At 33.3% G+C, this 72,089-nt stretch overlaps 2 protein-coding genes and 5 long non-coding RNA genes across 9 annotated transcripts; 3 read left to right on the forward strand and 4 right to left on the reverse strand.

Moving 5' to 3' along the window:
- The first annotated feature begins 7,550 nt into the window (after positions 1–7,550).
- Positions 7,551–9,880, forward strand: LOC142223496 (uncharacterized). 2 transcript variants are annotated; one of them, XM_075293394.1, is made up of 3 exons: positions 7,551–7,707; positions 8,875–9,088; positions 9,158–9,880. In XM_075293394.1, the coding sequence occupies exons 1-3, from the start codon at positions 7,612–7,614 to the stop codon at positions 9,751–9,753; spliced, it is 906 nt and encodes a 301-aa protein (XP_075149509.1). In that variant the 5' UTR covers positions 7,551–7,611; the 3' UTR covers positions 9,754–9,880. The 2 variants fall into 2 exon arrangements, with proteins under 2 accessions (XP_075149509.1, XP_075149502.1); XM_075293387.1 differs by having other exon boundaries at positions 8,875–9,880.
- A 5,826-nt stretch (positions 9,881–15,706) lies between these two features.
- Positions 15,707–16,947, forward strand: LOC142223512 (uncharacterized). 2 transcript variants are annotated; one of them, XM_075293404.1, is made up of 2 exons: positions 15,707–15,851; positions 16,066–16,947. In XM_075293404.1, exons 1-2 carry the CDS (start codon positions 15,759–15,761, stop codon positions 16,843–16,845), a joined length of 873 nt encoding a protein of 290 aa, XP_075149519.1. In that variant the 5' UTR covers positions 15,707–15,758; the 3' UTR covers positions 16,846–16,947. The 2 variants fall into 2 exon arrangements, with proteins under 2 accessions (XP_075149519.1, XP_075149524.1); XM_075293409.1 differs by lacking the exon at positions 15,707–15,851 and adding an exon at positions 15,858–16,008.
- A 2,991-nt stretch (positions 16,948–19,938) lies between these two features.
- Positions 19,939–20,522, reverse strand: LOC142219738 (uncharacterized). The gene is made up of 2 exons (XR_012717731.1): positions 20,442–20,522; positions 19,939–20,378 (listed from the first exon to the last, which is right to left on the reverse strand). It is a non-coding gene; the product is annotated as an uncharacterized LOC142219738 (long non-coding RNA).
- A 4,034-nt stretch (positions 20,523–24,556) lies between these two features.
- LOC142219739 (uncharacterized) lies at positions 24,557–25,274 on the reverse strand. The gene is made up of 2 exons (XR_012717732.1): positions 24,818–25,274; positions 24,557–24,737 (listed from the first exon to the last, which is right to left on the reverse strand). It is a non-coding gene; the product is annotated as an uncharacterized LOC142219739 (long non-coding RNA).
- A 3,479-nt stretch (positions 25,275–28,753) lies between these two features.
- Positions 28,754–29,282, reverse strand: LOC142219740 (uncharacterized). Its single transcript, XR_012717733.1, has 2 exons — positions 29,136–29,282; positions 28,754–29,050 (listed from the first exon to the last, which is right to left on the reverse strand). It is a non-coding gene; the product is annotated as an uncharacterized LOC142219740 (long non-coding RNA).
- A 13,702-nt stretch (positions 29,283–42,984) lies between these two features.
- Positions 42,985–43,359, forward strand: LOC142223545 (uncharacterized). The gene is made up of 2 exons (XR_012718784.1): positions 42,985–43,053; positions 43,156–43,359. It is a non-coding gene; the product is annotated as an uncharacterized LOC142223545 (long non-coding RNA).
- Positions 43,360–43,867: 508 nt separating this feature from the next.
- On the reverse strand, positions 43,868–44,540 carry LOC142223540 (uncharacterized). The gene is made up of 2 exons (XR_012718778.1): positions 44,338–44,540; positions 43,868–44,266 (listed from the first exon to the last, which is right to left on the reverse strand). It is a non-coding gene; the product is annotated as an uncharacterized LOC142223540 (long non-coding RNA).
- Positions 44,541–72,089: the final 27,549 nt, after the last annotated feature.

Genomic DNA, 72,089 nt, shown 5'->3' on the forward strand with positions numbered 1-72,089 from the left:
TCTAGATTTCCAATTTCAGGAAAATGGTTTCTATCAGTCTAAGGAGTAAAATTCGGAGATCGGTCTATATGGGGGCTATACCAAAACACGGATTTTAGAAGCCCAAAACATGGACCGATACTCATCATTTTTGGCACATCTCCTTATGGTCCTAAAATACCTCTAGATTTCCAATTTCAGGAAAATGGTTTCTATTAGTCTAAGAAGTAAAATTCGGAGATCGGTCTAGATGGAGGCTATACCAAAACATGGACCGATACTCACCATTTTTTGGTACACCTCTTTATGGTACTACAATAACATACTTCTAAATTTCCAATGTCAGGCAAATTGGATAAAACCAACTATTTCTATAAGGGGACTATATCAAAACCTGGACCGATATAGTCCATTTCGAACTTGACCTGCCTGCAGACAAAAGACGATTACTTCATTATTGAAGACTGTAGCGTGATTACAACAGACAGACAGATAGACAGACAGACGATGCTTATATCGTCTTAGAATTTTCGATGTGTTACAAGTGGAATGACAAACTTCCCAGCAAAAAAAAGCGTCGCCAAAAAAGTAATGAAAATTGTCTTTTTGGAACAGGAAGTGGTGCAAAATTGACGCGATGAATTTAACATGGGCTTGTCACAGGACGGAAGTCCTCCATTTCAACAGCCGCTCGGACGAAAAAGACTGCTTTTCATATGTTTGGGTGTAAAAATTATATGTTTGGAACTCAAAATTTTTAACACAATATTTTCAACTGCAAGCATATAATGTTCATAAACTAGCATAACATATTTGGGACATATATGTTAATATGTTAGAACATATTATGTTTGGGACATAAAATGTTTGTAAATATAATATGCTTAGATGCAAACATATATTAATTTAGAACTAGCCTATAAACATATATGTGTTTAGAAAGCGAGACCTATAGAGTAAGCTGCAAGTAAAATAATGGAAGTAACCAATTGGCGCCTTAAAAATATATCCACACAAAAAATGTTCATTAAATTTTTTTTCTACCAGTGTATGCCCTAAGCTGAAACATAATATGTTTGAACAATGCAAACAATATTTTGTTCGGACCAATCCTGAAAATATTTATGCTTGAAGCAAAATGTGTTTGGGGTATATGTTACAGAAGCGATTTTTTTGAGGGTGCTGTGCACTGAATTTGCATCACTTCTTTAGGTATGATCCGAATTCAATGTTTTGGATGTAAATTAAAAAATTCTGTGATATTTTATCAAATAAATATATTTTTTTTATTTTTTTATAAATATTAATTGAAAATTATAATTTTTTTTTTTAATTAATTTTTAATGGAATCTAACGTTTGTCTGAAACGTTTGACCTCAAATATTTTCACAAATTCACAATTTTTATACCCACCACCATAGGATGGGGGGTATATTAACTTTGTCATTCCGTTTGTTACGCATCGAAATATTGCCCTAAGTCCCCATAACGTATATATATTCTGGGTCATGGTGAAATTCTGAGTCGATCTGAGCATGTCGGTCCGTCCGTCCGTCTGTCGAAATCACGCTAACTTCCGAACGAAACAAGCTATCGACTTGAAACTTGGCACAAGTAGTTGTTATTGATGTAGGTCAGATGGTATTGCAAATGGTCCACTTTTACGTATAGCCCCCATATAAACGGACCCTCAGATTTGGTTTGAGGAGCCTTTAAGAGAAGAATATTTCATCCGATCCGGGTGAAATTTGGGACATAGTGTTGGTATATGGCCTCTAACAACCATGCACAAATTGGTCCACATCGGTCCATAGTTATATATAGCCCCATATAAACCATATAAACCGATCCCCAGATTTGGCTTGCGGAGCCTCAAAGAGAAGCAAATTTAATACGTTTCGGCTGAAATATGGTACATGGTTTTGGTCTCTAACAACCATGCTAAAATTGGTTCACATCGCTCCATAATTATATATAGCCCCCAAATAAACCGATCCCAAGATTTGGCTTGCGGAGGCTCAAAGAGAAGCAAATTTCATCCGATCCGGCTCAAATTTGGTACATGATGTTAGTATGTGGTCTTTAACAGCCGTGTCAGGATTGGTCCATATCGGTCCATAATTATATATAGCCCCCATATAAACCGTTCTCCAGATTTGATCTCCGGAGCCTCTTGGAGGAGCAAAATTCATCCGATCCTGTTCAAATGTGGAACGTGGTGTTAGTATATGGCCGCTAACAACCATATCAAAATTGGCCCATATCGGTATATAGTTATATATAGCCGATCCCCAATCACACAAACATTGGTACATAACGGTTCATAATCATGGTTGCCACTCGAGCCAAAAATAATCTACCAAAATTTTATTTCTATAGAAAATTTTGTCAAAGTTGTATTTCTATAGAACATTTTGTTAAAATTCTATTTTTATAGAAAATTTTGTTAAAATTTAATTTCTATAGAAAATTTTGTCAAAGCTTTATTTCTATAAAAAACTTTGTCAAAATTTTATTTCTATAGAAAATTTTGTCAAAATTTTATTTCTATGGAAAATTTTGTTAAAATTTTATTTCTATAGAAAATTTTGTTAATTTGATATATACCACGTATGGACTTATTTACAATTCAGAAGACGGTGTTAGGAGGTTTTAAGATACCTTGCCATCGGCAAGCGTTACCGCAACCCAAGTAATTCGGTTGAGGATGGCAGTGTTTAGAAGAAGTTTCTACGCAATCCATGGTGGAGGGAAACAGGTTGGCTGATAAGTCCCCGGTCTAACAAAGAAAAACATTTTTTTGTCAAAATTCGTTTATATTATACAACATAGTTCCCTTCAAGAGCGACACAACGATTATAACGACCTTCCAATTTTTTGGTACCATTTTTGTAGTATTCCTTCGGTTTTGCCTCAAAATAGGCCTCAGTTTCGGCGATTACCTCTTCATTGCAGCCAATTTTTTCCCCTGCGAGCATCCTATTGAGGTCTGAGAACAAGAAAAAGTCGCTGGGGGCCAGATCTGGAAAATACGGGGGGTGGGGAAGCAATTCGAAGCCCAATTCATGAATTTTTGCCATCGTTTTCAATGACTTGTGGTCCGGTGCGTTGTCTTGGTGGAACAACACTTTTTTCTTCTTCATATGGGGCAGTTTTGCCGCGATTTCGACCATCAAACGCTCCAATAACGCCATATAATAGTCACCGTTGATAGTTTTTCCCTTCTCAAGATAATCGATAAAAATTATTCCATGCGCATCCCAAAAAACAGAGGCCATTACTTTGCCAGCGGACTTTTGAGTCTTTCCACGCTTCGGAGACGGTTCACCGGTCGCTGTCCACTTAGTCGACTGTCGATTTGGCTCAGGAGTGTAGTGATCGAACCATGTTTCATCTATTGTCACATATCGACGGAAAAACTCGGGTGTATTACGAGTTAACAGCTACAAACACCGCTCAGAATCATCAACACGTTGTTGTTTTTGGTCAAATGTGAGCTCACGCGGCACTAATTTTGCACAGAGCTTCCGCATATCCAAATATTGATGAATGATGTGACCAACACGTTCCTTTGATATCTTTAAGGCCTATGCTATCTCGATCAACATCATTTTACGGTCATTCAAAATCATTTTGTGGATTTTTTTTGATATTTTCGTCGGTAACCACCTCTTTCGGGCGTTCACTGCGTTCACCGTCCCCCGTGCTCATTTCACCACGCTTGAATTTTGCATACCAATCAATTATTGTTGGGGCAGAGTCCGGAAACTCATTATCAAGCCAAGTTTTTGCTTCCACCGTATTTTTTCCCTTCAGAAAACAGTATTTTATCAAAACACGAAATTCCTTTTTTCCATTTTTTTCACAATAACAAAAATTGCTTCACAAAAGGCGCTCTATCTCACAAACTAATTGACTTACAGACGTCAAATTTTGACACGAATCATTTGAAGGTTGATACTGTATAATGCATTTAATACTAGCGACGACATCTATGTGTCAGACCGGGGACTTATCAGCCAACCGTTACATAAGCTCCGGCTTGGCCGAACTTACGGCCGTATATACTTGTTTTCAAATTGGATTTAGCATTTTTTCGACAAAATTTATTACACCCACGTCACCGTTCTATGGTGGTGGGTATAAAAACTGCGGATTATAGAAGCCCAATTGGGAGATCGGTCTATATAGGGGCTATATCAAAACAAGGAACCATACTCCAAAAACGTAGTGAAAATTTTGTTATTTTTGATCCGAAAATTGTGCAAAATTAGCGCAGATGCGATGAATTTAACATGGGATTGTCATAGGACGGATGTTCACCATTTCAACAGCCGTTGCACTGAATTTGCATCACTTCTTAAGATGTGATCCGAATTCAGTGTTTTGGATGTGAATTAAATAATTGTGCAATATTTTGCCAAATAAATAATTTTAATGACGTTTATTGTATATTAACGCTAGTCAGAAGAAACATTTGGTGTCTAATATTAAAAAAAAAATATAAAATTTTTTCTAGAATGGCTTTGACATTTTAAGAATTAATAAAATGGTACAATTATTAATTCTCACTCTGTTTTTAAACTAGTTTAAGCAAAAAAGGTTAAAAGTATCCATTAACAAGTATATACAGCAGTAAGTTCGGCCGGGCCGAATCTTAAATACCCACCACCATGAACCAAATATTAGGGTTTCCTTTGAAATTTCAGGAGGGCTTGAGGACACTTCCCGAAGATAAATTTAAAGATTTCACCTATGAAGGCTATATCAGATTCTGGATTTATAAGAACCATTTTTGTTTGAGTTTTAGAGGAATCATTAACATCTCTTGTAAGTGTTTAAGAAAATTATAAAATAACGTCTTGATTTGAAATCTTAAATCTGTAGAAGTAAAATCTGGAAATTTTACATTGAGTTTCAAGCAATTTTCATGATCAGTGCGCCTTCTACACCCTCAAGAAGTGAAGTCGGTCTATATGGAGGCATTACCAAATGGACCGATAAAAACTTAATCCGATACACGTTTTTGTGAGCCTAAAATACCAGAATATTTACAATTTCAGGCATATCAGATAAAAACTACGGTTTCTAGAAACCCAAGGAGTTAAATCGGGAGATCGTTCTTATGGGGGCTATACTAACATATGGACCGATACTCACCATTTTCGGCACACCTCTTTGTGACCTGAAAATACCTCTAGATTTCCAATTTCAGGCAAATAGGATAAAAACTTCGGATTCTAGAAGCCCAAGACCCCAAATCGGGAGATCGGTCTATATGGGGGCTATACCAAAATATGGACCGATACTCACAATTTTTGGCACACGTATTTGTGATCCTACAATACCTCTATATTTCCAACTTCAGGTAAATTTAATAAAAACTGCGATTTCTATAAGCCCAAGAAGTAAAATCGGGAGATCGGTCTATATGGGGGCTATACCAAAATATGGACCGATACTCACAATTTTTGGCACACATATTTGTGGTCCTACAATACCTCTAGATTTCCAATTTCAGATAAATTGAATAAAAACTGCGGTTTCTATAAGCCCAAGAAGTAAAATCGGGAGATCGGTCTATATGGGGGCTATACCAAAATATGGACCGATACTCACAATTTTTGGCACACGTATTTGTGGTCCTACAATACCTCTAGATTTCCAATTTCAGATAAATTGAATAAAAACTGCGTTTTCTATAAGCCCAAGAAGTAAAATCGGGAGATCGGTCTATATGGGGGCTATACCAAAATATGGACCGATACTCACAATTTCTGGCACACGTATTTGTGGTCCTACAATACCTCTAGATTTCCAATTTCAGGTAAATTGAATAAAAACTGCGGTTTCTATAAGCCCAAGAAGTAAAATCGGGAGATCGGTCTATATGGGGGCTATACCAAAACGTGGACCGATACTCACCATTTTTGGCACACCTCTTTATGGTCATAATATACCTCCAGATTTCAAATTTCAGGCAAATTGGATAAAAACTACGATTTCTATAAGCCCAAGACCCCAAATCGGGAGGTCGGTTTATATGGGGACTATATCAAAACCTGGACCGATATAGCCCATCTTCGAACTTGACCTGCCTGCAGACAAAAGACGAGCTTGTGCAAAATTTCAGCACGATTGCTCCATTATTGAAGACTGTAGCGTGATTACAACAGACAGACAGACAGGCAGACAGACAGACAAACAGACGGACAGACGGACATCGTTATATCGTCTTAGAATTTCTCCCTGATCAAGAATATATATACTTTATATAGTCGGAAATCGATATTTCGATGTGTTACAAACGGAATGACAAACTTATTATACCCCCGTCACCATTCTATGGTGGTGGGTATAAAAATATGAAAATATTGAGTTACAAAAAATTGAGTGAAAAGGACTTCCTGTGTAGTTACAATAAAGAATATCTTTGGGAGAACATTTTTTGAAGTGCTTTTAAAGTTGTGTCATTAGAACAACTTCGAAATTTTTTTGGTGCGTAATGCTTCAGAAACAAGGTACTCATATGTAGTATGTTTTCTATCATTTGGTGTGGTATACGATCAATCTGACACGACAAAAAAAAACTTAAATTTTATGATTGAGGGTTTAATCGTAAAATTTAAAAAGTTGCCCATGCTTTGGTAAGAAACTATTTTAATGTATCTCATCCCACTGCACTGCAAAAATATTGTCGTGAGGTCAAAGATTTCATGTCTTTAAAATACGAATGCAAATTTTGCTTAGCATAGAAGACGCATTTCTCTAGTATAAAGTTTTTTTCCTTGACCAAAGGTCGATAAACTTTTCAATGAAGTCGTATTGTCCTTATAATTAAGTGATTTGATTTAAAAATGGATATCATAACATGAAATAAAAAATGTTTGGGCTAAGGTCAACTTGACTTTAATAATTTAGAAAAAATCTTTAAATTTAATGAAATTGTCTTTAAATTTGTTGTCTTTTTGCATCTTGACTACAAAGCAAAAAATCGTTCAAATATAGGACATGTTTTTCAACACTTTATTTTAAAGACGTTTTGTACTTGAAACACAGCATAATTTCTACTAGAAGTCGAGTCTTAATTTGGAAAATAAAGTCGTCGTTAACTTGTTTTTAAAGGACTTTGATAGCATATGAAGAAAAAAAGCTGAAAAAGCGAAAAATTTAAATTTGCTTCCTAGAAGCAAGTACACAAAACCCAAATTTAAAAGAGAATTGTGTCTTAAAAGTATCCTTACTTGTATTCTCCGCTTCTTTGGCTCGGAATCAATACCAAAGTTTTTAAAGTGAAGACAAAATCTTTGGAACGGGGTATGCTTTTTTTCAGTGTGTATAACATTTTGCCTATGTTACCATTGTATCCATTCTTCTACTAAGGTGAGAAAAAAAAAACTGTTTATTGGAAAATTCAAAAGTAAAAGTGATAGAACTCATTTTATATCGACTTAATTGTTTAAATTTATTTTCGTAGATATATTATTCTGAGTACATGTATTTAAGACATTACATGTCTTGAATTAATGCGTTCAACTGACATCTCGAAAAAGTCACGTTTATACCAATTTCAAGAATTAAGACAATCAACCGAATTTCTAGTTTATCTCTATCCCGGCCACGCCAAGAGCCATGACGGTAATTTTTAAAATTTTTATAGCAGTATTCCTAACGCCGGGTACTCTAAGCCACAGAGCTCCTCATTTGCCGACGAGATTTGTTAATGAGGTGAGGTGAAGGAAATACATAAAGCGAATATTTCGGAAAGAAAATTTTAGTTTTCCTTTGTTAAAAAAACAACAAAATTAAAAATACAAAGATATTCCAATTAAATATTGCCAATATTTGCACTGAAAAAAAATTGTCCGGCTCCAAATATCGAATATTTTAATATTGATTCCGAGCCAAAGAAAAAGACGATAGATGTAAGGGTACACACAAAAAAAAATTTTTTCTGATTCAATCACGAAATTCACTGATCCAATTAATTTTTAATTGAAATGTCTTCAATCACAGAAATGATAGTATCAATTAAAAAATTAATTGAAGGTCAATTAAAAAGTTAATTGATCCAATTAAAAAATTAATTGATACTATTATTTTTGTGATTGATTTTTGTTTCAATTAAAATATTTGTTGAATCAATTAAATTTTTAATTGAATATTTTTTAAAACTCAATTAAAATTTTAATTGGAAAATTTTTCGTGAAATTTTTTTGTGTGTACCTTTAAGTTACAATTCCCTTTTATATTAAAGTTTTGTATAATTGATTGATTTTTATTTATTAGTTTTTAAGTTGTACTCTTCATGAAATTACAAATTACATAAATGCAGAATCGACTTTAAGTAGAAATTATGCTGTGTTTCAAGTAAAAATCTTTAAAATAAAATTTTGCAAAATATTTCATTAATTGTAAAGAATGTTTACAATTATTAAAGCCTTCAAAATAAATTGACAGAATTATCTTACATGCTAAGATATCCATTTTTAAGTCGTATCACCTATTTATAAGAACACCACGACTTCATTGAAAAGTTTATAGGCTTTTGCAAATGCGTTTTCTGTGATAAGCAAAAATTTGTATTTTAAGGACATAAAATCTTGGACTCAAGACAATATTTTTTTCAGTGTAGATGAAAAGGAAAGTACGTTTTAATTGAATAAATATAATTAAAAGCCTTAAATAGAACCGAACAACTTTGTTAGTTACCAATCATCTCCTGTAGATTTGTTTATTCTTCGAGATAACCAAACTCTAAGTGTAATTTTTACACCTGGAATAAATTCCAGGCGTTAATTCATATCACCTACGTGTATATGAATTAAGACTTTGAATCTCATTATTTTATTTTGGTTTGCTTAATAATTTCCCAAATATCCTTCTTTTTTATAGTATATGGATTTTTGGAGTGGGCTTATGACAGAAAGTGTGAAACCAACGATTGATGAAAATGATACCGCCTTTAGCGAAGAGACTTATACTCATCCAATTAGTTCAGTAATTTCTGAAGAAGATCTAGATGAACCGGAAGTAGTAGAATGGAATTCTGAAGAAGATTCCAATAGACCGGACCATCTGGACAATGATGAAGAGGACGAAGAGACAAGTACTGTGCAATCGATACCTAAAAAAGGTTTTCCATTTTCGCTACCTGACATTGTTGTCATTCCTCTAGGTACTACTACAACTCCATCACCTAAGAAACCACATGTACCTAATATTGATCCAAACAAATCTACAACAATAAAACCAACACACCCCAAAAGTACTATAGCAACTCCTAATCCAAATAAAGCGGGTAAAAAATCCATCAAATCGGGAGGTACTATCGAAACTCCAAGTAAACCAACGATCATACCAAAGCGAAATGTAACTAATACAATACGTCCAATGTCAAACAATGGAAATCCATATGGCACACCAATCACATTGAGAACTAACACAACTTTGAAGACATGGCCAGCACGCAATTCCAGTATGCCCAGTATACCTGGTAAACCGTTAGGATCGACTACTTTTAAACCAACCGGAACTAACAAAACGGCGACAAGAACTCTGAAGCCAAGTTCTCCGACACCTAGACCACCAGCAAATACAAAACCAATAACACCATCTAGACCAACAGTTAGGCAAAGACCTGTCGTTGGGCAAAACTCTAAGTTAATTGGTGTTCCCAAAAAAATAGATTATGGCAAGAAAATGTTGTCATTTGATCCCGAATTATTGGAAAATTACATCGAAAATAGTGATTTGAATATGAACTTGGAATAAGATGAATGCTTAGGATTTAAGCATCTATTGTAAAGTTTTCACATTAGTTTTTTGGAAGTGATCCCTTATAAGTGGTTATAGTTTAAGGGCCCATGTTGATTTTTAATAAAAGACAAATTATTTAGGAGGTTTTTGTCATTTGTTTTTACAAGTAGAAGAAATATGCATAATATTCGGACAACAGAATATTATGATTGAAGCTTTTTCGGTGGCTACCATGAACCAGGCCGCAACCTCCACTTGTTGAGCGATCCTTACACTGAAAAAAAGCATGGCCGGTTCCAAAGATTTTGTCTTTACTTTAAAAATGTTGGTATTGATTCCGATCCAAAGAAGCGAAGAATATATGTAACAGGTTGGCTGATAAGTCCCCGGTCTAACAAAGAAAAACACATTTTTTTTTTCAAAATTCCTTTTTATATTATTCAACATAGTTCCCTTCAAGAGCGATACAACGATTATAACGACCTTCCAATTTTTTTATACCATTTTGGTAGTACTCCTTCGGTTTTGCCTCAAAATAGGCCTCAGTTTCGGCGATCACCTCTTCATTGCAGCCAATTTTTTTCCTGCGAGCATCCTTTTGAGGTGTGAGAAAAAGAAAAAGTTGCTGGGGCCAGATCTGCAGAATACGGTGGGTGGGGAAGCAATTCGAAGCCCAATTCATGAATTTTTGCCATCGTTCTCAATGACTTGTGGCACGGTGAGTTGTCTTGGTGGAGCAACACTTTTTATACCCTGCTCCACACTGTGGAACAGGGTATTATAAGTTAGTGCATATGTTTGCAACACCCAGAAGGAGACGAGATAGACACATGGTGTCTTTGGCAAAAATGCTCAGGGTGGGCTCTTGAGTCGATATAGCGATGTCCGTCTGTCCGTGAACACATTTTTGTAATCAAAGTCTAGGTCGCAGTTTTAGTCCAATCGACTTCAAATTTGGCACAAGTATGTGTTTTGGCTCAGAATAGATCCCTATTGATTTTGAAAGAAATCGGTTCAGATTTAGATATAGCTCCCATATATATATTTCGCCCGATATGGACTTACATGGCCCCAGAAGCCAGAGTTTTACCCTAATTTACGTAAAATTTTGCACAAGAAGAACAATTAGTACTATAGTCAAGTGTGCCAAATTTTATTGAAATCGGTTCAGATTTAGATATAGCTCCCATATATAACTTTCGCTCGATATGGACTAATACGGTCCCAGAAGCCAGAGTTTTACCCCAATTTGGTTGAACTTTTGCACAGGGAGTAGAATTAGCATTGTAGCTATGCGTGCCAAATTTTGTTGAAATCGGTTCAGATTTAGATATAGCTCCCATATATACACTCATATGACCACAGACGCCAATTTTTTGGTCCGATTAAGTTGAAATTTTGCAGAGGGAGTAGAATTAGCATTGTAGCTATGCGTGCCAAATTTGGTTGAAATCGGTTCAAATTTAGATATATCTCCCATATATAGCTTTCGCCCGATTTACACTCATATGACCACAGAGGCCAATTTTTAACTCCGATTTAGTTGAAATTTCGCACAGGGAGAAGAATTGGCATTGTTGCTATGCGTGCCAAATTTGGTTGAAATCGGTTCAGATTTAGATATAACTCCCATATATATGTTTTTCTGGTTTCGACAAAAATGGTCAAAATACCAATATTTTCCTTGTAAAATCGCCACTGCTTAATCGAAAAGTTGTAAAAATGACTCTAATTTTCCTAAACTTCTAATACATATATATATCGAGCGATAAATCATAAATAAACTTTTTCGAAGTTTCCTTAAAATTGCTTCAGATTTAAACGTTTCCCATATTTATACCCTGCTCCACACTGTGGAACAGGGTATTATAAGTTAATGCATATGTTTGCAACACCCAGAAGGAGACGAGATAGACACATGGTGTTATTGGCAATAATGCTCAGGGTGGGTCCCTGAGTCGATATAACCATGTCCGTCTGTCCGTCTGTCCGTGAACACATTTTTGTAATCAAAGTCTAGGTCGCAGTTTTAGTCCAATCGACTTCAAATTTGGCACAACTATGTGTTTTGGCTCAGAATAGATCCCTATTGATTTTGGAAGAAATCGGTTCAGATTTAGATATAGCTCCCATATATATATTTCGCCCGATATGGACTTATATGGCCCCAGAAGCCAGAGTTTTACCCTAATTTGCTTAAAATTTTGCACAAGAAGAACAATTAGTACCATAATCAAGTGTGCCAAATTTTATTGAAATCGGTTTAGATTTAGATATAGCTCCCATATATATCTTTCGACCGATATGGACTAATACGGTCCCAGAAACCAGAGTTTTGAACCAATTTGGTTGAAATTTTGCACAGGGAGAAGAATTGGCATTGTTGCTATGCGAGCCAAATTTGGTTGAAATCGGTTCAGATTTAGATATAGCTCCCATATATATGATTTTCTCATTTCGACAAAAATGGTCAAAATACCAACATTTTCCTTGTAAAGTCGCCACTGCTTAGCCGAAAAGTTGTAAAAATGTCTCTAATTTTCCTAAACTTCTAATACATATATATCGAGCGATAAATCATAAATAAATTTTTTTGAAGTTTCCTTTAAATTGCTTCAGATTTAAACGTTTCCCATATTTTTTACTAACATTGTGTTCCACCCTAGTGCATTAGCCGACATAAATTTTGAGTCTATAGATTTTTTAGAAGTCTATCAAATTCTGTCCAGATCGAGTGATATTTAAATGTATGTATTTGGAACAAAACTTTATATATAGCCCCAACACATTTGACGGATGTGATATGGTATCGAAAATTTAGATCTACAATATAATATAGTCGGCCCCGCCCGACTTTAGACATTCCTTACTTGTTTTTTACTAACATTGTGTTCCACCCTAGTGCATTAGCCGACTTAAATTTTGAGTCTATAGATTTTGTAGAAGTCTATCAAATTCTGTCCAGATCGAGTGATATTTAAATGTATGTATTTGGGACAAACCTTTATATATAGCACCCAACACATTTGACGGATGTGATATGGTATCGAAAATTTATTTTATCAAAGTGGTGCAGGGTATAATATAGTCGGCACCGCCCGACTGTAGGCTTTCCTTACTTGTTTCTTCTTCATATGGGGCCGTTTTGACGCGATTTCGACCTTCAAACGCTCCTATAACGCCATATAATAGTCGCTTTTGATGGTTTTTCCATTCTCAAGATAATCGATAAAAATTATTCCATGCGCATCTCAAAAAACAGAGGCCATTACTTTGTCAGCGGACTTTTGAGTCTTTCCACGCTTCGGAGACGGTTCACCGGTCGCTGTCCACTCAGCCGACTGTCGATTGGACTCTGGAGTGTAGTGATGGAGCCATGTTTCATCCATTGTCACATATCGACGGAAAAACTCGGGTGTATTACGAGTTAACAGCTGCAAACACCGCTCAGAATCAGAAACACGTTGTTGTTTTTGGTTAAATGTGAGCTCGCGCGGCACCCATTTTGCACAGAGCTTCCGCATATCCAATTATTGATGAATGATATGATCAACACCTTTGATATCTTAAAGGCCTCTGCTATCTCGATCAACTTCATTTTACGGTCATTCAAAATCATTTTGTGAATTTTTTTTATGTTTTCGTCGGTAACCACCTCTTTCGGGCGTCCACTGCGTTCACCGTCCTCCGTGCTCATTTCACCACGCTTGAATTTTGCATACCAATCAATTATTGTTGATTTCCCTGGGGCAGAGTCCAGAAACTCATTATCAAGCCAAGTTTTTGCTTCCACCGTATTTTTTCCCTCCAGAAAACAGTATTTTATCAAAACACGAAATTCCTTTTTTCCATTTTTTTCACAATAACAAAAGTTGCTTCACAAAAGACGCTCTATCTCACAAACTAATTGACTTACAGACGTCAAATTTTGACACGAATCATTTGAAGGTTGGTACTATATAAAAATAATATGCATTTAATACTAGCGACGCCATCTATGTGTCAGACCGCGGACTTATCAACCAACCTGTTATAATTATGGGCCGATATGGACAAATTTTTGCACGTTTGTTAGGGACCATTTACCAACACAATGTACCAACCCAAATCTGGGGATCGGTTTATATGGGGGCTATATGTAATTATGGACCGATGTAGACCAATTTTTTCATGGTTGTTGGAGATCATACAGTAACACCATGTACCAAATTTCAGCCGGATTTTTTTATTCTCTTATAGGATCCGCAAGCCAAATCTGGAGATCGGTTTGTATTGGGGCTATATATAATTATCGGCCGATATGGACTAATTTGTGCATGGTTGTTAGAGACCATATACCTACACAATGTACCAAATTTCAGCCGGATCGGATGAAATTTGCTTCTCTTAAGGATCCCCAAGCCAAATCTGGGGATCGGTTTATATGGGTTTATAATTATGGGCCGATATGGATTAATTTTTGCACGTTTGTTAGAGACCATATACCAACACAATGTACCAAATTTCTGCCGGATCGTATGAAATATGCTTTTCTTAGAGGCTCCGCAAGCCAAATCTGGAGATCGGTTTATATGGGAGCTATATATAATTATCGGCCGATATGGACCAATTTTTGCATGGTTGTTAGAGACCATAAGCCAACACCATTTATCAAATTTAATCTTGATCGGATGAAATATGCTTCTCGTAGAGGCTCCGCAAGCCAAATCTGGGGATCGGTTTATATGAGAGCTATATATAATTAGCGGCCGATATGGACCAATTTTTGCACGTATGTTAGGACCATATACTAACACAATGTACCAAATTCCAACCAGACCGGTTGGAATATGCTTCTCTTAGAGGCTCCGCAATCCAAATCTGGTGGTCCGTTTATATGGGGGCTATATGTAAAAGTGAACCGAAATGTGCCAGTGCCATTAAAAAAAGAGTTTGGTTTCCTCCGATGAGAAGCTGTTCCAAATTGAGCAGTTTGTGAATAAACAAAATGACCGGTTTTACTTGCCAAAGAAGCCAGCTAAAAATTTACCCTTTCGATTGGTCACCAGAACCCAAGCTCCACCGGTAATGGGGGGGGCCGCCGTAACGGCCCTCATCGCTAGTATTCATCGACAGTGGGGCTTGATATGGCTTGAAAAAGAGGTCTCTCGTAGGGACTGCAGAGCCACTTTAGTGCGGCAAGTAATGGCTTTGAAGACCATAATTCATGAAAAATGCAGCCGATTCGAAAAAATCTAAATTGTAAAGTTTTATATTATTTAAAACTTTAAAATATCCCAGCAAAAAAAAGCGTCGCCAAGAAAAGTAGTGAAAATGTTCTTTTTGCATCCGGAAGTGGTGCAAAATTGACGCAGAAGCGATGAATTTAACATGTGCTTGTCATAGGACGGAAGTTCTCCATTTCAACAGCCGTTGCACTGAATTTGCATCACTTTTTTAGGTGTGATCCGAATGCAATGTTTTGGATGTAAATCAAAAAATTCTGCGATATTTTGTAAAATGAATAATTTTTATAATTTTTTATAATTTTTAATGGATTCTATTCTGATTTTTTTCGGATTAGATTTAGCATTTTTTCGACAAAATTTAAAAGATTTGTACCATTTTATGAATTCTTACTCTGTTTTTAACCTATTTTAAACAAAAAAAGTTAAAATTACCCATTAAAAATAAGAAAAAACCAAGTTCTAAAAAATTGAATTAAAAGAACTTCATGGGTACTTAAAATAAAGAACATCATTGGGAGTGCATCTTCTAGAAGTGCTTTTAAAGTTGTGCCTGTGAAAGAACTTCCAAATTGTTTTGCTGGGATATAACAATAAAATTAAAGAAAAAAAAATATAGCGTTTTTCTCCATTGCATTAAATATCTACCACCCTGTGTATGTACTTCTTTACATTTAAATGGGAGATCATGGTTTGGAATAATGCCTCTATTAGCACAAATAAAAATCACGTTTGCACATTGGTTAGGAACAAATATATATATTTTTTTAATTTTTAGTTTGCCTTTGTCAGCGAATGGAAACAATGAAATTCATTTACCTGTTTTTTATGGCTGTGCTTTTGACACCATTTGCTTTTGGTGAAAACCCTGTGGAATCTATGCGGCAGGTGATATATCTTTAGATCGACATTGGAGTCGGGATAAATACTCTTCTACACCTAAATCATCGACAGTATTTCTTTATATAACCGAAAGCGATGTTCTCTTGTTCCGTTCCCACCAACAAATTTTATGTGTTTTTACTTTTAACCGTAGATGGAAAATGTATTTACAACAAATTCCTCAATATATTTTTATAAAAGTTTTTAATTTATTTTTTAGGGCTTGGATTCTTTTATGAGTTTTGGTGGTACATATTCAACTTTTTTGCATGATCTCGAGTCAAAATTGTGGGGCAAACCAACTGCAAAAACCACTGCAAATATTCAAAGGTCATCAGAAGCAACTCCAACAATCAGACCTCCAAACAATATGGACGTCCTACCTTTCATAAATGATAAACCGATCGTTGCAACCACAACGAGGAAATCAATATTTGATGATATTGGCATTCTACCATCTACAAATGATCCAGCGATAATTGAAGCCGCAACTAGGAGACCAATAATTAAAGATATTGATATTCTAAAATTTACAAATCATCCAGCGATAGCTGCATCCGATATTGACAATGATCCAGCGATCGCTGCATCCATCACAAGGCAACCAATAATTAACGAAGAGGACATTGTACCATATACAAGTGATGAGTCGACCGTAGCTCCCACATCAAGGAAATCAACGATTAAACCGCCTAAACCAAATCCCAATAGAGTAAAAGATAAACCGAACGGTATACTGACAACAAGGAAATCGACCACTACAACACTTCGGCCCAAGCCTGATACAAAAGATAAGCCAATCGGTGTATCTACAACAGAGAAATCTAACCCAACCACATTTAAACCAAAACGCAAAACTACTGATAAACCAACCGTTATATCCAAAGTAAGGGAAACCAAACCTATCAAGATATTTATCTTACCTTACAAGAAAGCTAACAACAAACAAGGACCGGATTTAGATCCTGATATTCTTGATTATGTGGTTGAAAACAGTTAATTTGAACAAAAACTTAGCTATTTACTCGTAGATGTGATACTGCTCAAGAGGATAACAGTTCAATGAAAACAAACATTTGAATAAAAGGAAATGTCGAGCGCATATCAGTTCTATTATCGTTTGTATAATATTGAACTTCCGTGTCATACTTCATATTTATGTATAAAATAGAATAGATGAAATTTCGATCTCTTGTAGGAGGACGGAATCTTTCCCTACTAGATATGCTGGAAAATCGTTTCAATTTTTATACCCTCCACCATAGGATGGGGGTATATTAACTTTGTCATTCTGTTTGTAACACATCAAAATATTGCTCTAAGACCCCATAAAGTATATATATTCTGGGTCGTGGTGAAATTCTGAGACGATCTGATCCGTCCGTCCGTCTGTTGAAATCACGCTAACTTCCGAACGGAAAAAGCTATCACCTTGAAACTTGGCACAAATAGTTGTTATTGTTGTAGGTCGGATGGTATTGCAAATGGGCCATATTGGTTCACTTTTACGTATATCTCCCATATAAACGGACCCCCAAATTTGGCTTGCCGATCCTCTAATAGAAGCAAATTTCATCTATCCGGCTGAAATGTTATACATGGTGTTAGTATATGGTCTCTAACAACCGTGCAAAAATTGGTCCATATCGGTCTAAATATATAAATAGCCCCCATATAAACCGATCCCCCGATTTGGCTTGCCGAGCCTCTAAGAGAAGCAAATTTCATCCGATCCGGCTGAAATTTGGTACATGGTGTTGGTATAAGGTCTCTAATAACCATGCAAAAATTGGTCCACATCGGTCCATAATTATATATAGCCCCCATATAAACCGATCCCCAGATTTGGCTTGCGGAGCTTCTAAGAGAAGCAAATTTCATCCGATCCGGTTGATATTAGGTACATGGTGTCAGCATATGATCTCTAACAACCATTCACAATTGGTCCACATCGGTCCATAATTATATATAGCCCCCATATAAGAGAAGCAAATTTCATCCGATCCGGCTAAAATTTGGTACATGGTGTCAGTATATAGTCTCTAACAACCATGCAAAAATTGGTCGAAATCGGTCCTTAATTATATATAGCCCCCATATAAACCGATCCCCAGATTTGACCTCCGGAGTCCCTTGGAAGAGCAAAATTCATCCTATTCGGTTGAAATTTGATACATTGTGTCAGTATATAGTCTCTAACAACCATGCAAAAATTGGTCGAAATCGGTCCTTAATTATATATAGCCCCCATATAAACCGATCCCCAGATTTGACCTCCGGAGTCCCTTGGAAGAGCAAAATTCATCCGATTCGGTTGAAATTTGGTACGAGATGTTACTATATGTTATTTAACAACCATGCCAAAAGTGGTCCATATTAGTCCATAATCATATATAGCCCCCATATAAACCGATCCCGAGATTTGGTTTTGGAGCCACTTGGAGGATTAAATTTCACCCGAGTCAGTTGAAATTTGGTACATTAAGCTAGTATATGGCCGTTAACAACCATGCCTAACTAGGTCCATATCGGTCTATAGTTATATATAGCCCTCAGATAAATAGATCCCAATCACATAAAAATTGGCCCATATCAAGTTCATAATTGTATACAGCCCAAATATAAGAGATATCCATATTTCAATTCTGGCTCTCTACGTACCGTGCAAAAGTCCATATCGATTCGTAATTATTTGTAGACTTAGCTATACATACCTTTTTGGTCTAATATATACGACGTATGGACTAACTCACAATTTAGAAAACGATGTTAAGAAGTTTTAAGATACCACAACCCGATTAATTCGATTGTCGATGAAAGTCTTTCGTATAAGTTTCTACGCAATCCATGGTACATAAGCCTGGCCGTATATACTTGTTCAATTTACTATTTTATCAGTTTCATTTTCCGGAGAACATAAAACCGTGTTTGGGATAAAAATTAGGTTAGATTATGTTAGGTATTATTATTTTATTATTTATTTATTATTTTTTTAGGCTCACTTAAACTATTCAGGTTTAGCTCAAGTTCCAATGAACGATTCGCCAAATGGAACGACCGGTACCAGTTCCGCCACTTTTGCTCCTATAGTTCCTTTTTTATTTAATATCTCACTCCACTTTGGTCAGTTTTTTATCACCATCATATGGAAAGACACTCTGAGAGAAGGTTAAAGAGAAAACAAATATGAAAATTGAATTTTATGATGCTAATAAAACGCACCATTTAAGCTGCATTTAATTAAAAATTAAACAAATTATTGTGGTTTAAAAGTACACCGATTATGGAATTTTAATTCAAACTTTTCTAGTACATACAAACGTTCTTCTTCTTTCACTATTTGCATGTTGTTGGCTTGTAAAATATTAAACGATTGATTGCTTGAATTTATTCAAAGGAAATAAATGGAACGAAGGAACGATATAAACACTCTAGTTCCTCTGAAGGTAGTGATGTTAATTATTAAAACCGGTACGAATGGTTAGAACGAGATTGAACGACGGAACGATTTAAAGGAACTAGTTCCTTTCTACAAAAGGAGCGATAAGTCCGAATCACTACGATGAACGATTTTGTCCAAGACTAGTCTTCGGTTGAAACTGCGATTGAACCCTTTTGTATTCAAGGTGGGCAAGCTAACCATTGAATTACGGCCGCTCCGTACAGACATACAGATGAACAGACGGACATCGTTAGATCGCCTTGGGATTTCAACCTGATCAAGATTATACGTATGTATATTATTTAGATGGAAATCTATGTGTTACAAAAGGAATGAAAAACTTATTAAAAGCATCGCTAAAAAAGTAGTGAAAATGTTCTTTTTGGATCCGGAAGTAGTGCCAAATTGACGCAGAAGCGATGAATTTGATGGGCTTGTCATAGGATGGATGTCCAACATTTCAACAGCCGCTGCACTGAATTTGCATCACTTCTTAAGGTTTGAGGCGAATTCAGTTGTTTTGGATGTGAATTAAGAAATTTTGTAATTTTTTTGACAAATAAATAATTTTTACGATTTTTTACGATTTTTTAATGCATTCTAACGCTTGTCTGGAACTTTTGTGATCAGATATTTTCAAAAATTCGAAAATTTTCTATAAATGATTTAGCATTTTTTCGGCTAAACTTAAATAATTTGTACCATTTTATTAGTTCTTATTCTGTTTTTAACCTATTTGAAACACAAAAAAATAATTCCCATTTAAAATATGAAAAAAGCGAGTTATAAAGAAATTGACTCAAATGAACTTCCTGTGCAGTTAAAATAAAAACATCTTTGGGAGAGCATGTTTGGAAGTTCTTTTAAAGTTGTGCCTTGAGAAGAACTTCAATTTTTTTTGCTGGGAACTAATCTTGTACGTTTTTTATATAACTTTTTTAATATTTAATACAAGAGGAATTCTATCAAGACCTAAAAAATATTTTTTTAGCACTTAAAAATCTATATAAGAGTTTGCCTTATTTTGGTTTCATTGATGTTGAGCTTAATCCACTTCTACATAATCGCATTTCCTCGCAGTTTTTTATCCACTAAAAAACAAATAATGGAATTTTATAAGGCACTTTTTTTTAATTATAAAAAGCCAAACGTACATCATCGGTATACTGCGTGTAATATTTGTATAATATACAGCGATAATAAATACAATATTAAACATTTTCATTTTTAAAGATACTCGCATATGGGGAAATCAATTATCTCACCTTATATACTCTGTTAGATTTCTATAATTAATTTTAAAGCACGAAACTTTCCCTAATTAATACATTACAGTATTACTACTAAATGAAGATAGTAACAAATATATGTTGTCATTTACAGTTTTCTTTTTTGGAATATACTTCATTAGGATCAGAAATAAAATTTTAGTGTTGCGACAGCTATGTTGTTAATTTTGAACTACTTCATGCAACAAAAAGATGGTTTCTTTTCTGTGAAACGAAATTTTAAGTACACCGAAAGAATTCTCTTCGTTAATTTTATGAAACATTAACTATTCTTCGGAAATTCTTCATTAAAACAACGAAATTTTTACGAATATAGGAAATGTCTACGAAATTTTACGAATTTATGAATGTTCACAACTAATTGCACTTTGGACAATAAAATTTGTTTCTAACAAAAAGTACGAACACGTTTCATAAAAAATACGAATATGTCTCATAAAAAGTACCAAAATATTTCATAAAGTTTTTCGTACAACTACTCGGATGAAAAAGACTGTTTTTCATATGTTTGGCTATAAACATTATATGTTTGGAACACAAATTTTTAAACACAATATTTTTGAGTGCAAGCATATAATGTTCATAAACTAGCATAACATGTTTGGGACATATATGTTAATATGTTAGAATATATTATGTTTGGGACATAAAATGTTTGTAAATATAATATGCTTGGATGCAAACATATATTAATTTAGAAATAGCCTATAAACATATATGTGTTTAGTAGCTTGGAGCGCTATTTAACAGGGAGCGATATTGAATTAAGTTGGTGGTTGTTGCTTGTTATTACAAAATTAACATTTTATTTTTCCTTGGGCAATTGATCAGCTACTTCTTTGATCCTTACAAACTGTGTGGTCCGCTGTTCGAATCCCCGTCCGGCAAAAGGTACAATTAAAATAAAAAAATCATACAATTGAATAATTTCTTCTACAATGTTTGTATTACAGAAAAAGGTGCTAAGAACTAAAAAATCTCGTGGAAGTGAGAAAGATGTGGGGAAATATACAATTGGGCAGAAACAAAATTTTGAGCATTCAGGTCGAAAACCTATGTTGTTAGCACCTATATTACATGTTTATTTTCATAATTCATTATGATTGTAAATATATAAATAAATAAATAAAATTTTGAGCACAATATTGTTTGGGAGAATTTTTTTAAGCATATAATATTTTTGGGTGCAAAATGCTTCCAAACATATTATATGTTCACATAATAACATATTGTTTTTTGGAAGACAACATTATTGAATTTGGATGCAAAAATACAAAATGTTTGGAACTTAGACTACCCAAACATATATTGTTTAGACCAATATGCTTTCAAACATATTATATATTGGAAGAGATCAAACATATAAATGTTTGGGCAATACCCAAAAATGTATATGCTTGAAGCAAAATATGTTTGGGAGTATATGTTACAGAAGCGATTTTTTGTGAGCGTGTATGAACAACAAAGTTTGTCAAAAGAAGGTAATATTTCGTTCTTTTTATGAAAAGGCTCTTTGGTTGCAAAACAATGACAAATTTCATAATGTAAAAATTCTTTCGGCGTAGACCTAAAAAAGTTTCTTTTCTGGGAACCAATTTTTTTGACTAACAAAGTTTTTTGTAGTTAAAGTTGTATCCCTCGTTCTAAAGATTGTGTCCTTTAACAAAGATTTATTTGCTTTTTAGCCGCTGACGACCAGTTTTTGCCAGTCGAAGTCGCCGCCGAATATGTCGACTCAATCGATTCAAAATTAGCCGCCAAGTAATCAATAATATCGATTTAAATCAGAAAAATTTGTAATTATATCCTCCACCATAGAATGGGATTGTAACACATCGAAATATTGCTCTAAGACCCCATAAAGTATATATATTCTGGGTCGTGGTGAAATTCTGAGTCGATCTGAGCATGTCCGTCCGCCCGTCTGTTGAAATCACGCCAACTTCCGAACGAAACAAGCCATCGACTTGAAACTTGGCACAAGTAGTTGTTATTTATGTAGGTCGGATGGTATTGTAAATGGGCCATATCGGTCCACTTTTACGTATAGCCGGACCCCCAAATTTGGCTTGCGAGGCCTCTAAGAGAAGCAAATTTCATCCGATCCGGCTGAAATTTGGTACATGGTGTTAGTATGTGGTCTCTAACAACCATGCAAAAATTGGTCCACATCGGTCCATAGTTATATATAGCCCCCATATAAACCGATCACCAGATTTGACCTCCGGAGCCTCTTGGAAGACCAAAATTCAACTGATTTAGTTGACATTTGGTACGTGGTGTTAATATATGGCCTCAAACTCCCATGCAAAAATTGGTCGAAATCGGTCCATAATTATATATAGGCCCCATATAAACTGATCCCCAGATTTGACCTCCAGAGCCCCTTGGAAGAGCAAAATTCTTCCCATTCGGTTGAAAGTTGGTACGTGATGTTAGTATATGGTATCCAACAACCATGCAGGAATTGGTTCCTATCAGCCCATAATTATATATAGCTCCCACATAAACCGATCCCCAGATTTGACCTCCGGTGCCTTTTGGAGAAGCAAAATTCATTCGATCTGCTTGAAGTTTGGTACGTGGTGATCGTATTAGAGGTGTGCGCGTGACACGAAATTCTCGTGACACGCGTAAATCACGTGAGTCGTGAACAAAATCCAAAGCAAGTCTCGTGAATGTGCGTGAATGGGACTAAAATAAATATGTCGTGCGTGAGCGTGCGTGAGAAATAAAATCGGTTCGTGAATGTGCGTGAATAAATTTTCCGCAAAATCACGCTCACGAAAAAAATCAAGATTTAATTCATACTCGTATTTTAACTGAAATTAATTTAGCTTTCGAACTATATTCTATTTTTGAAGTTTGTTACCTTCGCAGATTTCCGTTTGGAAAATGTCGTGAGGTTCGTGAATTTGTCGTGAATCACGAGAATTGTCGTGAATCATGCGTGAACGTGAGTCTTTAAAAGTAGTTCGTGCGTGAGTACTGGTTTTCATTTCGTGAATGTGCGTGAGTGGGATTGGCTACAACACGTATCGTGCGTGAGCGTGCGTGAATAAACATGTTGTTTCGTGAATGTGCGTGAGTGTGAGTAAAATTTCAGTCACGCGCACACCTCTAGATCGTATATGATATTTAACAACCATGCTAAAAGTGGTCCATATCAGTCCATAATCATATATAGCCCCATATAAACCGATCCCGAGATTTGGTTTTGGAGCCTCCTGGAGGAGCAAATTTCATCCGAGTGAGTTGAAATTTGGTACATTGTGCTAGTATATGGTCGTTAACAACCATGCCTAACTAGGTCCATATCGGTCTATAGTTATATATATTCCTCAGATGAATCGATTTCCAATCACACAAAAATTGGTCCATATCAAGTTCATAATTGTATATAGCCCCCATATAAGTGACCCCCATATTTCAATTCTGGCTCTCTACGTACTGTGCAAAAAGTCCATATCGATTCGTAATTATTTGTAGACTTAACTACACATAACTTTTTTGCCTAATATATACCACCTATGGATTAACTCACAATTTAGAAAACGATGTTAAGAAGTTTTAAGATACCACAACCCAAGTATTTCGATTGTGGATGACAGTCTTTCGTAGAAGTTTCTACGCAATCCATGGTCAAGGGTACATAAGATTCGGCCTGGCCGAACTTACGGCCGTATATACTTGTTAATTGTTGTATTTTTTGGCAAAACAGTTAACTTTCCACCAAAAATTAATAAGTATCAAGTTGCTATAATAATTTTGCGAAAACTTAGCTCGGACAATTTGGAACGAAATATAAATTTGATTGTAAGATTGGTTGTACAATTAATCTCATTAATATATTTAAATAATATAATAATTTCTGTTTTTTAGGCCAATTTAAAATTTTAACATTTAAAATGTGAAATTCACTTCACTTCAAAATATGATGATATTTGGTAGCTTAAATATAATTAAATCTTGTCTAAAAGTTGAGTAGCATCCCATAAATATATTTATTGTAAATTATTTAATTTCGAACCATTTGTATCCAACTCATATTCATATATAGGTCATATCTTTATAATGAGGTGGTCTGCACATACCAAAAGTATACTCGGGGCCCTCTTCACTGTGGCAATGACCGCTGCAACAAGTATGATCGAACATGCACTATGTAACATTTAATAAAAATACATAAGAATTAGTAAAAATTAACAATAAATAAGGTTGAATTTCATTAATTCATTTACCGGTTGATTTTCCTTTATACATCCTGGAAATCTCAAACCAAAAACTACTACAAATATGTGAAACAATAAATATGGTAAAATAATTTTCATTTCGAAATAATTATAAGTTTTTATTCCTCGTTTGAGAAGACTTATAAATATAATTTTAAAATGTGATAGATTTATTTATACGTGACTTTGTGCAATAGAACGTGTCAAATAATGTATGTCTTTATTTAAATATGCACTAACAATTCGTTAATAAAGGTGGTATTAAGTTCGAGTTTAGCCGCTAAAATCGTCATTTTTTCACGATTACTTTTCTTTAATAATCCATTTTAATGAATACAAACTTTGTGAAAATTTGCTTTGGGATATTCCCCATCAAGTTATAATGAAATCTGCAACAAAAATGTATAATTTTATGACTTTTTTACTGATTTAGTTTTCACTTTAGTGAAAATAAGCGGCTAAACTCGAACTTAATACCCACCTTATTGGTGTAAAATTAAAGTCAAATAAATATTGGTTTAAACAAGAAAATTAGAATTACTGTGGCATCTTAATATTTGTTAAATACACTCAAAAAAAGTGAAGCCTATATGACAATTTAAAGCCAATTTAATACTATTTTAGTTCATGGAATTATTATGTTTTAAGAAAGTTTTCTTGACTTTAATGCTTACGTTAATTAAATGAACTAAAGAGGGGAAAAACTTATACACATGAACCATAAAGAATTACTAAATTCGTGTCTCCCACAAAATACTTTAGAATTTGTTAAATTTTGTAAATTGTATCAATATTTGGCCCATCTTGACACTAAAGACATTTTTCAATTTAGATATCCAATTTTTCTTTCACACTACGAAATTTTCTTATGCAAGTGAAAAAAAATAATTATGTCTAATAAATTGTCATGAATTTGTCTAAAATTTTTTACTTAGTTTTGCTAATTGCATGACGCTCAATAAAAAAAAATTTATTTTGTTGATTTATTGATCGAATCAATTCAATTTAATTTAAGAACATTAGGCATTTAAGAAGATAGGCATAATATTATTTAATTAAAACGTTTATTTGGCATAACCAATATTTTAATTAAAAGCGTATAAATATTCTATCAATTTGTTGTTTGCCTCATGGTGAATTATTTGGATGATTTTTTTGTAGAATATTAATAAAGTTCATTTTAAAAATTGTTTCTTCACAATTACACAGAAAAAATTTCACAAAAATGAATTGAGCCTTAACATACATTTAATTAAATTTACAAAAATTAATAGTATCAATTAATTTTTTAATTTCATACAAATTGGGTAAAAACTAGGAATTCTACGAGCCCAAGAATTAAAATCTATGTGGGGGCTATATCAAAACATGGACCAATAAACACAATTTTCGGCACATCTCTTTATTTTCCTAGAATACCTCTACATTTCCAATTTCAGCCAATTGGATAAAAACTACGGTTTCTAGAAGCCCAGGAAGTAAAATCCGGAGATCGGTCTATATGGGGAATATATCAAAACATGGACCAATAAACACATTAAGGCACATTGGGTAAAAATTACGGATTCTATGAGACCGAGAAGTAAAATCGAGAGATCGGTCTATATGGGGGCTATATCAAAACATGGACCAATAAACACCATTTTCGGCACATCTCTTTATTTTCCTAGAATACCTCTATACATTTCCAATTTCAGCCAATTGGATAAAAACTACGGTTTATAGAAGCCCAAGAAGTAAAATCCGGAGATCGGTCTATATAGGGAATATATCAAAACATGGACCATTTTCGACACATGTCTTTATGGTCCTAGAATACATCTAGATTTCAAATTTCAGGTATATTGGATTAAAACTACGGATTCTAGAAGCCCAAGAATTAAAATCGGGAGATCAGTCTATATGGGGGCTATATCAAAACATGGACCGATACACCCCATTATCGGCACACGTCTTTATGGTCCCAGAATACCTCTAGATTTCCAATTACAGGCAAATCGGATAGAAAATACACTTTCTAGACGCCCAAAAAGCAAAAAAAAGATTTGATGTTTCTAAAATACGAATGCAAATTTTACTTAGCATAGAAGACGCATTTCTCTAATATAAAGTTTTTTCCTTAACTCGTTTTCAAATGATTTTGATGGCATATGAACACGAGAAATTAAAATTTTCTTCCTTAAAGCAAGTACACAAAACCCAAATTTAAAAGAGAATTGCGTCTTTAAAGTGTTCTTACTTGTATTCTCCGCTTCTATGGCTCGGAATCAATACCAAAATTTTTAGAGTAAAGACAAAATCTTTGGATCCGGATATGCTTTTTTTCAGTGTGAGTTGGAAAGTCCACTAAGTTTTTAGGGGAAAATCTCGATGCCTATGCATGGATAGTAAAAGCTTCCAATATTATCAAAATGGCAACGACTGTGAAATAAATGGCCAAGGATCATTTCAATTTCGTTAGGGACACTACGAGGGGGGTTCGGAAACTTTTTAGCCTATCAATGAAAGAGAATAGTTAGTTTTTCAAAAATATTTTTATTTTTCAATATAATCTCCTGAAACTTCAATACACTTAGTCCAACGCTTTTCTGGCAATTCTATTCCTTGATTAAAATAGTTTTCCTCAAGGTCTTCAAAATAGTGGTTTACAACTGTAATTGCATCTTCATTTGAGGTAAAACGCTTGCCAACAAGATTTTTTTTTTTTTGGAGTATAGTGGTGGATCCATGTCTCATCAACAGTTATGAAACGACGCTTAAAATCCATTTCATTTCGCTTAAAACGATCCAAACAAGCTTAAGAAGTGTTCATTCTTATGCGTTTTGATCGACTGTTAACAAATGGGGCTCCCATCTTGCAGAAAGCTTTTTCATCTGTAGTTCTTCATGCAAAATTAAATGGACTCGATCATTTGAGATGCCCATGATATTAGCAATTTCATGCACTTTTATTCGTCGATCATTTAATACCATATCATGCACTTTGGCTACAATTTCTGTTGTTGTTGCTGTTTTTGGACGTCCACTACGTGGTTCATCTTCAATGCTTTTACGACCACGTTTAAATTCAGCAACCCAATTTTTTACTGTTGCATATGAAAGAGCACTTTCACCTAACACATTCACCATATCATTATGAATTTCTTGTCCCGATAAACATGTTCTAAGGAAATATTTAATGACAGCACGCATTTCTAATTTTTCCCATTGAAAAAAAAATCTGAATGCGTCTTTTTTGAACACCTGTTTCTATATGAAGGAGTTTCCAGATCGAAACAAAATTTAACATGTATTCATAACCGAGATGGAAGTTTCCAAAACACTTAACTTTTTCCTGTTTTTACCGCGCTTTTTGTACTAGGCTAAGAAGTTTCCGAACTGCCCTCGTATTTTAGTCAACCAGCCAACCGTCCAGAAAATTATGCCAGAAACCCTCTATTCAATAGAAGTCTCTTCAGGGGATAAAACTTGAATAGTCAACTATACAGGAAAATGATTCCAAATTGCATTTCTATAAAAGTGTAAATCAATAAGTAAACAAACAAAAATTTTAAATCTTCACTTTGCCACACTAGTCTCTCTAAGATCCAAAAATATTGCGTTTCCAGTCAACCTCCTCCTAAAACCTTAGTCCAATGGCTGATTCATTCCTTGTCCATTCATTCCAACCATTTTTTAATTATTGATCAGTAGTTATTTTAACTCTTTTCAGTTTCGATTTTTAAATGGATGTGGGAATAGAAATTGAACAATTTAAAATCGTAATAGTTTTTCTTACCATTTGCCAAACTTCTTCTCGAAAGTCCAAATGCTTTGAACTTCAAACCATTTGATTCAACCTGCTTTAAATTTCTCCTCCCAAAATGGTTCTAATCCTGAACCATTTTTAAATATTCAAAAATCAAATCTGTTGCATAAACAAATAATATATTGAATGAAATACAATTTGTAATGTATTTATGCCCATATTTAAAACAATTTATTGACAGTTCATTGAATGCATTTACACGATTTGAAATCTACATTAAAATACCAACAAAATTTCCCTTAAACCATTTAAATTTTACAAGATTAAATTTATAAAAATATTTCTAAATATAAATGGTTATGAAAATTATTTTATTTTCAATTTTGAACATTTTCACCTGTTAGAGTTAGCTTGATTTTCGTTTCATTATTGTTATGTGTTATTTTAAATGTCATATTTTTATTCATATTTCCCTGCAAGAAGTCCTTAACACACTAAAAAGATATATAAATTATATTAGTAGTAAATAATATATCCCTATATGTGGAATTATAAATTTTTTTGTAAGCCAATACTTACATCAAAGATATTATCTCCACAAATTTTAATGGGTACTTCCATTGAAATGGGTAGAATTAAAATCGCGAAAAATGTTTGAAAAAGCAATGCGTACTTTAAAACGTTCATCTTGACTAATACTTTATGCATGAGAGCAATAGAAATACCTCAGCTTATATATTATTGTTGGCAAAGTTATTATAAATTTGTGTAAATACTAACTGTACAAAAATACCCTACTGTACACTAAAAAAAAAAAACAATACTGTCATGAGGCCAAAGATTTCATGTCTTTAAAATACGAATTTTGCATAGCATAGAAGATGCAATTGTCTGATATAAAGTTTTTTTTTCTTGTTCAAAAACCTACAAACATTTCATTTATAGTTATTGATTCGACTTAAATCTGGTTAAGAACATTTTGTTTGACTCAGGTCAACTTGCCTGTAATAGTTTTGACACAATCTCTAATGAAATCGTCTTTAAATTTGTTGACTTTTTGTTTTTTTTTTTTCACTACAAAGCAAGAAAGCGTTAAACATAGGAAAAGTTAGCATTACTTTATTTTAAAAACAACTTTTACTAGTAGCATAATGTTTACTTAAAATCGCATCTGAATTTGGAAATTTAAGTTGTCTTTAACACATTTGTAAAGAACTTTGATAGCACATGGAGAAAAAAGCTGGAAAAAACAATGAATTAAAAATTGTTTCCTAGAATAGAAGTACCCAAAAATCAAATTAAAAGAGAAAAAAAAAACAATTATAAACGGCAGTAAGTTCGGCCAGGCCGAAGCTTTTGTACCCTCCCTCATGAAATGCGTAGAAAGACTGTCATTCAAAATCGAATTACTTGGGTTGCGGTAACACTTGCCGATTGTATCATAAAACTTCCTAACACCGTCTTCTAAATTGTAAATTAGTGCATACGTGGTATATATTAAACTAAACAAAGGCCTCTTAAATACGTATATAATTCAGTTTGCCAATATTTTCTATAAAAATAAAATTTTAACAACATTTTCTATATAAATACAATTTTGACAAAATTTTCTATAGAAACACAATTTTGATAACATTTTCTATAGCAATAAAATTTTGACAACATTTTCTATAGAAGTAACAGTTTGCCAATATTTTCTATAGAAATAAAATTTTGACAACATTTTCTATGTATATACAATTTTGACAAAATTTTCTAGAGAAACACAATTTTGATAACATTTTCTAAAGAAATAAAATTTTGACAACATTTTCTATAGAAGTAATAGTTTGCCAATATTTTCTATAGAAATAAAATTTTGACAAAATTTTCTATAGAAACACAATTTTGATAACATTTTCTAAAGAAATAAAATGTTGACAAAATTTTCTATAGAATTAAAATTTTGTTAACATTTTCTTCAGAAATGATATTTTGACATATATAGAAATAAAATTTGTACAGAATTTTCTATAGAAATAAAAATTTTACAAAACTTTCTATATAAATAAAATTTTGGCAAAATTTTCTATAGAATTAAAATGTTGACAACATTTTCTATAGAAATAAAATTTTAACAAAATTTTCTATAGAAATAAAATTTTGACAAAATTTTCTATAGAAATAAAAATTTTGACAGAATTTTCTATAGAAATAAAAATTTTACAAAACTTTCTATAAAAATAAAATTTTGGCAAAATTTTCTATAGAATTAAAATGTTGACAACATTTTCTATAGAAATAAAATTTTAACAAAATTTTCTATAGAAATAAAATTTGGCGACATTTTCTATATAAATAAAATTTTGACAACATTTTCTATAGAAATAAAATTATGACAACATTTTCTATAGAAATAAAATTTTGACAAAATTTTTTATAGAAATAAAATTTTGGTAAAATATGTGTGGCTCGAGTGGCAACCAAGTTTATGAAACGACCGGATCGGGTGAATTTCGCTTCTCTAAGGGGCTCCGGAGGTCAAATCTGGGGACCGGTTTATATGGGGGCTATATATAATTATGGACCGATATGGACCAATTTTTGCATGATTGTTAGACACCATATACTAACACCACGTACCAAATTTCAACCGAATTGGGTGAATTTTGCTCCTCCAAAATTTTCTATAGAATTAAAATTTTGACAACATTTTCTACAGAAATAATATTTTGACATATATATAAATAAAAATTTGTTCAAAATGTTCTATAGAAATAAAAATTTTAACGAAATTTTCTATAGAAATAAAATTTTGACAACATTTTCTATAGAAATAAAATTTTGTCAACATTTTCTATAGAAATAAAATTTTGACAACTTTTTCTATAGAAATAACATTTTGTCAACCGCTGGCTCCATACCACGGTGAAATCATATACTAATACTACGTACCAAATTTCAACCGGATCGGATGAAAATCCGCAAGCCATATCCGAGGGTCGGTTTATATGGGGCTATACGTAAAAGTGGTCCAATGTGGCCCATTTGCAATACCATCTGACCTACATCAATAACAAATACTTATGCCAAGTTTCAAGCCGATATCTTTTTTCGTTCGAAAGTTATCGTGATTTCAACAGACGAACGGACGGACATGCTTAGATCGACTCAGAATTTCACCACGACCCAGAATATATAACAGGTTGGCTGATAAGTCCCCGGTCTGACACATAGATGGCGTCGCTAGTATCAAATGCATATTATTATTATATAGTACCAACCTTCAAATGTTTCGTGTCAAAATTTGACGTCTGTAAGTCAAAAAAATGGAAAAAAGGAAGTTCGTGTTTTGATAAAATACTGTTTTCTGAAGGGAAAAACTACGGTGGAAGCAAAAACTTGGCTTGATAATGAGTTCCCGGACTCTGCTACAGGGAAATCAATAATAATTGATTGGTATGCAAAATTCAAGCGTGGTGAAATGAGCACGGAGGACGGTGAACGCAGTGGACGCCCGAAAGAGGTGGTTCCCGACGAAAACATCAAAAAAATCGACAAAATGATTTTGAATGACCGTAAAATGAAGTTGATCGGCTGTGTGGACAGCGACCGGTGAACCGTCTTCGAAGCGTGGAAAGACTCAAAAGTCCGCTGGCAAAGTAATGGCCTCCGTTTTTTGGGATGCTCACACGCACAGAAAAAACATGTTTGGACATGGTTGCCGCATCCATTTAATGCTTATTTAGAGTATTTAATTGTCGCGAAAACCATGTATTTTGTCTTTGTAAAAATAATTTTCGAGCGGAGAAAAATATATGTTGGCAATAAGCATTTAAATGGTTCTCAAATGCCGCAAACATGTTCTATTATTTAAATGATAGAATTTGAGACCATTATATGGTCAGGAAAATCATGTACCTGACCATTCAATTTTTTTACTTTTTTACAAAGAAAAAAGTATTTTTATAGTTTACGTATAGATATGTCTACAAGCATTACATGGCCATAAAGACCATGTACATTGTTTTCGTGACCATTTAATTTTTTTGCAGCGACAAGAATTTTATAAAAACATTGAGCAGGTACACACGATCTTCATTTTGCGCGTCAGTCGTGTGTTGATTGTTTCTTGGAATGGACGGAGAATACGGAATTATTGTGTTTTGTGTTAATTTATTTATTCAGAAATTGCACGTGGTTTTATGTGAATACAAAAAAGGAAAGTGTAATTGAAACAAATGTACCTGGTTTTTGTTCTGCATTTTGACATATGGTATAATTTATTTTTATTTGCAGTTATATGATGTCTGTGTTTGTACATTTGATGGGCACGAAGTAAATATGGAATGATTTCTTATTGTTGAAATTGAACCAAACTAGAGTGTGTAAAAATATGTGAAGTTTGCTTGCACAACATTATAAATACAAATAAACAATGAATTAGTTTATAAATAAATAAAAACAAATAAATAAAATTGATTTTGTGTTTTCTTTTCTCAAGTGGCGTCCTTTTTTCGACGACGAAAAAAGTTTTTTCATAAAAATCAAAACATTTTAGGTTGTGACCATGTTCTTTTAACTAGAAGAAAAACATTTTTGACGAATAACATAACATTTTAGATCGTGACCATTGTCTTTTAATGGAAACAAAATTCTTTTTATCAATATAATAACATTTTAGATGAGGACAATTGTATTTTTCTTAGAACCATGTTCACTGAGCCAACATGGTTGCAGGTTAAAATGTTACATGGTCGCCGCAAAAATAGCTGCTATCATATTATTTTGCTCTTCGAATATGATTGTGGCAATCATGTTTCTTCTCTGCGTGCATGGAATAGTGTTTATCGATTACTTAAGAAGGGAAAAACCATCAACAGTGACTATTATATGGCGTTATTGGAGCGTTTGAAGGTCGAAATCGCTGCAAAACGGCCCCATACGAAGAAGAAAGAAGTGTTGTTCCACCAAGACAACGCACCGGATGGAATAGTGTTTATCGATTACTTAAGAAGGGAAAAACCATCAACAGTGACTATTATATGGCGTTATTGGAGCGTTTGAAGGTCGAAATCGCTGCAAAACGGCCCCATACGAAGAAGAAAGAAGTGTTGTTCCACCAAGACAACGCACCGGACCACAAGTCATTGAGAACGATGGCAAAAATTCATGAATTGGGCTTCGAATTGCTTCCCCACCCACCGTAGGGTGGGAAGGGAACTATGTTGAATAATAAAAACGAATTTTGACAAAAAAATGTGTTTTTCTTTGTTAGACCGTGGATTTATCAGCCAACCTGTTATAACATAGAACAAAATTTCGATGTGTTACAAACGGAATGACAAAGTTAATATACCCCCATCCTATGGTGAAGGGTATAAAAATGTTCCGTACTTCAATTCACCCTTCCTTAGGTTCGGAATCAATACCAATATCATTAGTGTAAAGACAAAATCTCTGGATGCCTTTTTTTTGTTGTTCCTGCACGAAATCCTACTCGGAACAAAGCAGACTCTAGCTTCTTTTGTTGGAAAATACCTTGATTATCCAATTTTTGGTCTGAAATTTTACAGAAAACAAATATCATCATTTGTCGAATTAAAATAAATAAATAGAAATTTTTTAATGATCAATTAAACACAAAAATTAATTGTAACAATTAATTTTTTAATTGACTTTGGTGATTGATACTATAATTTCTGTGTTTAAAGACATTTCATTTAAAAATTAATTGGATCAATTAATTACGTGATTGATATTTTTTTTATATTTTTTCTGTGTTACTTCAAATTTCATTTAAAATCTTTTGGCGCATACTGAGAAAAAAGCATGCCCGGTTCCAAAGATTTTGTCTTTACTTCAAAAAATTGGGTATTGATTCCGAGCCAAAGAAGCGGAGAATACAAGTAAGGACACTTTAAAGACGCAATTCTCTTTTAAATTTGGGTTTGTGTACTTGCTTTTAGGAAGCAAATTTTAATTTTTCGTGTTTTCAGTTTTTTTCTGCAAAGTCCTTTAAGAACGAGTTAACGACAACTTTTATTTTCCAAATTCAGACTCGAATTCCAGTAGAATTTATGCTATGTTTCAAGTAAAAAACGTCTTTAAAATAAAGTGTTGAAAAACATGTCCTATTTTTGAACGATTTCTTGCTTTGTAGTCAAGATGCAAAAAGACAACAAATTTAAAGACAAGTACATTAATTTTAAAGAACTTTTATGAATTATTAAAGTCAAGTTGACCTTAGCCCAAACATTTTTTCTTTCATGTTATGATACCCCTTTTTTAAGTGAAATCATTTAATTATAAGGACAATACGACTTCATTGAAAAGTTTATTGACTTTTGGATAAGGCAAAAAACTTTATATTAGAGAAATGCGCCTTCTATGCTAAGCAAAATTTGCATTCGCATTTTAAAGACTTGAAATCATTGACCTCACGACAATATTTTCTCAGTGCACGTTCGTAGGAATTGAACGCATGCCGTTGTAAAAATTAAAAAAGGATTCAATTTAAAGCCATTTAAAATAACCGACTAGGATCTTAGAGACGACAATGTGAAAATCCGAAACCGTCATGTTCTCTATACTTGAAGTACATTTTTTATGCTTCCAAGCAAAACCTGAAAGTGTTATTAAATTCATCTTTTTAATCTAAACTAATTATTAGTACTACTTATTATAGGGTATCTCATTGCATAATGAAAATTTTTAACATTCCTTGTAGTGTTGGAGAATATATTTAAAACTATACCGATACATCAATCAAACAACAAAATACACGCAAAAAAATAATTCTTTCCTCCCAAACGAAATTTTAGACAAACAAAGTTCGTTTCTCATTTGCTTTTCGTTGAAAGGAAGTACATTTGGAAGAAAAGTATATACTTTTTGTGATAAACGTTTATTCTTTTCCAGGATGTAAAAACAATTTCATAAAACTAACTAAAAAAAATTTTTTTCTGGCTAATTGCATTTTCCCTCACATCTTTCTCACTTCCACGAAGTTTTTTAGTTCTTAGCACCTTTTTCTGTAATACCAACAATGTAGAAGAAATTATACGATTTTATAAATTTTTAAAATTTTTTTACCTTTCGCCTGGACGGAGAATCGAACCGCGGACCATGCACTTTGTAAGCCAACACACTAACCACTGAGCTATGTACCTGTTATGGTCATCAATAGATAAATATCCATATAAGTTATATTTATATAGCATAGCTTGCGGCGCCCACGAAACGAATAAACAAAGTTTATTTAACAGAAACAAACATTTAGTTTGGCACCGTGGAGCAGTGGTTGCTACGTCCGACTTGCATGCCAAGGGCCGTGGGTTCGATCCCCGCTTCGACCAAAGTTTTTTTTTTGTTTTTTTTTTACATATATTCCAGATATGTTCGAAAGATTCCGAAAAAATGTTCAACATTACATTGTAGTATATTAAATTTTGAACTTTAAACTGTGTCTTATTAAAGACCTAAAGTCGGAAAAGAACAGTGTTTGATATAAACGAAATGGACTGTGTTGTTGTTTCAAAAATAACTTTTTTTTATTGAAAAAATAAAAATTTTGTAACAAACGAATTTTTTTGGTGATAAAAGTTTAAAATTTTCGAAGCAATTCAATAAACTCTAACAAAAGAAAAACGTTTTCGGTACACGTTTTCCAAACGTTTTTTTTCTTTGCGTGTACGTAGTATTTTGTATTTCAAATTCGTATGCTGATGCAACTATTTGAAAAATTTCTCATTGTTTGAGTAACAAATTATATTATGGCTCGCACTGAAAAAAATATTAGGGCGAAGCCAAAGATTACATGTCCGTAAAATACTAATGCACATTTTGCTTAGCATAGCAGATGCATTTCTCTCTCCTAAAGTCGATAAAATTTCAATGAAGTCGTTTTGTTTGTATGGTTAAGTGATTCGACTTTAATTGGGTAAATGTGGCATAGGTTAGGATAAAGTGGCTGCCCGATTTATTTTCAGGCTCACTTACACTATTCAGTCCATTGTGATAAATGTGGCATGCATACACTCTTAGAAAAATATGTTTTTCATATGTTCCGATATAAACAAAATGTGTTTCGGGCACAATTTTAAAACAGAATATATTTAAGTGCAAACATGTAATGTCCCTAAACTAACACTAAATGTTTGGGACATCTATGTTAATATGTTAGAATATATTATGTTTGGGGCATGAATGTTTCATAAAAATCATATGTGTAAATGCAAACATACATAAATTTACAAGTGATATTTTATTCAAAGCGACAGAGAGAGTATAGAGAAAGAAATAGATATGGAGAGTTGACGAAAGATATCAACATAACACAGCGAAAGAATCAAAAGAGAACAATTTCTGTGAAACCCGCTTGTATGTTGTTTCGGAAAACTGTTTTATGATAAGGCCAAAAATTTGATATGCTTAAGTCTAAATATTATTTAATTTGAATAAAGAGAATGGACATTCGGAACCAAGAGAATAGACATTTAAAAAATAAACAGCATATGTTTTCGCCTTGAGAGCAGCATTTTATGTATGTGTTGACATGTGTTTTGTTTATCATTTTGGCATTATGGGCACAATTTTTTTCTTGGTTCGTTACAAGAAATCAGGGGTCTTCAAAGAAATAACGAAAGGGCACTATACTCTTTTTAGAGTTGGAACAGTAAAATGAAATAAGGAGGAAATAGTGAAAAATTACACAGTAAAATGTATAAAAACAAAGTTTAGTTCCTCTTTATTAATAAGTAGTCCAAGAGGAGTTGACGGACCACTTCAAATATAAAAGCGAGCATTAAATTCGAGTTTTGCAGCTAAAACCATTTAAAAAGTTTACTTTCTTTAAAATGAATTATTAAAGAAAAATAAAAGGCATTTTAGAGCGATGGTGTTAAATTCCAGTAAAAAACTGTTCACGCCTAAATAAATGTATGTTTATATTATAAAATTATTTATGTATATTTATACTCGACTCCACGTTCTCCTTTTGTTGGAGTTTTTGAATTCCTTCCATATTTTAAAGTTTTGTACCAAAAACAGTTTTTTGTTACAAAATTGTTATTTTTGCAATAAAAAAAAAACAATATTTTATCCAAAAATCAGTCAATTTCGTTTATATCAAGCACTGTTTTTGACTATAAATCTTTAATAACCCACATTTCGAAGTTTCATTATAAAAATTTAATATAGTATAAATATAAATGTGTAAATTAAAACAAAAAAAGTGTTCGGTCGGATCAGGGATTGAACCCACGACCCTTTGCATGCAAGGCAGACATGCTAACCACTGCTCCACGTGGCAAACAAATGTATGTTTCTGTTAAATAATGTTATGTTTGCATGGGCTCGTGGGCGCTGCAAACTATGCTATATAAATGTACCTACGTAGCCCAGTGGATAGTGTGTTGGCTTACAAACTGTATGGTCCTCGGTTCGATTCTCCGTGCAGGCGAAAGGTAAAATTTAAAAAATTTATAAAAGTGAATAATTTCTTCAACATTATTTTTATTACAGAAAAATATTTCGTGGAAGTGAAAATAACGAGTATGTTAGGGAATGAGCACAATCGTCTTTGGGAAAAATTCTTCCAAGCATATAATATTTTTGGGCTCAAAATGCTTCCAAACATATAATATGTTCACATAAAACAAACATATTAATGTTTCGGCAGTATCCAATAATATATGTGCTTCCTGCAAAATATGTTTGGAACATATGTTAAAGAAGCGATTTTTTTTGAGGGTGTAGTGAGAATATTATTTCTAAACCCTGAGCAAAATTTCACGTAAATCGTTGTGAAACTATGGCATCTGTCATAAAAAGAATGTAAATCGGTCGAATGATATGTATTGGAGATATATCTAAATCTGAACCGATTTCAAATTTGACACGAATAGTCAAAATATTATTTCAACTCCCTGTGCAAAATTTCATATAAATCGGAGTGCAACAATGACCGCTGTAGTCATATGACTGCAAATCGGGCGAATGATATATATGGGAGCTATATCTAAATCTGAACCATGTTCCACCAAATTTGGTATGTATACTAATAATGTTAATTCTACTCCCTGTGGAAAATTTGACATAAACCGTAGTAAAACCTTGGCTTTTGTGATCATGTGAATGGAAATCTGATGAAAGGTATACTCGTATATGCACACAAAAATTTTTTTTTTTCTGATTCAATCAGGAAATTAATTGATCCAATTAATTTTTTTATTCTTCAATCACAGAAATGATAGTATCAATTAAAAAATTAATTGATTTAATTAAACAATTAATTGATAATATTAATTTTTGTGATTGATTTTTGTTTCAATTAAAAAATTTGTTGAATCAATTAAATTTTTAATAGAATAGTTTTTACAATTAAAATTTTAATTGGAAAATTTTTCGTGAAATGTTTTCTTTGTCTGTACAGAATGCGCATTTTTTAAATGTTGCCAGAAACCTAAAAAAATACTATCATTTCAGCGCGCAGGAAGGAATTCAAAGGAGCAAACAGGGCAATCGCAGCACTCTCGTTTGTCGGTAGTGCTGAAAATGCTCGCAGTTTGCCTCTGTGCGTGACATTATTTTCACAAAAAATTCGAAGCCTTTTCGCACTTTTGCCTGTTTATACCCTGCGCCACACTGTGGAACAGGATATTATAAGTTAGTGCATATGTTTGTAACACCCAGAAGGAGACGAGATAGACACATGGTGTCTTTGGCAATAAAGCTCAGGGTGGGTCCCTGAGTCGATATAACCATGTCGCAATTTAAGTCCAATCGCCTTCAAATTTGACACATGTTCCTAATTTGGGTCAAAATAGAACCCTATTGATTTTGGAAGAAATCGGTTCAGATTTAGATATAGCTCCCATATATATCTTTCGCCCGATATGCACTAATATGTACCCAACAGCCAGAGTTTTTTTACCGATTTGCTTGAAATTTTGTACAAACATAACACTTAGTCGTATAGTCAAGTGCGCAAAATTTGATTGAAATCGGTTCAGATTTAGATATATAGCTCCCATATATATCTTTCGCCCGATATGGACTAATATGGTCCTAAAAGCCAGAGTTTTGGCCCAATTTGGTTGACATTTTGCACAGGGAGTAGATATAGCATTGTAGCTATGCATGCCAAATTTGGTTGAAATCGAGTCAGATTTAGATATAGCTCCAATATATATCTTCGCCCGGTATGGACTAATATGGTCCTAGAAACCAGAGTTTTGGCCCAATTTGTTTGAAATTTTGGGCTAGGAGTACAATTAGTAGTGCAGTTAAGTGTGCAAAATTTGATTGAAATCGGTTCAGATTTAGATATAGCTCCCATATATATCTTTCGCCCGATATGGACTAATATGGTTCTAATAGCCAGAGTTTTGGCCCAATGAAATGGGTTCAGATTTATATAGCTCCCATATATAGCTTTCGCCCGATTTACACTCATATGACCACAGAGGCCAATTTTTTACTCCGATTTAATTGAAATTTTGCACAGGGAGTAGAATTAGCATTGTAGCTATGCGTGCTCAATTTGGTTGAAATCGGTTCAGATTTAGATATAGCTCCCATATATATGTTTTTCTGATTTCGACAAAAATGGTCAAAATACCAAAATTTTCCTTGTAAAATCGCGACTGTTTAGTCGAAAAGTTTTAAAAATGACTCTAATTTACCTAAGCTTTAATACGTATATATCGAGCGGTAAATCATAAATAAACTTTTGCGAAGTTTCCTTAAAATTGCTTCAGATTTAAATGTTTCTCATATTTTTTTACTAACATTGTGTTCCACCCTAGTGCATTAGACGATTTAAATTTTGAGTCTATAGATTTTGTAGAAGTCTATCAAATTCTGTCCAGATCGAGTGATATTTAAATGTATGTATTTGAGACAAACCTTTATATATAGCACCCAACACATTTGACGGATGTGATATGGTGTCGAAAATTTAGATCTACAAAGTGGTGCAGCGTATAATATAGTCGGCCCCGACTATATTATACGGGCAAATTGCAAAAAAGTGCGATTAGATAACAAAAAGTGTTCACTGACAGAGGAACGGACGGACGAACATGGCTAGATGTACTCATAGGCCGGCTAAGGTGTCCAAAACCGACACCGGTTAACCGAATTCAATTACCCAACCCGATACCGTACAGTGAAAAAATTTCGGTTAATCGCTTAAACTGGGTTTTGATCATCGTGTTTTCTATATTTCAATGTAATTTCTAATTTCAACTAGAGTCGTCCCTGAACATTATGGCCAAAGACACAAGACATATGTCTATTTCGTCTCATCCTGGGTGTTGAAAACATATGTACTATCTTAAAATAACCATTTTCAGTACGGCGCAGGGTACAAAAGGTGTTCAAAAACATGAGATAGTTTTCAATACTTTATTTTAAAGGCGTTTTTACTTAAAACATGACATAATTTTTTTGGAAAATATAGTTGTCGTTAACACAGTTTTAAAGGATTTTGATAACATTGTGTTATCAAACGAACACATTAAAATTTGTTTCCTAGAATCAAGTACGCAAATCTCAAACTTAAAAGAGAATTGTGGTTCACTAAAAACAGTAGTGTAAAGACAAAATCTTCGGGCATGAGTTTTTATACCCTGCGCCACACTGTGGAACAAGGTATTACAAGTTAGTGCATATGTTTGCAACACCCAGAAGGAGACACCCGTCTGTCTGTCTGTGAAAACATTTTTGTGATCAAAGTCTAGGTCGCAGTTTAAGTCCAATCGCCTTCAAATTTGGCACAAGTTCCTGTTTTGGGTCAGAATAGAACCCTATTGATTTTGGAAGAAATCGGTTCAGATTGAAATATAGCTCTCATATACATCGTTCGCCCGATATAGACTTATATGGCCCCAGAATCCAGAGTTTTAGTCCAATTTGGTTGAAATTTTGCACTAGGACAATTAGTAGTGTAGTCAAGTGCGCTAAATTTTATTGAAATCGGTTCAGATTGAAATTTTTGCACTAGGACAATTAGTAGTGTAGTCAAGTGCGCTAAATTTTATTGAAATCGGTTCAGATTTAGATATAGCTCCCACATATATCTTTCGCCCGATTTTCCGTCATATGACCACAGAGTTCAAAGTTGTAGTCCGATTTATGTGAAATTTTGCACAGGGAGTAGAATTAAAATACTACACTGGTAGAAAAAGTTTCGTTATATTAACGAAATGTGTCATTAAAATTGAGCCAATGAAAAAAATTCGTTAATATAACGCAATTTTTCGTTACCACAATGAATATCCTGTTAGTCAACGAAAATTTTCGTACTATTAACGAATATTTTCATTGTCTTAATGAAAATGTTTCATTATATCACTGAAAAAGTTTCGTTGGCTCAATTTTAATGAAATTTTCTTTGTGTGTAAGTATGCATGTCAAATTTTGTTGAAATCGGTTCAGATTTCTATATAGCTTCCATATATATGCTTTTCCGATTTGGACAAAAATTACCAAAATACCCAAAATTGGTTCAGATTAAAATGTTTCCCATATTTTTATACCCACCACCATAGAATGGTGACAGGGGTATAATAAGTTTGTCATTCCGTTTGTAACACATCGAAATATCGATTTCCGACTATATAAAGTATACATATTCTGGATCAGGGAGAAATTCTAAGACGATATGACCATGTCCGTCTGTCTGTCTGTCTGGCTGTTGTAATCACGCTACAGTCTTCAATAATGAAGCAATCGTGCTGAAATTTTGCACAAAGTCGTCTTTTGTCTGCAGGCAGGTCAAGTTCGAAGATGGACTATATCGGTCAAGGTTTCGATATAGTCCCCATATAAACCGACCTCCCATAATTATATATAGCCCCATATAAACCGATCCCGAGATTTGACCGCCGGTGCCTTTTGGAGAGGCAAAATTCATCCCATCTGGTTGAAATTTGGTACGTGGTCGTAGTATATGATATTTAACAACCATGCAAAAATTGGTCGAAATCGGTCCATAATCGTATATAGCCCCCATATAAACCGATCCCGAGATTTGGTTTTGGAGCCTCTTGGAGGAGTAAATTTCATCCGAGTCCGTTGAAATTTGGTAACATACATTGTGCTAGTATATGGCCGTTAACAACCATGCCTAACTAGGTCCATATCGGTCTATAGTTATATATAACCCACAGATAAATCGATCCCCAATCACACAAAAATTGGTCCATATCAAGTTCATAATTGTATATAGTCCCCATATAAGCGACCCCCACATTTCAATTCTGGCTCTCTACGTACCGTGCAAAAGTCCATATCGATTCGTAATTATTAGTAGACTTAGCTATACATACCTTTTTTGTCTAATATATACCAAGTATGTACTAACTCACAATTTAGAAAACGATGTTAAGAAGTTGTAAGATACCACAACCCAAGTAATTCGATTGTGGATGACAGTCAATCGGCCTGGACGAACTTACCGCCGTATATACTTGTTTTTTTTTTTTTTTGTCCTGCTACGCTTTTCTGTTTGGTGAGAAAACTCTTTCTTTGAAATTTATCTTAAATAGAGAAAAATATTTATTATTTAAGATATAATCCTTAAATTAAATGAGATATTCAATATCTTTCCCAGCAAAAAAATTTGGAAGTTCTTCCAAAGGCACAACTTTAAAAGCACTTCCAGAAGATGCACTCCCAATGATGTTCTTTATTTTAACTACCCATGAAGTTCTTTTAATTCAATTTTTTATAACTTGGTTTTTTCATACTTTTAATGGGTAATTTTAATTTTTTTTTTGTTTCAAACATGTTAAAAATAGAGTAAGAATTCATAAAATGATACAAATCATTTAAATTTTGTCGAAAAAATGCTAAATCCGATCTGAAAAAATTGTGAATTTTTGAAAATATTTGAGGTCAAACGTTTCCCAAAGGCGTTAGAATCCATTAGAAATTATAACAAATTATACAAATTATTTATTTGACAAAATATCACCGATTTTTTTAATTTACATCCAAAGCATTGAATTCGGATCACACCTAAAGAAGTGATGTAAATTCAGTGCAACGGCTGTTGAAATTTTCATTACTTTTTTGGCGACACTTTTTTCGCTGGGTTTATTAAGGATAAATATCTTAAAATATTTATAGGCTAAGATTATAACGTTTTTATGTTATTTATATAGGACCATTTTATTTACATCTATTACACTGAAAAAACATGAACCCATCAGAAAGAAAACTTTTTGTTAATTTATAAAAAAATTCTATTTTTTTTAGAAAATTTTAATGAAAATGTATTACAAACGCTGAGATTACGGCGATATCATACAAAGAAGTAAATATTTGTCGACAAATTCGAGAAATTTTATTAGACAGTTGTTTTTACTTGTTAAAACAAATTTGTAGTTTGAAGGAAATAACTGGAGTTAAAAATTGCAAGAATGCCTTTAGTGCCATACGAAGTTCAAGATGGATGCATTTGTAGTAAAGAGAAGTACGAATTAAGTTTTTTTTTATATTCTTTGTGTATATTTTTTCCGTTTTCAGTTCATTTAATTAACGTACTCAAAAAGATTATTCGAGTAAAGTACACGTTCACGTTTTTTTTGAGTGTATACAATAGATGTTATAAAATTGCGTAAGCGTCATTCTTCATCACAGTCTCTTCTCTTTGCTATCATCTCTTGTTTCATCTGCCATGGTTGTTTTTTACCCATACAACATACCGGATAGATCCTACACTATAGAGAACAAACGAGAAAAAATTTCAAATAGAAAATTATACGTAATTTTCTATTTGAAATATACTCACATCAATATTAGGAACTTCACAGTCCAATTCCCTTGCCTTCGCAAGGGATAGGAATGAGAACAGTATTATTTGATAAATTATAACGAATTGTAATGCCCTCATATTTGGCGAGATTATTTGTTTTGCGACTTAAATAGGGTTTTTACTGTTAGATTTTCTAATTTCGTATTTGCTTACATGGACAGGGACAGACAGTTAAAATAGCCACGATAACACGTACATCACGCATGAGCTTTTAATGATGACTTTAAAAATCACATCGTAATTTGTGTATTCATAAAACAAAACAAGAATTCTAGATAAGCTTAAACAATATTACACTGCAAAAAGTGCATAATAATCCATCCATTTGGTATTAACTTAAATGGATCATTTGCCATTGCTTATCGTTGTCTGTTCCATGAAACATTGGAAGACGAGATTGAAGCATTTACCGGCTGGAAGAGTATGCTAAAGTTGGATTAAGTGGATTGGCCATTTTAATTAAATAATATGGGTTATACTATCGATTCAAATAAAAATTTCATGAATTTTGTGTTTTTTGCGAAAAAATATAAGAAAAATCAACCTTTGCAGTAAACCTCATGAATATATCCTCCAATGTACTAGATTTCCATTTGCTAGTAATTTCTTAAAAAACAAAGATAATTTATGATTATTTGGGAGTATTGTGGTAATATGATACACACAAACATATAATTTTTAGATTCAATCACGAAATTATTTGATCCAATTAATTTTCAATTGAAATGTCTTCAATCATAGAAATGCTAGTATCAATCAACGAAATCAATAAAAACAAGTAAGGAAAGTCTAAAGTCGGGCGGGGCCGACTATATTATACCCTGCACCACTTTGTAGATCTAAATTTTCGATACCATATCACATCCGTCAAATGGGGGCTATATATAAAGGTTTGTCCCAAATACACGCTCACAAAAAATCGCTTCTGTAACATATACTCCCAAACATATTTTGCTTCAAGCATATATATTTTTGGGTATTGCCCAAACATTTATATGTTTGATCTCTTCCAATATATAATATGGTTGAAAGCATATTGGTCTAAACAATATATGTTTGGGTAGTCTAAGTTCCAAACATTTTGTATTTTTGCATCCAAATTCAATAATGTTGTCTTCCAAAAAACAATATGTTATTATGTGAACATATAATATGTTTGGAAGCATTTTGCACCCAAAAATATTATATGCTTAAAAAAAATTCTCCCAAACAATATTGTGCTCAAAATTTTATTTATTTATTTATATATTTACAATCATAATGAATTATGAAAATAAACAGGTAATATAGGTGCTAACAACATAGGTTTTCGACCTGAATGCTCAAAATTTTGTTTCTGCTCAATTGTATATTCCCCCACATCTTTCTCACTTCCACGAGATTTTTTAGTTCTTAGCACCTTTTTCTGTAATACAAACATTGTAGAAGAAATAATTCAATTGTATGATTTTTTTATTTTAATTTTACCTTTTGCCGGACGGGGATTCGAACAGCGGACCACACAGTTTGTAAGGATCAAAGAAGTAGCTGATCAATTGCCCAAGGAAAAATAAAATGTTAATTTTGTAATAACAAGCAACAACCACCAACTTAATTCAATATCGCTCCCTGTTAAATAGCGCTCCAAGCTACTACACACATATATGTTTATAGGCTATTTCTAAATTAATATATGTTTGCATCCAAGCATATTATATTTACAAACATTTTATGTCCCAAACATAATATGTTCTAACATATTAACATATATGTCCCAAACATGTTATGCTAGTTTATGAACATTATATGCTTGCACTCAAAAATATTGTGTTTAAAAATTTGTGTTCCAAACATATAATGTTTATAGCCAAACATATGAAAAACAGTCTTTTTCATCCGTGTACATACATTTAAATATCACTCGATCTGGACAGAATTTGATAGACTTCTACAAAATCTATAGACTCAAAATTTAACCCTTATATTATGATGGGGTCATTTAATGACCCACATCGTATTTTTCATCAGCGTATTTCATACTGATGGAATATAAATAAAAGTTCTTAGTCAGTGCATAAATTATTGACATGTACTAAATTCTTGCTGAGTAGTAAGAACTTTTAATTATATTTCAACAGTAAGAAATGCGCTGATGAAAAATACCATATGGGTCATCAAATGATCCCAACATAAAATGAGGGTTAAGTCGGCTATCACTAGGGTGGAACACAATGTTAGTAAAAAAATATGGGAAACATTTAAATCTGAAGCAATTTTAAGGAAACTTCGCAAAAGTTTATGATTTATAGCTCGATATATATGTATTAGAAGTTTAGGAAAATTAGATTACTTTTTACAACTTTTCGACTAAGCAGTGGCGATTTTACAAGGAAAATGTTGGTATTTTGTCCATTTTTGTCGAAATCAGAAAAACATATATATGGGAGCTATATCTAAATCTGAACCGATTTCAATAAAATTTGGCACACTTGACTATAGTACTAATTGTTCTTCTTGTGCAAAATTTTAAGCAAATTAGGGTAAAACTCTGGCTTCTGGGGCCATATAAGTCCATATCGGGCGTAATATATATATGGGAGCTATATCTAAATCTGAACCGATTTCTTCCAAAATCAAAAGGGTTCTATTCTGACCCAAAACACATACTTATGCCAAATTTGATGTCGATTGGACTAAAACTGCGACCTAAACTTTGATTACAAAAATGTGTTCACGGCCAGACGGACAGACGGACATCGCTATACCGACTCAAGAGCCCACCCTGAGCCAAAGACGCCATGTGTCTATCTCGTCTCCTTCTGGGTGTTGCTAACATATGCACTAACTTATATGAGGCGCAGGGTATAAAAAGTAATTGGTCCAATTAAGAAAATTTTGTGATTGTCTTTTGTATTAAATTTTGTGATTGTCTTTTGTATTAATTAAAAAATTTGTTGAACCATTTAAATTATAAAATTTTAATTGAAAATATTTTTTTGGTGAAATTTTTTTCTGTGTACCTATTACACAACACATACGTGACGTAAGTCTTATCATGCCCATTTTAGTTATTTGCGCTTAAGAATTAAACAGGAAATCTGCATGACCTTGCAACAAAAAATTAAAATGATAAAATCTAAACGCATAGTATATATGACGAAACGTGGAACGTGGACCTCACAATTCCTAACAGAACTTCATCGCATATTGGCCCTACTACTATCCGTTTCAACTTCAACGACGAAACAAATCTAATCTATCACTATGAAATCTTTACAATTCTTTATAATTTGTCCAGTCGTATTTCTGGCATTGCTATCGATGTCACAGGCCACTGATTTAGAAGATTATATTAATGTAAGTATGCATGCATTTGCAATTGAAAAATAATTCTTTACAAATTTCGTTTTTTGTTTCTATTTATAGAATCATGGATTTTTTCCGCCCCACAGACCAGACCACCCATGGAAACCCAACAAATACCCAAACCAATATAAATAAATACCATTCTGCATCTCCAGAGAAACGAAACATATGAGGATTTATGGACGATACAATCAATGACGTAAATGATCTAGAAACTGAAAAAAAATAAATAAATAAAAATTTTCGCATTAAATCTTAAATTTATATTTTCCATCAAAATACGTTACAACAGCCCAGCAAAAAAAAATTGGAAGTTATTCCACAAACATTTCTTTTAAAGCTCATCCCAGAATCCCCCATCGAGTTTTTTCAACTTCCGATGCAGTCCTTTTGGACAAGTCCACAAACATTTCTTCTAAAGCGCATCGTGGGATCCCCTAATAATTTTTTTCCATTTCCCATGCAGTCCTTTTGGACAAGTCCACAAACACTTCTTCTAAAGCACATCTTGGGATCCCCCAATGATTTTTTTCTACTTCCGATGCAGTCCTTGTGGACAAGTATTAGAAAGAAAGCAATCAGGCTATTTTACGTGCAAATTTTGTACAATTAAATTAAAAAAAAAAAAAAAAAACAAGTAAGGAAAGTCTAAAGTCGGGCGGTGCCGACTATATCCCTGCACCACTTTGCATATCTAAATTTTCGATACAATATCACATCCGTCAAATGTGTTGGCGGCTATATATAAAGGTTTGTCCCAAATACATACATTTAAATATCACTCGATTTGGACAGAATTTGATAGACTTTTACAAAATCTATAGACTCAAAATTTAAGTTGGCTAATGCACTAGGGTGGAACACAATTTTAGTAAAAAAAAAATATGGGAAACATTTAAATCTGAAGCAATTTTAAGGAAACTTCGCAAAAGTTTATTTATGATTTATCGCTCGATATATATATATTAGAAGTTTAGGAAAATTAGAGTTATTTTTACAACTTTTCGACTAAGCAGTGCCGATTTAACAAGGAAAATGTTGGTATTTTGACCATTTTTGTCGAAATCAGAAAAACATATATATGGGAGCTATATCTAAATCTGAACCGATGACATCCAAATTTGGCACGCATAGCTACAATGCTAATTCTACTCCCTGTGCAAAATTTCGACTAAATCGGAGTTAATAATTGGCCTCTGTGGTCATATGAGTGTAAATCGGGCGAAAGCTATATGGGGTATATATCTAAATCTGAACCGATTTCAACCAAATTTGGCACGCATAGCTACATTGCTAATTCTACTTCCTGTGCAAAATTTCAACTAATTCGGAGCAAAAAGTTGGCTGTGGTCATATGAGTGTAAATCGGGCGAAAGCTATATATGGGAGCTATATCTAAATCTGAACCGATTTCAACCAAATTTGACACGCATAGCTATAATGCTAATTCTACTCCCTGTGCAACATTTCAACTAAATCGGAGCAAAAAATTGGCATCTGTGGGCAAATGAGTGTAAATCGAGTGAAAGATATATATGGGAGCTATATCTAAATCTGAACCGATTTGGCTGATATTTTGAAAGTTTTTCGAGACTGTTAAAATATTCGAATGTACGGAATTTGAGGAAGATCGGGTGATATACACGCCAATAATGACCAGATCGGTGAAAAATATATATGGGAGCTATATCTAAATCTGAACCGATTTTTTCCAAAATCAATAGGGATCGTCTCTGAGCCGAAGCAGGACTCTATACCAAATTTTAGGACAATCGGACTAAAACTGCGAGCTGTACTTTGCACACAAAAATACATCAACAGACAGACAGACAGACAAACAGACGGACGGACATCACTAAATCGACTCAGAATTTAATTCTAAGACGATCGGTATACTAAACGATGGGTCTCAGACTTTTCTTTCTTGGCGTTACATACAAATGCACAAACTTATTATACCCTGTACCACAGTAGTGGTGAAGGGTATAAAAAGATCGATCAAATACGTATATAATTCAGTTTGACAAAATTTTGTATAGATATACAATTTTGACAAAATTTTCTATAGAAATAAAATTTTAACAAAATTTTGCATAGAGATAAAATTTTGGTAGATTATTTTTAGCTCGAGTGTCAACCATGATTATGAACCGAATAAAATGTTGACAACATTTTCTATAGAAATAAAATTTTGAAAAAATTGTCTATAGAAATAAAATGTTGAAAAAAATTTCTATAGAAATAAAATTTTGGTAGATTATTTTTGGCTCGAGTGGCAACCATGATTATGAACCGATATGGACCAATTTTTGTGTGATTAGAGATCGGCTATATATAACTATAGACCAATATGGACCTATTTTGGTATGGTTGTTAGCAGCCATATACTAACACGACGTTCCAAATTTGAACCGGATCGGATGAATTTTGCTCCTCCAAGAGGCTCCGGAGGTCAAATTCTGAGAACGGTTTATATGGGGGCTGAATATAATTACGGACCGATATGGACCAATTTTGGCATGGTTGTTAGATACCATATACTAACACCACGTACCAAATTTCAATCGGATCGGATGACTTTTGCTCCTCTAAGAGGCTCTGCAAGCCAAATCGTGGGGTCGGTTTATATGGGGGCTATATATAATTTTGGACTGATGTGGACCAATTTTTGCATGGTTGTTAGATACCATATACTAGCAACATGTACCAAATTTCAGCCGGATCGGATGAAATTTGCTTCTCTTTGAGACTCTTATATGGGGGCTATATATAATTATGGACTGATGTGGATCAATTTTTGCATGGTTGTTAGAGACCATATACCAACAACATGTACCAAATTTCAGGCGGATCGGATGAAATTTGCTTCTCTTTGAGGCTCTTATATGGGGGCTATATATAATTATGGACTGATGTGGATCAATTTTTGCATGGTTGTTAGAGACCATATACCAACACCATGTACAAAATTTCAGGCGGATCGGATGAAATTTGATTCTCCTTGAGGCTCAGCAAGCCAAATCTGGGGATCGGTTTATATGGGAGCTATATATAATTATGGACTGATGTGGACCAATTTTTGCATGGTTGTTAGATACCATATACCAGCACCATGTACCAAATTTCAGCCGGATCGGATGAAATATGCTTCTGTTAGAGGCTCCACAAGATCGACTCAGAATTCCACCACGACCCAGAATATATATACTTTATGGGGTCTTAGAGCAATATTGCGATGTGCTACAAACGGAATGACAAAGTTAATAGACCCCCCATCCTATGGTGGAGGGTATAAAAAGCTCAGAAAGTGAAAAATTAAAATTGGCTTCCTAGAAGCAAATGCACAAAACCCAAATTTAAAAAAGAATTGAGTCTTAAAAGTATGCACTTTGGCCGAAAATGACCGATTTTTGCGTCAAAAAGTAAGTTTTTCAAGTTTAAATTTTTAATATTTTCTATATAGGGATTTTCATATTTTGAATGGGTAATTTGAACTATTTTTTTGCGTCAAAAAGTAAGTTTTTCCAGTTTAAAATTTTAATATTTTCTATATAGGGATTTTCATATTTTTAATAGGTAATTTTAACTATTTTTGTTTCAAATAGGGCAAAAAAAAGAGTAAGAAATAATAAAATGGTACAAACTATTATAATTTTGTCAAAAAAAATGATGAATCCATTCTAGAAAATTTGCTAATTTTTGGAAATATTTGAGGTAAAACGTTTCAAACAAGCGCTAGAAAGAATTAAAAATCATAAACAATTAAATAAAAAAATTATTTGGCAAATTATCACAAAATTTTTTAATTCACATCTGAATTCGGATCACACCTAAAGAAGTGATGCAACGGCTCTTTAAATGGTGGACATCCATCCTATGACAAGCTCATATTAAATTCATCGCTTTTACGCCAATTTCGCAACACTTCCGTGTCCAAAAAAAAAAAAACATTTTCCGGACCTTTTTTGGGGGCGCTTTTTTGCTGGATGGTAAAAAATTAAAATAAATTATTACTGTTGGCAAACCTGTCTACAGCCGTTAATGTTTGCAAAAATTTTACCAGGTGGTAACAAGAGTAGAGCAGTGCAAGCTTTATAAAATTAATAACAGTAAAAAAAATTAAAAAAAAAATTATGTAAATAGGAGTTCTCACACTCAAGTTGAGTAGCTTTACTATAGGCAAATAAAATTTATTAAATATTTGTATTTCGTACTTATTTTGATAGCACTTTTTTGTGAAATTTTGAAGTGTTTTATCGTTTTTCGTGGAGTAAACCTAAAAATGTTTTGAAGTGTCATTGGATTTTTTTTACATATAATTGTTGGTAGAAGTTAAACATTTTTTTTAATATTTTGCCAAATAATTAAATTTTATAATTTTTTATTACTTTTAATGCTTTCTAACGCTTGTCCGAAACGTTTCTGAAATGACCATTGCCATTTTTTTCGAAAAAAAATAATAATTTGTACAATTTTATTAATTTTTAATATATTTTTAAACCATTTGAAATAAACCAATTTAAAATTGCCAATATATTAAAAATATGAAAAACACGTGTTATAAAAAATCTATTTGGTTAATTTGGTTAGTTCAAATATAGAACATATTAGAGAATTTAATAAATCTTAATGCTTCATTTGTGTATAATTTTTTCTCCTTCTTCTTAATTTAATTTATCTAACGTACGCAGAAAATTTTTATAGTCAAGGAAACATAATTATTCCATGAACTAAAATCGAGTTAAACTGGCTTTAGGCGTTCACTGTTTTTTTTTTGAGTGTATATAAAACAAATATCCGTTTGTAACCTGTTGTAACGTATTTTGATGGAAAATATAAATTTAAGATTTAATATTTAATGCGAACATTTTTATTTATTTATTTTTTTTCAGTTTCTAGATCAATTACATCATTGACTGTATCGTCCATAAATCCTCATATGTTTCGTTTCTCTGGAAATGCAGAATGGTATTTATTTATATTGGTTTGGGTATTTGTTGGGTTTCCATGGGTGGTCTGGTCTGTGGGGCGGAAAAAATCCATGATTCTATAAATAGAAACAAAAAACGAAATTTGTAAAAATTATTTTTCAATTGCAAATGCATGCATACTTACATTAATATAATCTTCTAAATCAGTGGCCTGTGACATCGATAGCAATGCCAGAAATACGACTTGACAAATTATAAAGAATTGTAAAGATTTCATAGTGATAGATTAGATTTGTTTCGTCGTTGAAGTTGAAACGGATAGTAGTAGGACCAATATGCTATGAAGTTCTGTTAGGAATTGTAAGGTCCACGTTCCACGTTTCGTCATATATACTATGCGATTAGATTTTATAATTTTAATTTTTTGTTGCAAGGTCATGCAGATTTCCTGTTTAATTCTTAAGCGCAAATAACTAAAATGGGCATGATAAGACTTACGTCACGTATGTGTTGTGTAATAGGTACACAGAAAAAAATTTCACCAAAAAAATATTTTCAATTAAAATTTTGACTTTAATTTTCAAAAATATTCAATGAAAAATCTAATTGGTTCAACAAATTTTTTAATTAATACAAAAGACAATCACAAAATTTTTAGTGGTATGAATTAATTTCTTAATTGGACCAATTACTTTTTATACCCTGCGCCACACTGTGGAACAGGGTATTATAAGTTAGTGCATATGTTTGCAACACCCAGAAGGAGACGAGATAGACACATGGCGTCTTTGGCAAAAATGCTCAGGGTGGGCTCTTGAGTCGATATAGCGATGTCCGTCTGTCCGTCTGGCCGAGAACACATTTTTGTAATCAAAGTCTAGGTCGCACTTTTAGTCCAATCGACATCAAATTTGGCACAAGTATGTGCTTTGGCTCAGAATAGAACCCTATTGATTTTGGAAGAAATCGGTTCAGATTTAGATATAGCTCCCATATATATATTTCGCCCGATATGGACTTATATGACCCCAGAAGCCAGAGTTTTACCTTAATTTGCTTAAAATTTTGCACAAGAAGAACAATTAGTACTATAGTCAAGTGTGCCAAATTTTATTGAAATCGGTTCAGATTAAGATATAGCTCCCATATATATCTTTCGCCCGATATGGACTAATACGGTCCCAGAAACCAGAGTTTTACCCCAATTTGGTTGACAGTTTGCATATTACATATAGCCCCCATATAAACCGATCCCCCGATTTGGATTGCGGAGCCTCTAAGAGAACCAAATTTCATCCGATCCGGCTGAAATTTGGTACATGGTGTTAGTATATTGTCTCTAAAAACCATGCAAAAATTGGTTCATATTGGTCCATAATTACAAATAGCCCCCATATAAACCGATCCCCCGATTTGGCTTGCGGAGCCTCTAAGAGAACCAAATTTCATTCGATCCGGCTGAAATTTGGTTCATGGTGTTAGTATATTGTCTCTAACAACCATGCCAAAATTGGTCCATATCGGTCCGTAATTATATATAGCCCCCATATAAACCGACCCCACGATTTGGCTTGCGGAGCCTCTTAGAGGAGCAAAAGTCATCCGATCCGATTGAAATTTGGTACGTGGTTTAAGTATATTGTCTCTAACAACCATGCCAAAATTGGTCCATATCGGTCCGTAATTATATATAGCCCCCATATAAGCCGATCACCAGATTTGATCTCCGGAGCCTCTTGGAGGAGCAAAATTCATCCGATCCGGTTGAAATTTGCAACGTGGTGTTAGTATAAGGTCGCTAATAACCATGCCAAAATTGGTCCATATCGGTCTATAGTTATATATAGCCGATCCCCAATCACACAAAAATTGGTCCATATCGGTTCATAATCATGGTTGCCACTCGAGCCAATAATAATCTACCAAAATTTTATTTTTATAGAAAACATTGTCAAAATGTTATTTCTATAGAAAACTTTGTCAAAAATTTATTTCTATAGAAAATTTTGTCAAAATTTTATTTCTATAGAACATTTTGTCAAAATTTTATTTCTATAGAAAATGTGTTCAAAATTTTATTTTGTCAACATTTTATTTCTATAGAAACTTTAAACTTAATTATATACGTATTTAATCGGCCTTTTGTTTAATATATACCACGTATGGACACGCACAGAAAAACCATGTTTGGACATGGTTGCCGCATCCATTTAATGCTCATATAGAGCATATAATTGCCGCGAAAACCATGTATTTTGTCTTTGTAAAAATAGTTTTCGAGCGGAGAAAAATGTATGGTGGCAATAAGCATTTGAATGGTTCTGAAATACCGCAAACATGTTCTATCATTTAAATAATAGAATTTGAGACCATTAAATGGTCGGGAAAATCATGTACGTGGTTTTATGTGAACACAAAAAAGGAAAGTGTAATTGAAAAAATGTACCTGTTTTTTGTTCTGCATTTTGCTATATGGATCATTTATTTTTATTTGCAGTTACGTGATGTCTGCGTTTGTACATTTGATGGGCACAATGTAAATATGGAATAATTACTTACTGTTGAAATTGAAATAATTGAAAATGAAATAATTGTTTGCTTGAACGGCATTATAAATACAAATAAACAATGAATTAATTTATAAATAAATAAAAAAAAAAACAAATAAAGTTAATTTTGTGTTTTCTTTTCTCAAGTGGCGTCCTTTTTTCGACGATGAAAAAAGTTTTTTCATAAAGATCAAAACATTTTAGGTTGTGACCATGTTCTTTTATCTAGGAGAAAAACATTTTTAATGAACACCATAACATTGTCTTTTCATTCAAACATAATTCTTTTTATCAATATAATAACATTTTAGATGAGGACAATTATATTTTTTTTAGAACCATGTTCACTGAGCCAACATGGTTGCAGGTTAAAATGTTACATGGTCGCCGCAAACATAGCTGCTATCATATTATTTTGCTCTTCGAATATGATTGTGACAATCATGTTTCTTCTCTGCGTGGACTATGTGGTATATATTACGGTGTTAGGAAGTTTTAAGATACCTTGCCATCGGCAAGTGTTACCGCAACTCAAGTAATTTGATTGTGGATGACAGTCTTCAGTAGAAGTTTCTACGCAATCCATGGTGGAGGGTACATAAGCTTCGGCCTGGCCGAACTTACGGCCGTATATACTTGTTTTTACTAACATTGTGTTCCACCCTATTGATAGCCGACTTAACCCTCATTTTATGTTGGGATCATTTGATGACCCATATGGTATTTTTCATCTGCGCATTTCTTACTGTTGAAATATAATTAAAAGTTCTTACTACTCAGCAAGAATTCAGTACATGTCAACAATTTATGCACTGACTAGTAAGAACTTTTATTTATATTCCATCAGTAAGAAATACGCTGATGGAAAATACGATGTGGGTAATTAAATGACCCCAACATAATATAAGGGTTAAGTTTTGAGTCTATAGATTTTGAAGAAGTCTATCAAATTCTGTCCAGATCGAGTGATATTTAAATGTATGTATTTGGGACAAATCTTTATATATAACATCCAACACATTTGACTGATGTGATATGGTATCGAAAATTTAGATCTACAAAGTGGCGCAGGGTATAATATAGTCGGCCCCGCCCGAATTTAGAATTTCCTTACTTGTATTTCAACAGTAAGAAATGCGCTGATGAAAAATACCATATGGGTCATCAAATGATCCCAACATAAAATGAGGGTTAATTCGGCTATCACTAAGGTGGAACACAATGTTAGTAAAAACAAGTATATACGGCCGTAAGTTCGGCCAGGCCGAAGCTTATGTACCCTCCACCATAGGTTAAAGTGGCAGCCCGATTAAATTTCAGGCTCACTTAGACTATTCAGTCCATTGTGATTACCCTCCACCATGGATTGCGTAGAAACTTCTACTGAAGACTGTCATCCACAATCGAATTACTTGGGTTGCGGTAACACTTGCCGATGGCAAGGTATCTTAAAACTTCCTAACACCGTAATATATACCACATAGTCCATACGTGGTATATATTAAACAAAAAAAGGGCGATTAAATACGTATATAATTAAGTTTAAAGTTTCTATAGAAATAAAATGTTAACAAAATAAAATTTTGACAACATTTTCTATAGAAGTAAAATTTGGAAAAAATTTTCTATAGAAATAAAATTTGGAAAAATTTTCTATAGAAATAAAATTTTGACAAAATTTTCTATAGAAATAACATTTTGACAAAGTTTTCTATAGAAATAACATTTTGACAATGTTTTCTATAAAAATAAAATTTTGGTAGATTATTTTTGGCTCGAGTGGCAACCATGATTATGAACCGATATGGACCAATTTTTGTGTGATTGGGGATCGGCTATATATAACTATAGACCGATATGGACCAATTTTGGCATGGTTATTAGCGACCTTATACTAACACCACGTTGCAAATTTCAACTGGATCGAATGAATTTTGCTCCTCCAAGAGGCTCCGGTGATCAAATCTGGTCATCGGCTTATATCGGGGCTATATATAATTACGGACCGATATGGACCAATTTTGGCATGGTTGTTAGAGACAATATACTAACACCACGTACCAAATTTCAATCGGATGACTTTTGCTCCTCTAAGAGGCTCCGCAAGCCAAATCGTGGGGTCCGTTTATATGGGGGCTATATATAATTATGGACCGATGTGGACCAATTCTTGCATGGTTGTTAGAAACCATATACTAACACCACGTACCAAATTTCAATCGGATCGGATGACTTTTGCTCCTCTAAGAGGCTCCGCAAGCCAAATCGTGGGATCGGTTTATATGGGGGCTATATATAATTATGTACCGATGTGGACCAATTTTCGCATGGTTGTTAGAGACCTTATACTAACACCATGAACCAAATTTCAGCCGGATCGAATGAAATTTGGTTCTCTTAGAGGCTCCGCAAGCCAAATCGGGGGATCGGTTTATATGGGGGCTATATGCAATTATGGACCGATATGAACCAATTTTTGCATGGTTGTTAGAGACAATATGCTAACACCATGTACCAAATTTCAGCCGGATCGGATGAAATTGGGTTCTCTTAGAGGCTCCGCAATCCAAATCGGGGGATCGGTTTATATGGGGGCTATATGTAATATAGTAATATATCGGGCGAAAGATATATATGGGAGCTATATCTTAATCTGAACCGATTTCAATAAAATTTGGCACACTTGACTATAGTACTAATTGTTCTTCTTGTGCAAAATTTTAAGCAAATTAGGGTAAAACTCTGGCTTCTGGGGTCATATATGGGAGCTATATCTAAATCTGAACCGATTTCTTCCAAAATCAATAGGGTTCTATTCTGAGCCAAAGCACATACTTGTGCCAAATTTGATGTCGATTGGACTAAAAGTGCGACCTAGACTTTGATTACAAAAATGTGTTCTCGGCCAGACGGACAGACGGACATTGCTATATCGACTCAAGAGCCCACCCTGAGCATTTTTGCCAAAGACGCCATGTGTCTATCTCGTCTCCTTCTGGGTGTTGCAAACATATGCACTAACTTATAATACCCTGTTCCACAGTGTGGCGCAGGGTATAAAAAGTAATTGGTCCAATTAAGAAATTAATTCATACCACTAAAAATTTTGTGATTGTCTTTTGTATTAATTAAAAAATTTGTTGAACCAATTAGATTTTTCATTGAATATTTTTGAAAATTAAAGTCAAAATTTTAATTGAAAATATTTTTTTGGTGAAATTTTTTTCTGTGTACCTATTACACAACACATACTGACGTAAGTCTTATCATGCCCATTTTAGTTATTTGCGCTTAAGAATTAAATAGGAAATCTGCATGACCTTGCAAAAAAAAATTAAAATTATAAAATCTAATCGCATAGTATATATGAGGAAACGTGGAACGTGGACCTTACAATTCCTAACAGAACTTCATAGCATATTGGTCCTACTACTATCCGTTTCAACTTCAACGACGAAACAAATCTAATCTATCACTATGAAATCTTTACAATTCTTTATAATTTGTCCAGTCGTATTTCTGGCATTGCTATCGATGTCACAGGCCACTGATTTAGAAGATTATATTAATGTAAGTATGCATGCATTTGCAATTGAAAAATAATTCTTTACAAATTTCGTTTTTTGTTTCTATTTATAGAATCATGGATTTTTTCCGCCCCACAGACCAGACCACCCATGGAAACCCAACAAATACCCAAACCAATATAAATAAATACCATTCTGCATTTCCAGAGAAACGAAACATATGAGGATTTATGGACGATACAGTCAATGATGTAATTGATCTAGAAACTGAAAAAAAAAAAATAAATAAATAAAAATGTTCGCATTAAATATTAAATCTTAAATTTATATTTTCCATCAAAATACGTTACAACAGGTTACAAACGGATATTTGTTTTATATACACTCAAAAAAAAAAAACAGTGAACGCCTAAAGCCAGTTTAACTCGATTTTAGTTCATGGAATAATTATGTTTCCTTGACTATAAAAATTTTCTGCGTACGTTAGATAAATTAAATTAAGAAGAAGGAGAAAAAATTATACACAAATGAAGCATTAAGATTTATTAAATTCTCTAATATGTTCTATATTTGAACTAACCAAATTAACCAAATAGATTTTTTATAACACGTGTTTTTCATATTTTTAATATATTGGCAATTTTAAATTGGTTTATTTCAAATGGTTTAAAAATATATTAAAAATTAATAAAATTGTACAAATTATTATTTTTTTTTTCGAAAAAAATGGCAATGGTCATTTCAGAAACGTTTCGGACAAGCGTTAGAAAGCATTAAAAGTAATAAAAAAATTATAAAATTTAATTATTTGGCAAAATATTAAAAAAAAATGTTTAACTTCTACCAACAATTATATGTAAAAAAATTCCAATGACACTTCAAAACATTTTTAGGTTTACTCCACGAAAAACGATAAAACACTTCAAAATTTCACAAAAAAGTGCTATCAAAATAAGTACGAAATACAAATATTTAATAAATTTTATTTGCCTATAGTAAAGCTACTCAACTTGAGTGTGAGAACTCCTATTTACATAATTTTATTTTTAATTTTTTTACTGTTATTAATTTTATAAAGCTTGCACTGCTCTACTCTTGTTACCACCTGGTAAAATTTTTGCAAACATTAACGGCTGTAGACAGGTTTGCCAACAGTAATAATTTATTTTAATTTTTTACCATCCAGCAAAAAAGCGTCCCCACGGAAGTGTTTCGAAATTGGCGTAAAAGCGATGAATTTAATATGAGCTTGTCATAGGATGGATGTCCACCATTTAAAGAGCCGTTGTACTGAATTTGCATCACTTCTTAAGGTGTGATCCGAATTCAGATGTGAATTAAAAAATTTTGTGATATTTTGCCAAATATTTTTTTTTTTTAATTGTTTATGATTTTTAATTCTTTCTAACGCTTGTTTGAAACGTTTTACCTCAAATATTTCCAAAAATTAGCTAATTTTCTAGAATGGATTCATCATTTTTTTTTTTTTTTAATTATAATAATTTGTACCATTTTATTATTTCTTACTCTTTTTTGACCTATTTGAAACAAAAATAGTTAAAATTACCTATATAGAAAATATTAAAATTTTAAACTGGAAAACTTACTTTTTGACGCAAATTACCCATTCAAAATATGAAAATCCCTATATAGAAAATATTAAAAATTTAAACTTGAAAAACTTACTTTTTGACGCAAAAATCGGTTATTTTCGGCCAAAGTGCATACTTTTAAGACTCAATTCTTTTTTAAATTTGGGTTTTGTGCACTTGCTTCTAGGAAGCCAATTTTAATTTTTCACTTTCTGAGCTTTTTATACCCTCCACCATAGGATGGGGGTCTATTAACCTTGTCATTCCGTTTGTAGCACATCGCAATATTGCTCAAAGACCCCATAAAGTATATATATTCTGGGTCGTGGTGGAATTCTGAGTCGATCTAAGCATGTCCGTCCGTCCGTCCGTCTGTTGAAATCACGCTAACTTCCGAATGAAACAAGCTATCGACTTGAAACTTGGCACAAGTAGTTGTTATTGATGTAGGTCGGATGATATTGCAAATGGGCAATATCGGTCCACTTTTACGTATATCCCCCATATAAAGGGACCCTCAGATTTGGCTTGTGGAGCCTCTAACAGAAGCATATTTCATCCGATCCGGCTGAAATTTGGTACATGGTGCTGGTATATGGTATCTAACAACCATGCAAAAATTGGTCCACATCAGTCCATAATTATATATAGCTCCCATATAAACCGATCCCCAGATTTGGCTTGCTGAGCCTCAAGGAGAATCAAATTTCATCCGATCCGACTGAAATTTTGTACATGGTGTTGGTATATGGTATCTAACAACCATGCAAAAATTTGTCCACATCAGTCCATAATTATATATAGCCCCCATATAAGAGCCTCAAAGAGAAGCAAATTTCATCCGATCCGCCTGAAATTTGCAACGTGGTGTTAGTATAAGGTCGCTAATAACCATGCCAAAATAGGTCCATATTGGTCTATAGTTATATATAGCCGATCTCTAATCACACAAAAATTGGTCCATATCGGTTCATAATCATGGTTGCCACTCGAGCCAAAAATAATCTACCAAAATTTTATTTCTATAGAAAATTTTTTCAACATTTTATTTCTATAGACAATTTTTTCAAAATTTTATTTCTATAGAAAATGTTGTCAAAATTTTATTCGGTTCATAATCATGGTTGACACTCGAGCTAAAAATAATCTACCAAAATTTTATCTCTATAGAAAATTTTGTTAAAATTTTATTTCTATAGAAAATTTTGTCAAAATTTTATTTCTATAATTTTTTTTTTAAATTTAATTTCTATACAATTTTTTTTTTGAAAATTTTATTTCTATAAATTTTTTTTGAAAATTTTATTTCTATCGAAAAATTTGTTAAAATTTTATTTCTATAGAATATTTTGTCAAAATTGCATATCTATACAAATTATATACGTATTTGATCGGTCTTTTTTGATTTAATATATACCACGTACAATTTAGAAGATGGTATTAGGAGGTTTTAAAATACCTTGCCATCGGCAAGCGTTACCGTAACATAAGTAATTTGATTACACTAGGTCACAAATAACAAAATTTTCTCTGTTATTAGTTTCTATCATACTTTTTCCCATTGATTTTGACCTACTAAACACGAAAAAGAGTTTTAAAAAATTTTCTGTCAATTGGTTTTCGAGATACAAATTTTTGAACTTTTTTTTTAATTCTTGGAGGTACACTTACAATTTTGAGCATATCTTTCGTCTTCTTTGACCTATTTGATGCTACTACTACCCAAATTAAAGAAAATTGAGCCGTCTACAACTCATTTTCAGAAAATTTTAATATCGGGTAAGTAGTTTGGATTTTGGCGGCTTAAAAAGGTTAAAAAACGGCGTTTTTTAATAAAAATGTGGCAGAAAAAACCATATAAAAATTCATATAAAATTTAAAACGCGATGGTAAAAGCAATTTTTTTGGTTTTTTTACGTATAGCTGAAATTTTTACAAAGAAAATAAGCCCTTACTTGACAAAATGTAACAACAAATAGCGGGCTTATAATTTTTTGGTAAAAGACCGAAAAATGTCCACCAAATTCGGCTAAAATCTGGCTTCTGGGGCCATATAAGTCCATATCGGGCGAAAGATATATATGGCAGCTATATCTAAATCTGAACCGATTTCAATCAAATTTTGCACACTTGACTATACGACTAAGTGTTATGTTTGTACAAAATTTCAAGCAAATCGATATAAAACTCTGGCTGCTGGGTCCATATTAGTGCATATCGGGCGAAAGATATATATGGGAGCTATATCTAAATCTGAACCGATTTCTTCCAAAATCAATAGGTTTCTATTCTGGCCCAAATTAGGAACATGTGCCAAATTTGAAGGCGATTGGACTTAAATTGCGACCCAGACGGACGGACGGACGGACGGACAGACGGACAGACGGACATGGTTATATCGACTCAGGGACCCAACCTGAGCATTATTGCCAAAGACACCATGTGTCTATCTCGTCTCCTTCTGGGTGTTACAAACATATGCACTAACTTATAATACCCTGTTCCACAGTGTGGCGCAGGGTATAAAAAGTTCAAAAATTTGTATCTCGAAAACCAATCGACAGAAAAATTTTTAAAACTCATTTTTAGGAGGTCAAAATCAATGAGAAAAATTATGCTAGAACCAATTCACAAAACGACTGTTTGCTAGTTTTATGGATGGCAGTGTTTAGAAGAAGTTTCTACGCAATCCATGGTGGAGGGTACATAAGCTTCGGCCTGGCCGAACTTACGGCCGTATATACTTGTTTGTCTTCTTATGCTATCAAAGTCTTTAAAAAACGAGTTAACGACTACTATATTTTCCAAATTAAGACTGTACTTCCAGTAGAAATTATGCTATGTGTCAAGTAAAAAACGTCTTTAAAATAAAGTCTTGAAAAACATGTCCTATATTTGGACGAATTTTTGCATTGTACACACAAAAAATTTTTTTTCTGATTCAATCACGAAATTAATTGATCCAATTAAATATTTAATTGATACTATTGATTTGTGTGATTGATTTTTATTTCAATTAAAAAATTTGTTGAATCAATTAAATTTTTAATTGAATATTTTTTAAAACTCAATTAAGATTTTAATTGGAAAAATTTTCGTGAAATTTTTTTCTGTGTAGGCAAGATGCAAACAGACAACAAATTTAAAGACAATTTCATTAAATTTCAAGAATTTTTCTGAATTATTAAAATCAAATTGACCTTAGCCCGAACAGTTTTTCTTTCATGTTATGGTACCCATTTTAAGTCAAATCAAAATTATAAGGACAATACGACTTCATTGAGAAGTTTATCGACTTTTGGACAAGGAAAAAACTTTAAATTAGAGAAATGCGTCTTCTATGCTAAGCAAAATTTGCATTCGTATTTTAAAGACTTGAAATCTTTGACCTTACGACAATATTTTTGTCAGTGTATATTTTCGCCTTTATTATAAAATAAATACTCGAACATTTATCTAAAAAACGGCCATTTTCTTGTAGCTCCGTTAGGCTTTAACTGCCAGTTAATAGAAATTAAATTGCAAATATCTTCTCTCCGGTTAACTTTAACTGAAAAGTTTTCAGCAGTTAAATTTCTGACTGGCATGTGGAATATATACGCAAGATGACAGATATATCCATGGTACGGTTTAAAAATTCGTTAACTAACGGAGCACTAACGGAGTTTCATGAAAATGGGGGAAAGTCATATTTCTTTGATTAGCGAAATAACATTTTTTATTATTGTAGAAAACCTTTTACAACATTTGAGCACTGATCCAAAAATTGTTTACACAAGAAAACTGCTCGGAACCGTAAGACTACTTCAGAGATGTGTTTCATGACTCCAAGACGAGGGAGTTTTTGTGTCGTTTCTCGGATCCACTGGAAAAGGAAATGACGACTGACAAAGGAAAAGTCGAAACAGCGGACTTCGGCCGGTAAAATTTGTTCACATGTGTGGAATATAATCCTATTGGACTAAAAGATCGGGGATTCATAAACATTAACTACACTGATTATTTGTAGAAGAATATTATTACAAGCCGAATTGTTGACATATGAAGATTTAACGTTTATTTGAAAAAAAAAGAAAAGCGAAGAAAAGATTTTTTTGTGTTCCACTAGGTAAATCAAAATCGCAAATTCAAAGCATAACACAACCAATCCAAAAAGTTTTCTTTCTCAAGATAACATTTTAAGAAAATCAACAGTGAACATTTTTGATTTTCAGCTTTGAAACCCAAACCAACACGGATGAAAAAGACTGTTTTTCATATGTTTGGCTATAAACATTATATGTTTGGAACACCAATTTTTAAACACAATATTTTTGAGTGCAAGCATATAATGTTCATAAACTAGCATAACATGTTTGGGACATATATGTTAATATGTTAGAACATATTATGTTTGGTACATAAAATGTTTGTAAATATAATATGCTTGGATGCAAACATATATTAATTTAGAAATAGCCTATAAACATATATGTGTTTAGTAGCTTGGAGCGCTATTTAACAGGGAGCGATATTAAATTAAGTTGGTGGTTGTTGCTTGTTATTACAAAATTAACATTTTATTTTTCCTTGGGCAATTGATCAGATACTTCTTTGATCCTTACAAACTGTGTGGTCCGCTGTTCGAATCCCCGTCCGGCAAAAGGTAAAATTAAAATAAAAAAAATCATAAAATTGAATAATTTCTTCTACAATGTTTGTATTACAGAAAAAGATGCTAAGAACTAAAAAATCTCGTGGAAGTGAGAAAGATGTGGGGGAATATACAATTAGGCAGAAAAAAAATTTTGAGCATTCAGGTCGAAAACCTATGTTGTTAGCACCTATATTACCTGTTTATTTTCGTAATTCATTATGATTGTAAATATATAAATAAATAAATAAAATTTTGAGCACAATATTGTTTGGGAGAATTTTTTTAAGCATATAATATTTTTGGGTGCAAAATGCTTCCAAACATATTATATGTTCACATAATAACATATTGTTTTTTGGAAGACAACATTATTGAATTTGGATGCAAAAATTCAAAATGTTTGGAACTTAGACTACCCAAACATATATTGTTTAGACCAATATGCTTTCAAACATATTATATATTGGAAGAGATCAAACATATAAATGTTTGGGCAATACCCAAAAATATATATGCTTGAAGCAAAATATGTTTGGGAGTATATGTTACAGACGCGATTTTTTGTGAGCGTGTAGTACCGGCCTTTATGAGACAACAATAAGAAAATATTTATTTAATAATTTTAATTTCATTGGAGAATGTACACATTTTTACGACAAACCTTTTTTTTGGGAGAACAGCAATCCACATGCATTTTGCATTGTGTATGTAAAACAACAAGATAATTTAAATATTTTCGTCGATTCGGAATGGAGAACATGAACTACTGTTTTTTTTAATTGAAAAAGAGCATTTAAAATATTGAAATAATTTAAAACATATTTAGAATTTGCTTTTCTTGCCTTGTTGCATTTTGTATATCCTTCACCACTACTGTGGTACAGGGTATAATAAGTTTGTGCATTTGTATGTAACGCCAAGAAAAAAGTCTGAGACCCATCGTTTAGTATACCGATCGTCTTAGAATTAAATTCTGAGTCGATTTAGCGATGTCCGTCTGTCTGTCCGTCTGTCTGTCTGTTCATGTATTTTTGTGTGCAACGTACAGGTCGCCGTTTAAGTCGGATCGTCCTTCAATTTGGCATTGGGTGGTTTTTTGGGAAAGAGACAATCGCTATTGATTTTGGAAAAAATCGGTTCAGATTTAGATATAGCTGCCATATATATTTATCCCCGATCTTGTCATAGTTGACGTGTTTATCAACCGATTTTCTTTAAATTCCGTACATCCGAATATTTTCTGAAAATTTTATTTTACGAAAAACTTGCAAAATATCAGCCAAATTGGTTTAGATTTAGATATAGCTCCCATATATATCTTTCGCCCGATTTACACTCATATGACCACGGAGGCCAAAGTTATACTCCCAATTACGTGACATATGGCAGTGATTGCAGAATTAACTTTGCATGTCAAATAAACAAGAAAGGAAAGTCTAAAGTCGGGAGGGGCCGACTATATTATACCATGCACCACTTTGTAGATCTAAATTTTCGATACCATACCGCATCCGTCAATTGTGTTGGGTGCTATATATAAAAGGTTTGTCCCAAATACATACATTTTAATATCTCTCGATCTGGACAGAATTTGATAGACTTCTACAAATTCTATAGACTCAAAATTTAAGTCGCTAATGCACTAGGGTGAAACGCAATGTTAGTAAAAAAAATATGGGAAAGATTTAAATCTGAAGCAATTTTAAGGAAACTTCACAAAAGTTTATTTATGATTTATCGCTCGATATTTATATATGTATTTGAAGTTAAGGAAAATTAAAGTCAGTTTTACAACTTTTCGACTAAGCAGAGGCGATTTTACAAGGAAAATGTTGGCATTTTCAACATTTTTGTCGAAATCAGAAAAACATATATATGGGAGCTATATCTAAATCTGAACCGATTCCAACCAAATTTGGCACGTACAGCTACAATGCTAATTATACTCCCTGTGCAAAATTTCAACTAAATCGGAGTAAAAAATTGGCCTCTGTGGTCATATGAGCGTAAATCGGGCGAAAGCTATATATGGGAGCTATATCTAAATCTGAACCGATTTCAATCAAATTTGGCACACATGACTATACTACGAATTGTACTTCGTGTGCAAAATTTGAACCAAAACTCTGGCTTCTAGGACCATAATAGTCCATATCGGGCGAAAGATATATATGGGGATTAAATTTGACTATACTACATATGACTACACTACTAAGTGTACTCCTAGTGCAAAATTTAAACCAAATTGGGCCAAAACTCTGGCTTCTAGGAACATATTAGTCCATATCGGGCGAAAGATATATTGGGAGCTATATCTAAATCTGATCCGATTTCAATTAAATTTGACTATACTACATATGACTATACTACTAATTGTATTTCTAGTGCAAAATTTCAACAAAATTGGGCCAAAGCTCTGGCTTCTGGGGTCATATAAGTGCATATCGGGCGAAAGATATATGGGAGCTATATCTAACAGGTTGGCTGATAAGCCCCCGGTCTGACACATAGATGGCATCGCTAGTATTAAAACCGTATTATTTTTATATAGTACCAACCTTCAAATGATTCGTGTCAAAATTTGACGTCTGTAAGTCAATTAGTTTGTGAGATAGAGCGTCTTTTGTGAATCAACTTTTGTTATTGTGAAAAAAAGGAATTTCGCGTTTTGATAAAATACTGTTTTCTGAAGGGAAAAAATACGGTGGATGCAAAAATTTGGCTTGATAATGAGTTTCCGGACTCTGCCCCAGGGAAATCAACAATAATTGATTGGTATGCAAAACTCAAGCGTGGTGAAATGAGCACGGAGGACAGTGAACGCAGTGGACGCCCGAAAGTGGTGGTTACCGACGAAAGCATCAACAAAATCCACAAAATGATTTTGAATGACCGTAAAATGAAGTTGATCGAGATAGCATAGGCCTTAAAGATATCAAAGGAACGTGTTGGTCATATCGTTCATCAATATTTGGATATGCGGAAGCTCTGTGTAAAATGGGTGCCGCTCGAGCTCACATTTGACCAAAAACAACAACGTGAAGAAGGTGATCGCCGAAACCGAGGCCTATTTTGAAGCAAAACCGAAGGAGTACTACCAAAATGGTAGGAAAAATTGGAAGGTCGTTATAATCGTTGTATCGATCTTGAAGTGAACTATGTTGAATAATAAAAACGAATTTAAAAAAAAAATGTGTTTTTCTTTGTTAGACCGGGGACTTATCAGCCAACCTGTTACATAGTGCTGAAGGGTATAATATAGTCGGCCCAGCTCGACTTTAGAGTTTACTTACTTGTTTTTTTTTTCTTTTTTTTTTTAAATTTGGTCCTTTTGATTTATCTTAACTAAATACAAATTTAAAATAGTCTTCACGTACAAGCTAGTCTTTCAATCTTGTATCTGACGTTCTCAATATCTTTCCAACTGAATACATATTTTGAGCTTGTGGATACATATGTTCCACTTTGTCGTATTAATTTTTCTGGTACTCTTGGCAATTGTAGTCGCCACATTAGTTTATCTATCTTTTATCTATAAATAATAAAGTTGCTATTAAAATGATTACAATTTGCACATTCACGAAAGTTCCTTCAGATTTTGTTCACGAGCCACGTGATTCACGTGTGAATCACGCGTGTCAACCCAGTTTCGTGACACGCACACACCTCTAATATAAACATTAAGTTAATTAAGTCAATGATTGAAATATTAAAATTTTTAATTAAAAAATTAATTGATAAATTATCTTTTTAATCAAACTCGGAAAACTAAGTCACTTACAAAATTAGATGCAATTTTTTCTCTTTTTAATTAAAATTTTATTTCAAACAATCAATTTATTAATCAAACTAAAAACACTAAGTCTGTCAAGAAAGTAATTGAAAAAAGTTTCGCTTTTAAAGAAAAAACGAGTAAGGAAAGTCTAAAGTCGGGCGGGGCCGACTATATTATACCCTGCACCACTTTGTAGATCTAAATTTTCGATACCATATCACATCCGTCAAATGTGTTGGGTGCTATATATAAAGGCCTGTCCCAAATACATACATTTAAATAGCACTCGGTTTGGACAGAATTTGATAGACTTACAAAATCTATAGACTCAAAATTTAAGTTGGCTAACACACTAGGGTAGAACACAATTTTAGTAAAAAAATATGGGAAACATTTAAATCTGAAGCAGTTTTAAGGAAACTTCGCAAAAGTTTATTTATAATTTATAGCTCGATATATATGTATTAGAAGTTTGGGAAAATTATAATCATTTTTACAACTTTTCGATTAAGCAGTGGCGATTTTACAAGGAAAATGTTGGTATCTTGACCATTTTTGTCGAAATCAGAAAAACATATATATGGGAGCTATATCTAAATCTGAACCGGTTTCAATCAAATTTGGCACACATAACTATATTACTAATTGTACTCCTAGTGCAAAATTTCAAACAAATTGGGCCAAAACTCTGGCTTCTGGGGCCATATAAGTCCATATCGGGAGAAAAATATATATGGAAGCTATATCTAAATCTGAACCGATTTCAATCAAATTTGGCACACATAACTATACTACCAATTGTAATCCTTGTGCAAAATTTCAAGCTAATCGGGATAAAACTCTGGCTTCTGCGTCCATATAAGCGCATACCGGGCGAAAGATATATATGGGAGCTATATCTAAATCTGAATCGATTTCAACAACATTTGTCACGCATAGCTACAATGCTAAATATACTCCCTGTGCAAAATTTCAACCAAATTGGGTCAAAGCTCTGGCTTCTAGGACCATATTAGTGCATATCGGGCGAAATATATATATGGGAGCTATATCTAAATCTGAACCGATTTCAATCAAATTTTGCACACTTGACTATACGACTAAGTGTTATGTTTTACAAAATTTCAAGCAAATCGGTATAAAACTCTGGCTGCTGGGTCCATATTAGTGCATATCGGGCGAAAGATATATATATGGGAGCTATATCTAAATCTGAACCGATTTCTTCCAAAATCAATAGGGTTCTATTCTGACCCAAATTAGGAACACGTGCCAAATTTGACGGCGATTGGACTTAAATTGCGACCTAGACTTTGATCACAAAAATGTGTTCACAGACAGACGGACGGACGGACAGACGGACATGGTTATATCGACTCCGGGACCCACCCTGAGCATTATTGCCAAATATACCATGTGTCTATCTCGTCTCCTTCTGGGTGTTACACACATATGCACTAACTTATAATATCCTGTTCCACAGTGTGGCGCAAGGTATAAATATGGGAAACATTTAAATCTGAAGCAATTTTAAGGAAACTTGGCAAAAGTTTATTTATGATTTATCGCTCGATATATATGTATTATAAGTTTAGGAAAATTAGAGTAATTTTTACAACTTTTCGACTAAGCAGTGGCGATTTAACAAGGAAAATGTTGCTATTTTGACTTTTTTTTGTCGAAATCAGAAAAACATATATATGGGAGCTATATCTAAATCTGAACCGATTTCAATCCAATTTGGCACGCATACCTACAATGCTAATCCTACTCCCTGTGTAAAATTTCAATTAATTCGGAGTAAAAGATTGGCCACTGTGGTCATATGAGTGTAAATCGGGCGAACGATATATATGGGAGCTATATCTAAATCTGAACCGAGTTCAGTAAAATTTGGCACACTTGACTACACTACTAATTTTACTCCTAGTGAAAAATTTCAACCACATTGGGGTAAAACTCTGGCTTCTGGGACCGCATTAGTCCATATCGGGCGAAAGGTATATATGGGAGCTATATATCTAAATCTGAAGCGATTTCTTCCAAAATCAATAGGGTTCTATTCTGAGCCAAAGCACATACTTGTGCCAAATTTGAAATCGATTGGACTAAAACTGCGACCTAGACTTTGATTACAAAAATGTGTTCACGGACAGACGGACATGGCTATATCGACTCAAAAGCCCACCCTGAGCATTTTTGCCAAAGACACCATGTGTCTATGTCGTCTCCTTCTGAGTGTTGCAAACATATGCACTAACTTATAATACCCTGTTCCACAGTGTGGCGCAGGGTATAATTAATTAAGTCTTGGAAACAACATCAATTAAATATTTTATTGAATCAAATAAAAAATTAATTGAAATTTGTTAATTAATCCAATAAATTTTTTAGTTAAGCACATTTAATTGTAGTTGTAGAATCTCGACCCCAAATCGGAGGGCCGGTTTATAAGGGGGCTATATCAAAAACTGTACCGATACTCAATATATTCGGCACACCCCTTTATGGTCCTACAATACCTCTAGATTTCCAAATTTCAGGCAAATTGGATAAAAACTATGGATTCTAGAAGCCCAAGAAATAAATCTGGAGATCGGTCTATATGGGGGCATTTTCAACACACGTCTTTATGGTCCTAGAATACCTCTAGAATTCAAATTTCAGGCAAATTGGATAAAACCTACGGATTCTAGAAGCCCAAGAAGTAAAATCGGGAGATCGGTCTATATGGGGGCTATATCAAAACATGGACCGATACTCACCATTTTCGGCACATCTCCCTAAAGTCCTGGAATACCTCTAGATTTCCGATTTGAGGCAAATTGGGTAAAAATTACGGATTCTAGAAGACCAAGAAATAAAATCGGGAGATCGGTCTATATGGTGGCTATATCAAAACATGTACCGGTACATCCCATTTTCGCCACACCTCTTTATGGTCCTAGAACACTTCTAGACTTCCAATTTCAGGCAAATCGGATAGAAAATACACTTTCTAGGCGCCCAAGGAGCAAAATCGGGAAATCGGTCCATATGGGGGCTATACCAAAACATGGACCGATAGGCACCATTTTCGGTACACTTTTTGATGGTCCTAAAATACCTCTAGATTTCCAATTTCAGGCAAATTGGGTTAAAACTACAGTTTTTATAAGTCCAGGACCCCAAATCAGAAGGTTGGTTTATATGGGGACTATATCAATGGACATGCTTATATAGTCTTAGAATTTCTCCCTGATCAAGAATATATATACTTTATATAGTCGGAAATCGATATATCGATGTGTTACAAACGGAATGACAAACTTATTATACCCCCGTCACCATTCTATGGTGGTGGGTATAAAAAATAATTGGATCAATTAATTTC

This window comes from Haematobia irritans, chromosome 1 (assembly GCF_050003625.1).
Source record: "Haematobia irritans isolate KBUSLIRL chromosome 1, ASM5000362v1, whole genome shotgun sequence".
Taxonomy (NCBI): Eukaryota; Metazoa; Arthropoda; class Insecta; order Diptera; family Muscidae; genus Haematobia; species Haematobia irritans.

Coding starts and splice junctions, on each gene's coding strand:
- LOC142223496 (XM_075293387.1), top strand. CDS start 7,612: ATGACGGTAATTTTTAAAATTTTTATAGCAGTATTCCTAACGCCGGGT. Junction 7,708..8,874: donor CGACGAGATTTGTTAATGAG/GTGAGGTGAAGG, acceptor TCTTTTTTATAG/TATATGGATTTTTGGAGTGG.
- LOC142223512 (XM_075293404.1), top strand. CDS start 15,759: ATGGAAACAATGAAATTCATTTACCTGTTTTTTATGGCTGTGCTTTTG. Junction 15,852..16,065: donor CTGTGGAATCTATGCGGCAG/GTGATATATCTT, acceptor TTTATTTTTTAG/GGCTTGGATTCTTTTATGAG.